Genomic DNA, 72,089 nt, shown 5'->3' on the forward strand with positions numbered 1-72,089 from the left:
TGCATGAACAGAGGAAACAGAAAATTAGCTTCCATTAACAAGGAGTTAAAATCATACGTGCTGACAACCACAAAGCTTGCTGATACTTGGGACCTGTACAGAGTCTGCTGGAGACATTGCAAATCTTAGTATTATTTTCAGCCCACCCTGATGATGCCTGTCTCTACTGGGATATTGAACAGTCTTCAGCGATTTGTCTTTAAGCAAGAAAACATTACCTGTAAAGAGAAAAATTCACCTGTAAGAAAATGAGATTCCCTGGGGTAAGGGAATCATCCACTCTGATAAATCAAATTGCACTCCTTAGCAGCTGAAAGTCAGCCTTGTAACTCATAAATCTATTGACGACATCCTGCAGGTGTTCCAAAGAAGCATCCCAACACCTGCCCAGGTCAAGAGGATTTTCCTGCTTAATTACAAAGCTATTTTGTTTTCCTCACTTTAATTCCGAAATGGTAAGTAATTGGGGAATCAGCTTACATAGATCACAAGGTCTTGCTCACTAGTAAGCAGCCCCTAGGTTAAACTCAGCCATGGAAGCCTTCCACTGGTGGCAAGAAATGTTTACTAGAAACTGCAACCCCTATGGTTCAAGCTTATGTCTCTTTCCCACTGTGCCTTTGAGTTTAGGTACATTTTCTGCATTTAAGAAGTTGTAAAAAAAAAATTTATAACTAAGATCTAAGGGAATTAAAGCAAAACTTTATAAAATATTTTGCTTCCAAATGAAAATGTGGAGGCACCTTCAGAAGCTTTGTTCTCTTTTCACTTACTTTTTTTTATTCTGCCTTCAGAAGAAAAAAATTACCAGGAGAGGTCTTCCTCCCTCAGAGTGCTTGGTGAACGGACCTTGTTTTCAAGACGGCCCCATGTAGTTCACTAGCAACAACTTCAATGCTCCTAAAATTTCAATGGCACTGCATGAGAGTCTGGAAACTCGGGGTAAAAAGAAAAAAAGCCTGTGAAATATGGTTTGGAGCACTGTCTTTTTTTCACTCTCAGGATATGGAAATAAGAGCTTATGTTTTGTATAAGATGTTCCTCTCTTGAATGAAATATGTTTTTTATAAACACTCTGGATAGGTTTCTAAAATGAATTAACAGTTCTGCCAAAATGGTTACTGGGGCAAGGCATGCTCGTGTTTCAGAGTATTTGGGAAGGCTATGTGTCACTTGCTATGAAGAATTCATGACAAGTTCTGAAGAACAGTCAGAACAGCACAGAAATTCACACTCTGGAGTACATCTTCACTGCAAGCAGAAAGCGACAGCATCTGCATAGAGATTTTCTTCCTCAAAAACAAGGGGTAAAGGAAGGAAAAACTTTCTCAATACACATAGTCGAACACTGAAAAATGGCCACAGTCTAGGCTGAGCTGATTCCTTCTGAAATCCATCTGCACCAGGGAACCAGAGCTGTGACAAGTACGTTATCTTTGGGTCAGCTGCGGATCAAGTTGAATTTGGAAGGAGAAACCTTAGCTCATGGATAGGTGATCTCAGGCAGCCAAACAGGCTCCTTTCCAGCCATCATTGCACTTAGAGAGTCTGGAGAAGATATATGACTGCTTCTCCCACAGACGGTAAAGATGGTAAGAAATTAACTATGAACAAGAAAAGGGCTTTTTCTTTTTAAAGAAGCATGACAGAGTAAGCATTAAATGAACTTAAAACTCCGCCACTCAGAGGAATTTGTAGCACATGGATTTCATGAAAACAGATGCTGTAATTCAGCCTGTCTCCAACAAGATGACAGTCGCTACAGTTGGCCTGCAACACGTTTCACTTCAGTAACCTGAATTTATATGAATTGTGAATTGTTAAAGGTAGTTGTCCAGGCTCTTTTTATTATTAACATCAAGATGGATAGACAACTCTAAAGTGTCGTTCATCCTATTTTACAAACCTTTGCTAGAGGAGCCCTCTGCCTCTCCCTTGACTACAGAGGAAGCTGAGGAAGCTGGGTTAGGTAAAATATCAAATTTTTACATGAATAAAGCAAGAGGAGAAGAATGTCATGCTTCAACAACATGTCATGTATGGCTCTATCTTGAGTCTACTGTATGTTCGTGTGTCTCAGTTCTACAAGGACAAACGGATACTTGTCACAGATCATAGAAAAGTCTATGTTGGAATGGTATTTCTTGCTTTAAAATGCCCTCTTAGTTTGCCCTCCTGAAAAATAACTTTTTACCTTGCACTGTCCGTATTCTGGAGTGTTCGTAAAGCTCTAAGCTCGAACGCCACTGCTTGTTGTCCCCATCGCCCCGCCCCCCCACCTTTGTCAAGCAATCCAGACTCACAGATCATTGAAGGGGTTTTCTCCACCTTGTAAGGTAGAGGCACCATTCAGAAACACCTGTTGGCAGAAAGAATAACGTACTTGTAACGAAGTAACTCAAAATCAAAGGAGACCTTCTTAATTGCTGAGACAAATGCTATTTGGTCTCTTTCTTAGGAAGTTTTCTCATCTAACCTCATTGTTAAAACTTGTTCTGTAAAGAACCCCATGGAGGAAACATCCTGGCTCCTTAGAAATCCATGTCAAAACTCCCACGCATGAGAACAGGAGTCCTCCATATAACTACAGCATTAAAAGTCCCTTTTCAAACTATTTTCATTTACAGGATCAAAAGACTCAGGACTGGATTCCTCTGTATTCAAATTCCTCAAATTAGGGATAGATTTTCAAAGGAGTTTACTTCAAATTTTGGCATATAAGTAAAATCTGGATTGCTTTAAGAGCTCAGCATCCCACAGAGAACACTGAGATTCTCTTAACGGGATATTTGCAACAATTCAGGACGTAAGGCATCCTCAATGCCCCAGGTTCTTGCAGAGGTATCTAAATAAGAACTGAGCTCTTTTGAAAACATAGCCTGTATTTCATAAAGCAAAGCCTTCACAGCACTGTAATATCAGAAATTTATTAAGACCTGTTACACCTTTATAAAATAGGGTCATATTTTCACTCTTCTAATTTTACGTATAGATAAAATGAGATACAGAGAGTTGAAGCTGATGTGCTCAGGATCATAAAAGAACTGTAAATTAATGCTGAGTTTGGATGGGAAAGGTCAGACATCACACCTCCCGCTCCCTTCTTTAAACACTGGACCCCTAAAGTCCTTAAAGAATCCTTCAAAGTGATTAGAAATCAGATTTTATTCAATTTCCCCTCTGTGATTCATCTCACAGGCTGTGTGACCCAAGAGCTTCATTCAGATTTTGTAAGAGACAGAATGAAACATTTATTAATAAATAAAAAGAGTTTGGAATATTTAGCAGGACCAAAGTTTAAAGATTCTAAAGATCTGAGGCTCTTTAATAAATATTAAATATACATTTTTCACCTCATTTTTGGCCAGACATGAAGTGCAGTGTAGAATTGCAGGGACAACGAATTCTGAAGCCAAGAGACCTTTATCTTTGTTATGGGCTCTTTCTAATAAGAAATACTTCTATTCCCTATTTGTTCATGCAAATGTGTAGTTACTCTGATTAGCGTGAAGAGCACCAAATGGCAATGGAAATCAAGGAACCTAATTATTTCCAGCAGTCACTTCAAAGATGCTCCACTGAAATGAAAGACATGTCTCTCACCTCTTGGGCCCTATTATGTTCTAAACTTTGCCTAGCCCTGCTGACACGCCACCTCTGCTTCAGATGGATTTGATGAATCATGAAAACAGCATCATTTACAGTTCAAGGTACCAAAGCAATTTTCCATTGGCACCTTTATGCCCTTGCTGCTGCAAAAGAGAAGTTTATGAAAAAAAACTCCGGTGACTTTTTAGCAGTTAAGTGATTTCTGCAGGGGAAAAAAATAACAACGCACAAACCAAACAAAACCCAAAAAAAACCCAGCATAGCAAATATTCTCTGAGAGCAGGTACATACACACAGACAATGGTATGCATCTGGGTGCCCGGGGGTGCCAGTGCAGGCTTCAGTGCTCGCTGTCTGTGGCACAGCAGGTTTTTCTGTAACAGGAACTCACAGGACAGCAGGAAAATACGGAGGAGGGTAGCATGTCCGCAGGGTTTGGTGGCAGAGGCTGTAAGGTATCTCAGCATTTAGAGGGGCGAGTTCAAGCCTTGCTTTATAGTTATGCTGAAGGTTGTCCTCCAACAACTCACTGATAACTGGGTAGCAGCTTGGTTGGATTGGTGAGCTAAGAGCTGCATCCCCCCCCAGGCACTACTGGCTGTGGAAACCCGCCTGCCTTGACCATGCTGGCTCAACGGCAAACCTTTACTCATGCCTTTATAACTAGTGCGCCCCAAACCCTGATCCCATCCTGTGTAAGTGTGGCAGTTATGTGCAGCCCACGACGCCAGCTGAGGGATCGCTGGCAGGTTAGAGCAATCCTTCCGTGTCTGTTCATTGTTCCTGCAGTCACGAAAGGTGTGAAGGTCCCCAGGAACCATACAGGAGGTTTCTATGGCCTCCTCTGTTCCCCCTTTTTTACCTGTCTCCAGAATCGAGTAGCAGGGATGGCCTATTAAAATCACACCGACCCTCATTGTTATTTCAGTCTTTCTGTAGCAGACAGTTGTTCTCATTACTTAATCTAAGGAGGCCACCATTTTATGTAGAATTAATTTCCTTTCTGGAACTGTGTGAGCAGTGTTGAATATATATTTTTCCCAAAATGTCATGAAGGGTTTTTTTTTTCCTTAATTATACCCCAGGACATTTCGTGATTGCTTGAGAAATACTGCAAAAGCTTTATTGAATTTTTTTTTCTTTCTCTGGTAAAATCTTCACAAGATGGTGGTTTCGTATTGACAGGTGTGAAATTAAGGGAGTTTCACAGTTTTGTATGAGAAGTGATCTCCGTCAATGCAAATGCTAAATCTCAGAATTTTTTTAACTACCATTTTAACAAGGGCTGATATTTTCCAGTAAAATACACAGAATTGCAGCAGTTTAATGTAGTTTGCCTTTAACGTGATTTCTGTGAAATACCTCCCGGCCTAACACCCTTGCTTTGGCCGTTGAATATCAGCTTCATCAGCTAGCCCCTGAATTCAAAGCTGGAACGAGTCCTTTAACAAAATGAAAACAGGCAGACAGAAACCAGTGTAAGCTCAGAGCTCGCTTCCCTCTGCCTCCAAGTGCCTACCGCTCTTGGAAGGTACTCCTGGCTGAGGTGAGGTGAAATTTTCCTAATTTTAAAGAGTGTGCGAAGTTTTTCATCAAAAATCCAATTTTCAACAAAAGACCTGGATTCTGTTCCTGATCCTGTCACAGACTGTGCTGTAACTTCAAATGAAACCATTAATCTCCCTGTGTTTCTGTTCCCCCAATGAAATGACATAGTCGAGCTTCCTTTCTCCTCTTTCTTTGTCTTTATGATTTATTTGTTTTACTTCTCTGTCATGTTTTCACGGCGTATTTGAGCTGGAGGCTGTAAATACTTTTCATAACAACAATATGTTCAGCCTCAGATTTGAAGAGCGTATTAACAGATCCTGAACAAGCTCAGTGACAATTCCGGTTAGAGCTGATTGACTTAGATCACCTGAAATCAGGTAACTCATTTTCTCATTTAAGTCATTTGCTTCCATTATATTAATAAAGTGGCTTTAAAATGCATCTAAAGGGAAATACATGCAGGAGCTAGATTCAAATCCCAGGATCACTTTGAAACTTTGTACGACATTTTTGTACAGCACCTGGCCCAAAAGGTTTGATTTCTTGATTAGAGCTGCCTGAAGTCTTTCTATTACTTTTGAATTTTAATCCTCATCTCTCCAGACTGCTGATTTCTCTCCTATTCACTGCCCTTAAATCCAATCTAATTCCAGAATACATCAAACCCTGGGGTACGTTTTTCTGAAACTCGGCTGAATACATTTTCTTGTGTTGTAATTTTTTCCCTTTTTTTCCATTCTTATTTGCTTAAAAATAAATAGTATCTTTTCTGTAATTCCAGGCAGAACACAGAGCGCTTGCCCTATTACACTGCAGCTGAATTCTAAGTATACAATTATACAGGAAGGATCTTTAGATAAACCAGCTTGAGGACTTTTGAACATTAAACTCAAATCAGATAACGGCTTTCATCCTGTGCACTGCATTACACAGCGTGCTGCAACTAAGTGGAAGGCTCAAGGAAAAAAAATATACTTTCCATGGGTATAAAGATGTCAAGGTAATAAAAAAAGCAGATGCAAAATCCTCCAAATACAAGAGGAATGGAAAAGATGAAACAGATAGACTACGCTGCTTGTTACCAACAGCTTGTTGGAATCTCAGAGAGGGCCTGGCAGAGTCTACACCTGCCTTTTCATGTGCCGCTGAGGGCAAAGAAAAAAAAGAAAAGACCAAATATTCTGAGTGAACGTTGAGTCCCAGATCAAACTACTAATAGAGTATTCTGTGTAAAACAAGCGAGGCAATTATTCCACTCAGCTGTGCTCTGGTAGGGCCTTAATTGGAAGAGTGTGTTCAGTTTGAGCTCAGTGCTTTATTATACACGTATAAATTAAAAAAAAAAAAAAAAGAGATGAAAACAGGGTGGGGGAACAGAGAAGCAGCTCATCGGAACTCATATGTAAAAAAGTTTAGGAGACTAAGGCTGATGAGGAGAGCTTAAGGACACCGGACACGTGAAGTAAAACCCTGAGTAGAAGTAATTATTATACATGCATTCGGCTATGAAATGCAGAGGTGAGGCAGAGCATTTGTTCTCATGGGGATGACATTTAGCCCAGGGAACAGCACGCAGCATACGTCTTGTGCATCAGATAAAGACCTCTTAAGTCTTATTCTGACAATGTAAGACATATATAGCCTTTTTGCCGGCCATTTTTTATTGGCAGTGCAGAGAAAACCCCATCAGTTCATGTCAAGATGGGACGTTTTTACACAGGTTTGCTATAGTTGCTTTTAGACTTAAGGGCTTTCTCTGAGACCCGTCGAGCGTGTGCTAACACCTGTGCTAGGCAAAAGTCAGTAACAGTCTCTTCAAAACTGCCTCAAAATGCATTCTTCAGGGCTGTCTGCTCCTCTTCCCCAAGAGGACCATGTAGGGTGTGAACTTTCAGCTGGTTCTCTCGAGATAGCATAAATCCATTGCAGTCAAAGAAATCCTGACGTCCTCTAAGTCAGTTCAGAAAAGGTTTATGGCAATAATTTCATAAGGGTCTGAATAAACCAAAGCTGTCTGTTGCCTTGGATTGCACAATTCCAGGTGAGATATATCCCCCTCTGTCCTAACAAACACAAGAAACATTTCAATTTCACAACATCCTCTGGATGGCAGTTTTTCCTGAAGGCAGATAAGGTGCTGAGTGTTTCAGCAGCACAGGGGAAGGCAGTTCAAAGTAATCTTAATGACTTGCCCAAAACTATTCCCAAAGCTAACTCTTTTTTCTTAAGTTCCCATTAGTCTCAACTTTTGCCTCTATCTCTGCAATTCCTAACAATATCTTATTCATCAGTGGCACTGATGTCTCAAGCTACCTTACAAAGATGCATTCTTGTGGGGTTTTAACCCCCACTGAGAACTGGAAAAATCCTGAAAAAGCTCACAAGTAACTATTTTTCCTGAGAACAAACCCATATGCTTCTGTAAAAATTTGTTTTAAACACCTAAGTTTATGAGCTACAGACATCGCCAGAGTGAGTGTCTTCTGCCCATGGTAAACATTCACAGTGCAGATCCTTCCACCTCAGCCAGACCCCAATTTCTGCCTGTCAGTGAGAGCAGCACGTGCGAGGGTGGCTGCAAGTCATCTCCTCACGAGATTGTCTCATCACATCTCTAGACGGTCGGATGAAGTGTGCTTGTGAAGGGCTATTCCTCCCCGCTGCTACCAAAGGGAGTCAGGACAGGCAGCTTAGATGCAGATGTCCACACTGAGAGTTAGGAGTAAAGCCAGGGGAGGTGAAGCCCTGGTTCCTACATGGGCTTGCTGTTTCACTTGACACAAGTTACTTCCCCTCTCTTCTCCCCTCCCCGCTCTCTTTTGCCTTTTGCTGTACACAGTTTCTATAAAGATGACCTGGGCCTTCTGGATGCCCATTGCAATCAATAATCCCTGCAATCTGGGAGCTGCAAACACCAGTCCAGTCACTCTTATTGCTCCATCACTGGTATTTCAGGGTTAAAAACCTAAGAAGCAGAATATACCGGGGTCTGCCTTCACATTGTGAGTGGGAATTAACAGCAACACAGCTTGTTTATTGTAACAATAATAACATTTCATGTAAGGTCTTCCATTTCACACTATCTTTTCAAGATAAGATGATCTCTCCAAGGAAGATTAAAATAAATAAAATTACATCAGCGAAAACCCCCAAAACTCAGAGGAGGTGCAAAACTGTTTTTCCACAAGGTGTGTGGAAAATCTTCGGGAACACAATACCTGTTCCTTAGAGTAGTAATGGTGGACTGGGGGACAGACAGATTATTTGATTTGTTTTGTTTTCAGTTCATTTTGTTGCATTTTCACCCTGTAAGACGGCCATGTAGATTTAAAATGTTGTAACATAAACATATATGCACTGGAAAACGTTATTTCATAGCTGTTAATAATACCACCTGCAACCAGGCAAGCAGATTTATGGCCTAAACATAATCAAACCTTATGCTTCATCTTATATGTTGATTGCTTCTGGTGGTCAGGAAGGAGGGCATTACTTCTATCCCTCAGTGCATAACTGGTTGTGTAGATCATGTGCAGTAAGACATTTACTTTACTATACAGCATCAGCTAAGAACTGTTCTTGTTAGGATACTGGGCTGCATAGCCCAACGGTACAAGAGTTTCCTTCAAACATAAAGAGAAAACCAGCTAGGGATGTCTCACAGTTATTTTACATGTGAGGACTTGGTCTACTGGATGAAAATCCTTTCCCTCCAGTCAGTGTCCATCAGGGATATCTGCCTGATAAAGCACTAGAAGCAAAGGAGACAGACAAGACCCCTGTACCTACTTCTCCACATCACCACACAAAGATTCAGAACCAGCATTCCTAAAATCCATCAGTTCCAGCCTTTGCACTGGGGCAGGCTGCAGGACTGCAACCGCTCATCCGACCAACAGCCTGGACGAGGAGCTGGAGAGGATTAATAGGTGATTGCACTGCAGTCTTGGTACTGCACTGGAGTACAGAACAAGGGGAGTTGAATTTTCCCCCCTCTGTGTTGTCACTGGCCTTTTAGATATTGTGAGGCAAAAAGTCTCTTTCCCGTGTGTAAGTCTCTCATTTGCCACTTCAGGAATCAAGAATAAATAAAAATCTCTATTGCCTTTCTGTTGAGGAAAAACAGAGGCGTAGGAAAAGGAGATGATTCCCCTAAAGAATGGCAAAACTGAAACGAAAATCCAGTTTTTCTCTGTCCCAGTTCAGACACTGCTTTCCATCACACTTCTAAATGGTTAATTCAGTTTCTGTAGTCTCCTCAAAGTCAAGCTTTCCCACTGTTCTTTGTGGATGGCCCTCCCAATCAATTATGTCAGAACAATCACCAGTATGGTATAATAATGCATAATTTTTCATCTAAATTAAAATGTACTTAGGAGACCTTCATTTCCCTCACATTTCATTGCATTCATCAGAAATACAGCAGGAAAAAAATACCTCTGAGCAAACACTGTGAGTTGTTTACAAATGCTTCAAGTGCGGTAAGACACAGATTGTTGTTCTGCAAGGCCCTCCTCTTCCCATCCCACAGGAGATTTTCTAGGCAAACTCCAGAGAAAGAGATAGTGGGGTAAAAGGGCCAACTCTGATCTTTAAGGAAAACAATTTGTGCAAAGAGATGGCGTTCCTTTTAAAAATCGTGTGCTGTGCTGTAAACCAGTAATTGCTATCTATCTAGAGACGTTCTCATTTCACGTCTCTCTTAGTGAATGAAACTGCAAATTAATTACTATCATCTTGTGTATGCATCAAAGACCAATGCTGTGCACAGAAAACATCCAGGGTGAAAATCAGGCCATATTTTTTTTCAGTCAAGCTGTTTAAATATAGGTGAAAATCGTAATAGTTTCACAGGTAGTTTAGACACAGCAGAACAATTCCACAGCATCACCAATAAATCTTCAACCGACTCAGATATTTTCTTATCAAACTCATTACAAGGCTGTTCATATAAAGATCTAGGTAGAGGTGTGTGTATATCAAGAGGATAGAAGTTGGTTTCTGAGTTAATGAATAACACAACATTTCTATAGTCAGAAGTATAAGCAAAGACCTTTTCCAGAGTAGCTCATTGCTTTTAAATATATTCTCACAACATAACTGTAGGTTAGCTATTAATCCAACCACCCAACCAAAAATGTGTTATTTTGCTGCATTCGGTGTTATGCTTGAGTGCACATAGCGCAAACGTGCACCAGCCCCAGAGCTCCTTCACTTTGCTGGCTTCCTGAACCCTGACATCCCGTAGTTTGCTCCTTCTTTCCAAAAAGCTCCCCTGCTTTTGCCCGTCTCTGCCTCTTTCTCTGATTCTGCATATCTTATGCAAAAACGTGGGTTACCTGGGATGTGGGTTGTCAGAAAACCTGTTTTCAAGCACGGTATTTTTAGAGAGACACAAGTTCTCTCAAGTGCAAATGGTAGTACTAAAAATACTGTGCTGTAACCCTACAAAGTGGGCTGCCATATATCATGGTTTTCTCAGAGATGACACCTTTCCTCTTCTAAAAAATTTTGTCCAGGTGATTTTTGAGGACTTCATGTATTTTTCCAAACACTGATGAGCCTAAGAGACCAGATACCTGCAATCAGACTTTTGCTTACCCAGGAACCCCACACATAACCAGCATGATGTTATTGCTGTCATTTTTCCAACCAACTCCTCACTATAAATGACTTAACAGTATCAGTGTGGGCTTACAGCAAAACAATATCCCTGTAAATGCTTTGTCCAAAAGATACAGGGGGAGAAATTGCATTACAGTTAGAAGAATCAATTAGGTTGTGAATGGGCGTGTGGAAATTTCAATTCTCTCTCACACAACTACATAATCGAGGGAATGCTTTGATTCTAAAACCAGTGAAGTGGCTGCATATTTCAATCCTCAATTGTGTAGGAAAACACAAAATAAGATATTAACATTTTTTCACCCATACAGAAAAAGGCTTTTTCTTTCCCCTCCGAAAATGAGTAAGGAAAATGGAAGTAAATTTGAGAATCTCCAACTCCCCCTGCTGAGTTAGTCCGACTAATTGTACACTGACGCTACTCAGCAGTGTAAGCAGGCAATTGGCCATATGGGGCCTAAAAACTTTAATTTCTATTACAATAACTTCCAGTATCCTCACTGGACACAGATTCCTTTTCATCCAAAATGGATGGTGCTTTTCAAAGAAAAAAAAAAAAAGAAGAAAGAAAAAAATCCAGAAAAAAAGAAGCAATAGGAGGGAAGAAAGAAAGAGCCAGAGAGCAAATGCAACTTGCTTAAGGTCACATTGTAAGGGCAGAAGTAGAAACCATTTCTTCTGAATCACGCTCTCATCACGGGGCAATGCTGCCATGCAGCAAAATCTGGCTAGGGCAGAAGGGCTGGAAAAAATCAGAAGAATTGTTTTGCTCATCTCACTTTTTTCCAGGGCTTTATTAGGATTATACTAATGTATTTAAAAGAAAAAAATAATGGAAAAGCACACAGTGTATTTGAAAGGAGACATGAACCGTTATGTCTTTGTCTGTTTCACCTGAAATATTTATTTGTACATATTGACAATGAGCGTTTACAGCTGTCTGCTGAGGAATTATTACCCTGAGCTGCTTAAACCACTGTGCTGATCGGCAGTGAGGTAGATTGGCAGAGATTTCCCCTGGAAGCCCCTTGGAAGCCTTCACCAGCAGTGCCTGTAAATCTCTCTTCCCTAGAAAATACAAATATCCTTTTCACCCCCTGCTCCAGCAGAAAGGAATAGAGACCTTTTGGAGAGTAAAAAGAGACCATTTGTGGGTTAAGGACTATCATTTTGCCCATCCATTCCCAAGTCGTATGCAGTCATGGGTGACAAAGGAAACTCAGTTCCTTGGGGGTAGGTAAACTTTTCCTGCTAGTTACATTTGCATGGAGGGAGCTGTTCAGAGCAAAGGGATGATGGGGATTTTCTGTGCAGGGATCCTTTCTGTCTGCTGATGACTCTTCTCGGGCTAAAGCCTTCTTCCACTAAAACTTTCTTAGATGACAACACAAAACTGGCTGTATATCACAGGTCCACCAGCTCTACCCCTCTACCCCTTGAGGAACATCACTCTCTAAAGACACAGGTATGGACCACAGATATCCTCCTTTTTGAGGACATCACCCTGTTTTCCACCCCAGCTCCACTGCACTATGCAAGCATGGTCTTCAGGCCACAAAGGGAAGCAGCCTCCAGAGGAATCCATCAGTTTTATTTCCACCTTTGAATAATAGCTGTGCCTATGAGTCCTTTCAGTCCCACCTCGTAACAGCTCAGAGCGGTGTTAACAGCTCTGGGTGCACAGGTCAACATTTCTGAGTGGAGGGAGAACGAAGGCAAATCCCTTCTCCCGGTTTCGGCTGGGATAGAGTTAATTTTCTTCCTAGCAGCTGGTACAGTGCTGTGTTTTGGATTTAGTGTGAGAATAGCATTGATAACACACTGATGTTTTAATCGTTGCTAAGTAGCGCTTATCCTAAGTTAAGGACTTTTCAGTTTCCCATGCTCCTCCAGTAAGCAGGTGCACAAGAAGCTGGGAGGGAGCATGGCCAGGACTGCTGACCCGGACCCGCCAAAGGGCTATTCCACACCATAGGACATTATGCTCAGTATATAAACTGGGGAGAGTTTGCCCGGAGGTGCGGATCGCTGCTTGGGCATCAGTCAGCTGGGGGTGAGCAATTGCATTGTGCATCACTTGTCTGTTCTTGGCTTTTATATCTCTCTCTTTTTGATGTATTCCTTTACATCATCATCATCACCATTATTATTATTATTGCTGTTATTATTTTTTGTTGTTTAGTTTAGTTATTAAACTGTTCTGATCTCAACCCACAAGTTTTACTTTTATTCTCCTCCCCGTCCCACTGCAAGTGGGGAGAAGTGAGTGAGTGGCTGTGTGGCACTTAGCTGCTGGCTGGAGTTAAACCACAACATCCCTTTATACTGTCAGCACAGACCAGGCAATGGCTTTTGCTTATGCAGATCCTAATAATAATCATTATCTTTTATGGTGAAGTACTTCAGTATTATGGGGCACAGGTACTTTTTTGAAGTGGTTACTAATACATTAAATAAGGAATTTAGAGCCAGGAAACGTTTGATAAATGGCTGGTTGGGGGAGCACTTAAACCATAAAGTCTGCTTGTGATCACAACATGGCTTCAAGTCTGAGAAGACAGAATCACCCTTGACTTTGAAGCAGTACTGAGGATGATTGGAGAGACAAAGCTATCATCCTTTCAATGTTTCTCCAACCAGCGTCCTTCTAAGGAAATATCCTTTTGGACCATGATCCAACATAACACTTCTGCATGTGGGTAGCTTTAAGACATGCATTGACTTCAAGCCAATGTCCTGTTAAAGACAAAACAAACATGTCCAGAGCAGGGAGCTAGGATGAGGTCTAAACATGTCCTTGTGAAGGTGTAAGTGGGAGTGAGCAGGTCTGTAATCAGCACGTTTACCTCCAGCATTCCATGTTTTTCTCCTCCTCTCTCCATCCCCATGGTGGGACAAGGCTCTGAAACTCTGAGCACACACCATTAGAGGCGGGATCCACCATGCTGAGCTGAGGGGAGGAATGCGTCCTGATACATCAGGTGCCCGTATAGGCGACATGTCCCTTTCATTGCTAGGAAGTGATCACGTCTCCTCAGATAGAAGGGCTGATGAAATCAGAGCAGCTTCTGTTGTTTCTGGCTCCAAGGTTAATTTTATCAGAAGCAAAGCTCCTTTGACTGCTATCAGCAGAAAGGAGAGTAAAGCTCTTTTTATTACAGGGATATCAATAGAAGCATTTGTCTGACCTCCCTGTCACCTCTGCCCTCCCCAGCCCCACTGACTCCAAATTAGGGATAGGAGAATAGAGCTGATAAAACAGGGCTAAGATAAAAATCTTAATATTGCAGAACCCATAACATAGAAAGTAGGAAGAATGACAAAAATCCCAATTCTGACCTTCAAAGACGGCTCAGAATCAAAACCATAGGACTGTACCTGTTTTACCTATCCCAACCTCTGGAGCAGGTCAAATGAAGCAAACTCATGTCCTAAACAACCAGGAGTGATAGTACTTTGAAGGACAATCCAGCTCTACAGCAGCATACCTTTCCTAGCAATAGGGTACTGGAGACAATACAAATAGTGCTTCCTGATGGATTTTAGAAGCTCCATCTCAGAGTCTGGAAAACAATTAGGACCTGAGTTGGGCAAACTAGAAAATTGCGAGGTTAGAAGTCAACATGCTGATCTCTACCGCTGCCTCAGAGCTTTTTCTTTCATTTCCCCATTCTTTTGCCATCATGGTCTAGAGGTATAGGCAAAGGCAAAAGAAGACAATGAAAAGGTGACTGATTTTCCTGGTTCCTTGTGGATTCACAGAAAAGATAATCTTTAAAGCAGGTTTAATAACCCCAAAAGGAACGACAGCATTATGTGTAGCTATGTATACAAGACTACTGCCCAGAAAAGGTTGAAAGGATGTCAAGTAGCTAAAGCACTGAAGTGGCACTAAGAAAATGTGGGTTCAATGGCATCGATTTCCTTTGCGATCTTAGAGAAATCCTATTGGGTCTGATATTCACTAACACTGAAGCATTTTAACATCATGGGAGAAATGAAAAGTGAGTGTAAATGTAATATATACCCACTTCATGGCCCGTTTATGCTGCCAGAGTAGTGGAAAGCAAATTTAGTGCAAATGAGAATCACACATTTTATCTTTCTGTGCCTCAGTTCTGCATCTGTAATACAGAAGTTAATAAAACTGTCTGACTCCCTCTTGCTCTCACTTTTTTTTTCACTACTTGTCAGCCCTGTTTATCTGGCCTATAAGCTCTTCAGTGCAAGAACTGTCTCTCACAATATCTTTGTATAGCCAATTGCACAAGGCCAGCTTGATCAGAGCTGGTACCGCTGGAGGCAGTTGCCATGAACCTGCTAGTAACAAAGTCCCCTCAACCAGCACCAGGATTTCTTTCAAAGCTGGGAGGGCACCTACATGAGAGAAATTTAGTCAGGAGTCTTCATTCATTCCTTCTTTTTTCCCTTTTCCAGGGTGTTTTTGACTGTTCTAGGATCTAAGAGTGACATCTGAAGCTGAAGAAATGAAGCAACTTGCTCGCAGGTTGACACCCTGCCAGCAATCATAACAAACCCTGAAATTGGTATTTTCACCCTCATTTGGATGATCAGGTGTAAATATAAATTTTAATTATTTACATAATTAAGTCAGTAATTTGCTGCCCATCAGAAATGTTTGTCGATATTTTGGTGCCATCTGTTTCCTAATTGAACTTAATCTCTAAAAGATGTTACAAAAATATCCACAAAATAATAATGATAAACACAAAACAATTCCCCCTCTTCCCCCATAATTACTGCTGGTTTCAGTCATTTCCTAGGGAAAAAAAGGCTAGGGTTCAGATGTGCCAAGGTCTCATCGACAGATGAGCAATGAAACAACAAAAAAAATAAGTGCTTAGAAGGAGTGTGGAAGCTAGCAAGGTGCACAGGAAAGACCTGACTGCAGGGGTATAGGTGGAAATAATTAAAAAATCAAACCCGAACATGTCACGAGGCCTCCGTAAGTGATGCCTAGAGCTTGTTATGGTCCTCTGCCTTTCAAACACTTCAAAGATGTCATAAGGCTGCGAACTTACATGTGTAAGAAGAGCAGAGGTGCGAGAACGCACTGAGCAGCACAGGCCTGAAAAGACAATATGAAATAAAAAGAAAATGTTTCGACATAAGAGCTACATCTGTATGCAGACTTTTCTTCTGGGCAGCAAAACAAGTAACTTTCCAAAGGCATATCACATTTTTAGAGGGTTAGGTCACCATCCAGCAGCACTGGGGCTTTCAGATACTTCAGGCAGAAATGATACAATTGTTTTGGTCCATGAAAAGAAGATGGAAGATTCAAGTCGCAAACAGTACAAGGAAACATGCCCCCACCTCTCCTTTGAGTGACGAATTGTGCAGACCAGCTCTCATTCCCTTTTGGTAAGTTGGTTTCTCGGTCTGTCTGAATGCAGACTTCCCAGGATCCCTTTCTGGTTTTGACCACATCGACAATTCCTGTAACTGAGCACTGTGTTGCAAAACAATCAGAATATGTTCCTTTGTCAAAATTAATTGGTTTATCAGGCTTCAGAAATGATGCTCAGGTCTGCTGCAAGTCTGGCTTAAAGATTCGGGTTAGTAGTTTATCGCTTGCCTTGTCGGAACATAACATTCTTGCTGATTGAGTTGTCAAAATCAAGGATCATCTGATGGCTCCCAACAGACCTATATAAAATTGGTGTACTCAAATCAATTGGCTTTGCTGGAATTGAAAGGACTAGCTGTCAACCACATATGGTGCCCATTTGTTCATGTGGACGGACTCCAGACATTGCACCAGGGCTGTTAAAGCCAGAGCTCCTTCTCATAGGTTGCACAAGCTTTCCATTGGAAAGATTTCCTGCCTTTTCTTTGACCACTTTTATGATAGGCAGATGGGGAAGATGAGAGATGCAGCTTATTGATGAAATTTGAAGGAAAGTATAAAAATCGTGCGTGTGTGTGTGTGCAGGTAAGGACAGTTATGTGGAACTTCTGTTGGTATATTCCAAATGGGCTTTAATTACGATGGAACATAGAAAAGATCAATATTTTTCCCTCATGTCACAAAAAAATCAACATGCTCAAAGAATCACTAAAATTGAGTAGCTAATGAGTTTGATAGGAAAGGCATGCCACTGCCTCTGTAGTCACATTAACTTTCCAATTTCTTTTCTTTTAATCTCTCCTTTCAATTGTGCATGAAGAAATCTGTTCAATTTAGTCTCAGCCTAAAGGGCTTTTGTTTTTTTGTTTCTTATTTAATTTTCAGGAATGCCAGATCTCTCTTTGAATTATTTGAGTTTGGAAACAAATGTACTTTCCTCATATATTCTGATCAGACATTTCACACTTCAATTTCTCAAAAGTAGATCAGGATGGACTTGCCGAACTGTCTTATTTTGTAGAGGTAGTTGTGACATGAAAATCAAGTCAAGCTTGAAGAAAATTGGATGAGTGGTTGCAAAATTAATAACACCTAAACCAGGAAACAGTGAGTTTACAAATTATGGCATTTTCTGCCAGTTTGAATATTTTAATATATGCTCATAAGCAATTCCCTTATTGTAGTCTGCCAAAATAATTATTTAAGTTTATAATTTTAAAATTATTAAAACACTATTTCACCAAATATATTCAATTCCCGATAAAATCTATCAAGCAAGCCAAGTTTGATTTTTTCTAACCTTGAATCCTTCCAAACTGTAGATTCTGCCAAAATACTGTAAGTTTTTTTAATACAATTTAAGAGGCTTAAGATACTGTAAGCCCTTAGAGCAGTTTAAGAGGCTTACTGTAAACTCCCTAAAACTGCAGAGCAATTTAAGCAGTTAGAGCACCCCTAAGGTCCACACCCTCGCCTGGAGTAAAGTGGCACAAGCCCCCTGGTTTCAAAAGAGCTTCAGCACTATTCCTCTGCCAGGAATCTGTCCCTAAATCTTTAGAAGACTTAAGCCTCTTTGGGCCTCGTGTGCACAAGGCAAACAGGCACTCCAGCAAGCCCTTGTCAAAACAGTTTGAGCTGCCATGCTAGAACAACGTCTTGAGTCCAAGCCCAACAGATGTTGCAGAAGTTTTACAGGTGTTTAAACTAGATCGGTTGCTTAACGTCCAAAGTATTGAAACCAGCACAATCCATAGGGTTGCTCCTCTAGAAGAAAGAGGCACTAAAGGTTGCAGAGTGCTTGAGGGTGGGGCAGGGTCTCAAACATGAGACTTGCTATGGTTACATGCAACAAACCATATTTTAGAAGATATAAATTATTACCTGCAGCTGACTTTTACATTAAAGGCACAATATAATAGAAAATCAGCTCAGCTTGGAAGCAGTTCCTCAGAGAAATTCTGGCATCCTTCTTTCCCTCAATGCCACTCTTCACCACATTGGCATGTAGACACATCACACTGTGGGTTCTCAAGTCTCAGTGCTCTGCTTGGGCACCAAGTTACTCCTGGACTTGCAGGCCCAGGGGGGTTTTGCTCAGCTCACTGTGACCATTCACGGATCCTAGCATTCAGCTCCCAAAAAGGATACTCAGCTCATCCTGCATGTAGGTAATGGTGTTCATAAATGTCTGTAAAACAATAATGGCATTTAGGGCGCCCATTACACAGGCATCCTCCTTGACTTTTGATCTGACAGCTATACCTCCATGTAGGCCAAACTATAATGTTCTACTCAGTCCTGTTGATAGTTCAGACTGAGACTTAGTTATTGATTTAGACTTTGTCACTGAGATTCATCTCAGTTCCAAAATGGGAATTTGGACCCTAGAAAGCACCAATTCAGCTATCCAAGTCATACCTGGATGTGAAATGCATTAATGAAGAGAGCTAAGACCTAGTACCTAAAATGACCTCAATCCATGCAGAGCTCCCAGGCTTCCAGTCCTTGATTCAAACTGCCTTTAATCAAGGAAGAGGATTGTGACGGGACAATTAGCTGGGGAGTAATCATTCCCTGTATGTTCGGGGCTGAGTATAGAAAACCTTTCCTGTTCTAGAGAAAACCATGATGGGAGCCAGCAAACAGCTTCGCACTGCGCATGCCCAGAGGCTGGATGCCAATTCAATTTCAGCCAAGACCTACAGCCATTGGAATGACAAATCTTTCCTTAACACTCTTATTAAATCCTAATCTCAATCTTATTCATCATTATTAAGCCTTGAAATTGGGCTGAATATTTAAATGAGGTGAAATGAAAAGACGGAGAGGTGTTGAGAGTATGTGAAGTGGGGGGAAGAGAAAGATTTGAAGAGACAACTTGAATTCCCTTCACGAGTTGAAGAGTAATCTATCCAGATTCAGCAACTGATAGAGGTAAAAGATTTTCAGACGTAGCTAGAAAGGAAAAAAAAAGAGAGAGAAAGAGGGGAAAAAAAAAGAAAAATAAATTACCTGTTAGAATCCTGACTTGTAATATTAGTCTTTCAAAGACTTCCTAGTAAAGTAGCAGGGACTTGGGGAGGAGCGTTTGCGGAACAGACACTAAGGACATATGAAGAAAAGATGAATTGAGGGATTAAATGCACCAAGGTGGTTTAAGGGATATTGAAATATGACTTCACTGAGGTGTCTGTTTGGCCCAGGCTAAATATGATGATAAGGAATGGTCTGTATCAGGTGGGTCTTTGGCAGCAAACTCCACAGGGCTGCCTCACACCACAGGGAGTATGAAATGTTTTTAAAAGTCACACCAATGACATTATTCCTGATTTACATGTACTTTTTACAGGAGACTCAGCACCAACGCTGAGTACCTTCACAAGTAGGATTTTTTATAACAGAAACATTCTGGTTTTGGAAACACTGGAATGAGACAGGAGTTTAGTTTTAGCTGCTTAACCATGGAACTAGACCTTGAGACTGACTTTCTCCACAGGGGGCCAGGTGATGGTCTCAGCTTCTCCAGCCCTCTGTGACTCTCAGTATCAATCCAGTGTCAATCTCATCTTCAGACAGTTTTGCTGATGTAAGGGAGAACACAATCTGCCTCACGAGGAATGGATATTTTTTGAGTTTAAAAATAACTATTCAGATTTGTAGCATTTCATGAAGCAGGGTGACCCACACCATCTGCTCCTTCTGACAGTACTTGGGAAGCCTGCAGGTCTGCTTTTCAAATCACATTACGTATATATAATACTTTTTTCTCGTTGTTCCTTTTTTTTTGTTTTTCAGATGGGACCAAGTCAGAGGAATAATTCCTGCTCCCTTCTCACAGTTCCTGCCTACCCAAAATAATTCATCCAGCTCACTGAAGATTTGTGCATACCCACAATCTGTATCCCAAAATGCTAAAACAATCTATTTAACCTTTACGCCAGCTAATGCATACATTAGAACAAGGACCTATATATGAACATAAAAATGTGAGAAATTGAAACTCACTGACATAAAATCAAAGAGCTTGGCCATAAAAGGTGTCACTTTTATGTGATTATCTTGCCAATATCTCCATGTTGCTGAACTAAATCAAACTGCAATTTTTCCCACATGTATTGCATTTAATGGAGTCCATTAATGGCAGCGATTCCTTATAGATCTCTCTGTAATGGAAGAATGGTTCCTTGTGCCATAACACTGTGGAAGCTGAACCCCACACAGACACACTGCCATATATCTTATGAGCTTGACCTTATATGACTCTCTGTGTCAGGCAACACTGAGCACTGCTTCTGCTAAGACAATCCTTCAGGAAGATGGAAAGGTGCTTCAAGGAACTTGCTCCTGCCAGAAACTGGAACAAACCACGGCCAAAGACTGCATTCCCCTCAGCTTCCTCCTCTTGCTGAGCCAGAAACTATGTGCTACTGAGCTCAGGAGTTGCATTTGTGCAGCCTCTCAGTTACTGCAGTTAGGTTCCCAAATTTCTGCAACAGGGTCTCTAGCAGAGACAATGTTCTCTCTTTTGTCCAGCAGAACGGCTTCACTTCTCTGTAGAACTGAAGATTATTCTGTTGATCCAAAAAACCCACAACAAGCTCCTTTAATCCGTAGATGTCAAAAAGTGGAGGCAAGTGTCTACTTCCGAGTTTTATAGCTGCGGAAGTTGAGTGAAGTGATTTCCTCATGTTTATACAACAAACCAACGGCAGAGTCAAGGGGCAGAATCCAAGCAGCCTATATCCTTGCACGGTGCTCTTGCTCATAGGCAAGGCTGTCTCCATGGACCTTCAGCTCCTCTTTTCTGCTGTCCTATTCTCACGCTCGGAGAAAGCAGAAAACACAAAGTGGAGTATGTACAGATCACTCTGCACAGTCCATGATCTGGGAAACCCATGACCAGAGCAGCTAGAGCTGCTCCAGGGTCTCATCAACGGCCTGTGCCCCGGGGAGTCCCTTACACCCACAGAAATAAAGTCGCGGCAGTGCTCACTCAACTGCATGACTGCATACCGTGCCTTGAACATGGACAGTGGGAGCAGAGCTTATAGGGGAACACTATTTTCGTCCTGTACCAAAACGAACACAAATTTTTGAGGGTCACTTTCTACTGGCATTGGTCCTTACTTCTCCCTGAAGAACATTCTCCCTCCTGAAGCCTGTTGAAATCGATGCACTGGCAGCCCAGATTAATTTGGCATCCACACGCTATTTTTTAAAATTATGTTATTAGGAAGATTTTACTCACTGTTGTTTTAAAACCCCTAGAAACATGAAAATTCCATTTTCCCTGCATCTATTCATCTTCATTAACCACGTGCTGATTTTTTTATTCTTTTCTGCTCTTGGTAGAAAATCCAAGCCAATGCAACTCCCTTTTACTACACTTTGCTATCAGCCAGAATTAGAGATTTCTATGTTCTGTATGTGCCAATGTCAAGCTCTATGTATCAGTCAAGAGTGGGATCATTGCTATTACTTTAGCCGCATTCCTGGTCAAATAGAGTTGTTTGTTTTCTATGTTTTAAAGCATTGGGGTTTTATTTCTTTTTTAGTTGAAACAAGTAACATCTGCTGTCCAGAATAATACTGCTCAAAAACATTTGTATCGGGGGACTATGTGGGAAGGGGATAAGAAACAAAGAAATCAAACTCATGTATTTTTTAATCATTTTCAGAAGCAAGACAAGTTTTTTGGGGGAAAAAATGAAGACAGGAAGTGTGTTAGTAGCAGTTTTAAACTTGGGAATTCCTAAACAACTATTTCATGGCAAATTCAAAAGTTTGTTCATTCCATCACAAATCATAATCAGTTTTTTAGCTTGCAATCAGAAAATCTTGAAAAGTCCCCATAAACAGAAATTATTCTCCCAGAGGTTGACAGAAATTCATTCATCTCCCAAAAGTCAATGTTCAAGTAATTATTTTCGTTTAAAATACTTTCAACAACAACCAAAAGAACCAACGGGTTTCAGCCTGGATTTCTCACCACATTGTAACATATTACATCGTATGACCCAGAGACACTGACTCAGCAGGATTGCACAGCAGTAGATGCCTTCTACCTGTACAGCTTAGCTGAGCAGCAAAAATAGACGGGTTGGGTCTCTGAAAACTTCAATGCATTTCCAGGTTAATTTTCAATCATTAATGAACTGATTAGTCATTTTTAATATAAATGCCACTTTCTAGGTGATCTATCTCTACCTCCTACTGCTAGGAAAAAAAATGTCAATGAGTTATTCCTATAGGCTTCCAGAGTTTGGTATGTGGGAAAGAGCCACTTGCCTAGGAGCCGCATTTTATGTTTGTCTAGCAATGTGATACTCTGCTACAACTTTGTCATCCTCCAGGGACCTTCCATCCCACTCCAGCCCTACAGTCCTCCCTGTGGTCACTGGTACTTGGGGGAGCAGAAAATCTCACCATTTTTGTAATGTTAGTACGAGTTTGATACTAATTTCCTGCAGTATCCTTTCAGATCATCTAATCACCTCATGGGAAAACCACGTGCAAAAAACTTCATCTGTCCTAGTTTTCCAGAATGAGCCTGTCTCCATCCTCCCACTGCACCCCACATATCCCTGCAGAACAGAGAAGCAGCAGCTATAGCCCAAAGGTGCAACAAAGGAAATGCAAATTTTTTCCACTTTTAGACTATTAAAACTGACAAGAATATATGATTTTTCCACATCCCTTGAGGCCTTTTTGGTGGAAGCGTGGAGAGGAGATTCAAGGATATGGGGTGACAGGACTCCTCCCACAGAAGATTTAATCAATGGATGAGGTCTCAGGGCAGTGAGGACAAAAGGCAGGGGCTTACGGACAGAAGCAATCCTATGTGTTTTGTGAGAGAGGTGGCCCTTCAGCACAGGGAATATGGTTTATCTACATCCTGAAAGGCACCATGTAATTTTATGGTGTCATAAAAAGGATTATTATACTAATAGGAGTTAATAATTCTAAAAGCTTCGTGACCTCTTTGGTCATCTTGGCTCAGCTTCAGCCTGGGTGATTTTTTTTTTAATTCTTTTTTGTGAGTTGAGTTGGCAACGACCGTTAAACCTAAGAGGCCAAATCCTCAGCTGGTGTAACTCAGCCTGACTCCATTCAAGCCAGCTGAGCTCTGCCCATGCATACCAAGAGGTGAATCTAGCCAATGGACTTCTGTGATATTTTGCAGACTTGAAGAGAGGAAATGTAAAACTCTGACATGATTTACTCTACCCTGGGATCTCAGACTGCATTGTCCTACTTTTCTGTCCTCTGCAGTGTCTTTTGAGCCACCCTTGGGTGTAAATGGGCTTCTGAACAGAGCTGAGCTATCTAGCATAATCATCTTAAGGAAACAAATAGCTACATACACTGGCTGGATTGTTGGCACCGAAAACCAGCTGCAGTTTAGCTAATGTTAACTGCCAGAGTCCTCATGTGCTCTCCTGTGAGCAAATCCGAGGACATACGTAGCAACAGGAATGTAAAGACCACCTGTGCTCCACAATACGGTGAGTTTAACAGCCACATATTGCTTGGTGATCAGGCACGTCCCTAATGAGAGGTTACTCTCAGTTTCTGTGTACAGCCAGAGCAACAACTGGCTTAAACCTCTTCCTACCACCCACTGCGCTCACTCTACTGCAGCTCTCCTGGATAGTATGGCCTTGGCAGAAGGACTGCAGCAGAACCAAAAAAGTGCCTCCATTCCTGATTCCAGCAGCTGACCTCATCTCTCTTGCTCTTGACTTCTGGGCTGAAAACAGCATATTGAGCTGTTCGAAAAAGGAGGTGTGCACTGAAGTGTTCAGAGGTGGCTCTCAAACAGGGAGAGGTGTGGCCTTATAAGAAGAACCGTGCTTGGCACACCATTGCTCTCACTCTCACTGCAGGAGATCTTAGGTTCTCTGTTTCACCATCTTCTCTATGCACATGCTGATGTTTACATAGCTATATTCAAATACACACATACACACACAGACGTACACTAACTTATATATATGTATATGCACATGCATAAAAGCAACACTGAAGAACTGTTTGTTCAAAGCACAGACGCGAGAAGATGAAATCTGTTCCAATGCCCAGGCAGCAGCTTGACGCCCGTGATGTCACTCCCCAAGTATGCTAATATAAGATCAGAAACAGGCCCCATGCTTCTCTGAGAAAACCCTCAGAAAGAATATTGATGTCAGTGCCTTGTGCTTGGCACAACCTAATCAGCGTTACCTCTTAGCGTGAGGAATCAGGGCTCAAAATAGTCCACTCCAGTGTCTTATGATTGCAAAGTGTTTCAAGAGAGTGGAACTGTGTGCAAAAGCCTAATAGAACCAAGATCCAGCCGCATTTGCATTTTCCACAGAGTTTGCCTGCATTTTGCATCTGCTAAGTACCGTTGCAGCGATTTCCAAAGCGGGTGCTCCTCACCGCCGCTGTGACTGCCGGGTCCTGAGCGCTGCATCTCGCCGGCAGCCCTGCCTCCTCCCCAGGGACAGAGGCTGCTGGAGCTGGGGAGTGGGTGCTGTGCTGGAGGGAGGCGGAGGTGCAGTAAACAAGGGCACAGCTCGAGGTTCCCTGGATTGAGGCTAAAGAAGAGCACAAAGTAAATATGAGCCCAGATTTCAGCAGCTACAAGTTAAACTGGAAAACGAAAGAGGAAAAATGAGATGGGGCGGGTGTTGCTGCTCCTGAATTGAGCCGCGCTGAAGCTGCATTTCTTTCTCTCTCTCCCTGCTTTCTCTCACTCCCTCTATCTGTGGTCTTTACAAATTCAGTGTATATGTCTTTTTGGCACAAATCACAGTGTCCTGTGATTCTTGATTATAATTATAATAATGGGTTTCAGAAAGCCTGCAAGTGGTTCTGGGAATTATAATAAGGGTTTAGGACAGACGTGTTGTTTATATGGTTAGTGTTTGTTGCATATTAAACCAAGTTTAGCAGAATAGCTGGTGTTGTAAGAAATTGCAAAATACACAATTAAATGCAAACTAGCAGAAAAACACCTCTCTCCTTCTTGAGAGACAGACATGCTCATATTGTCATCTCCACCCTACAAGCAGGGATTAAAGCAGATGCAGATGGCTAGTTCTGTTGTGATGGTATTCCATTGCATTTGCCTTGTCTGAATTTCCACTCCTACAATCTTCTCTTAATTTACCATGAGAAAAATATGTATTCGATCCTTTTTTCTTCATGTTCTACTCATCTCTTTTTATGATTATCCGTGCTTAAAGCATCCAGCCATGCAAAAGCTCCACTGAGTCATGCAGTTCCCATTACAACCAAGGTAGAATTATTCCCAATGACAGCATATTTTTCCTGTGATTTTTTTTTTCCAGGAGTCTTAATTTCTATCCAGTCACATGACCAGATCTCCACTTTCTCCCTTGTGAAATTATTTTACAGTTTAATACTTGTCTGTAAATTGTGGCCAAAAGCCCCCAAGGTCCACCTTGTCTCAGAGCTGGCTCCTAGTAACTGCTGATGTACATGACCTTGGAAAAGCCCTCTGACTGACAGCATGGAGTCCATAGACGGTGGATGGAAATAGAGGCCCTCAGAGATGATGCAAAGAAATAAGTGATTTTGCAAAAACCTGTATGAATTTTCTTTTCTTTGTTCACGGTTATGACAGATAGACTCAAGCCCACAGAAGGGACTGCTGGAGGCTGCAGGATTTTGCGCCTGACTGAGCAGGAGGAATGGAGATTGCGCTCAGGCCCAAAGTGAAGTTTCTGCAGCCGAACCTGCCGGGCTGCGATAGGATGAAGGATGGAACCGAGCACCAGCGCTGGGGCTCAATGGGGCCCATGCAATCAGTGGGCTTACCCTGGGCTGACTCACCTCCGGTCCCCTCTAAGATGGTTTCTGCATGCCCCCAGAGCTGCAGCTTTTCTCTGTTTTGAAGGGGGAGAGAGGAAAAAAATAAAGATAATCATAAATAAAACACATGCATCTTCCTCCTGGCTGTGTTTTCCAAGGCTGCATCTCAATGCCTCCCCATCCTACAGCCAGCTGCTGTCAGATCCCTCTCAGAGAGAGCCAGCCACAGACACCACTGCCTTCCCAGCCGCTGCAGACTGCATGTTGATCGTGTTCCTCTCCTTTGTTAACACAATTGCCTTCACCTTTACATAAATCAGATTTAGAGAACACATTGCGTCTCAGAAGCCTTGGGACACCTCGAGGCCTCTCAGTTCAATGGAGCTCATTATGGAAATCAGCTAAATGCTGAGCAGAGAGATAAGTGCTAACTGTTTACCAAACCCCTCCACCAGAGATATACAGCAAAAGCTAATGGGAGTTCATTTGCAGCCTTACTCAGTCATTCAACCCTCTTTATCTGCTCCTTCAACTAATCTACAGGGAGAGATGCACAAGTTTGCACGAAAGATCTTTCTGTGTAGCTCCTGGGACAGGCAGGGTGGGGAGAAGGGACAAGGAAGGGCTGAGGTTATGCCATGAGGAACCAAAGCAAGCCAAAATCCAAATGCTCAGCTCCAAGCATTCTTGAAGGCTGCTGATATTCTCAGATTTGTGGTCAAAGCCCAGCTTAACTAGAGATCAGTGCACCAAAAAGGAGGAAACCCTCCAATCTCCAGTGCTTGCAGAGAGTGTGCATCTCTCCTGAGGATTACCAGCACAGCAGGGTCTGATAGAGGTTGAAAAGAAGGGATTTTGGAAGGATTGTGGGGAGGAACAAGGTAGCTCTGAGCTGTGAGGGACACAGGAAGCTGTTACCCAAGGTGATGCAGCATCAAGCCTAATATGAGAAGTGGATGTAAAATGCTCCCAGCTGTGAGAGGGGAAATTCTGTTCTGGAAGCATTTTTCAGTCTGGTCTGTTCAGACCCAAGTACAGGCAATCAAAATGAAGATGTGGATGAAGATACTCCTGCAGATACCTCCTATGAGTGGAAGTAGGTCCTCAGATCAGCAGCTACACTAGAAAGCCTGGGTGTACCTATACAGCACACATAAATCACAGCCAGCTCTAGAACAGGCGCGCTTTTTTTGCCAAAACATTTTTACTTAGGATAGTGAAACTTTACAAGCTGGGGAATGGTTTTTGACTTGTTCCTCAACTCCTTATTTTTTAAGTTTTAGAGTTGTCAAAACATTTTGTTCTGACATTTTCTCTGAAAAATGCCAATTTTCCAGTTCAAGATGACTTTCCTTTTTTAAATTAGTGCAGAATTATTAATGTCACGATTTTAAAATAAACAAAGACTTATGCTACCTTTTAACTATTTAATTATGGAGGGGAGGGAGCTGTTCAAATACCAGACGAAAACACTTTCAATTTTTCAAAGTGAAATATTTCTTCAGATTATAGGTTTGCAAAGGTTTCAAAGATGCCAGCCTGTCTTAATTCAAGAGAGGAAAACATTTCAAGCCCTCCACAATATTTTTGAAAGAGGAAAGCCACTTTCAGCTCTAATAGACTCCTTTCATGGAACCAGCTCTGTTCGGAGGTTCTCATCAACTACTGGCAACGGGCATAATTTTCTTCATATAATGAAGAAGTCAGAGGACATACGATATCTGTCCTTGACATACCACCTTCTACTGAAGGAGTGTAGTAAAGGTGCCTGTTCTCCAAGAATAACCTCTCTCATTAGAATGCAAGCAGACTTTCCAAACCAAGATCATTTTTCTTCCTGTTGTCCCAAATTCCAATACTTTGCCCTTTTCAAATGAATTTCAAGAGAATAGTTCAGTACTAGGTTTGTTTAAATTTTTTTTTAATATTTTTTTTACATCTTGTAAGTTGAACTGCATTTCTCCCTCAGCTCAGAAAACCAAACCAGAGCTTTTAGCTGCCACTGCTAACCCCAGTATTTTGAAATGGTATATTATTTAAAATTCAGGACAAATTCTCTCTTCTCTGCCTTAGTAATTTCATGCAAGTAGAGAGGGACAGAGAGTGGAAAGCAAGATGTAGTTTTGCAGTATTGTATATATTCTCCAGGTGGGTGGGTGGGATGGATAGCCTTGTGCTTTAAAGATAATTTTGTCTTTACATTCAGAAATAATTTTCTGTTCTAAGAGCTGCAAGAGTGATTTATAGACAACACACATAAGGACAGACACCATAACACCAAAATGCCACTACCTCTGAGGTGGAACATGGCAGTTATTGACCAAAATACAGCAATGCTTTGCAAGGGTGAGCATGGGAATTGCTGAGGAGTCCTGAGTTTAATTTGAAATTGAAAGAGGATTTAAACAGGCAAAACCAGAGTTGCCTGCATCAAAACTTTACCAAGAGGCTGAACTACTACTGCTAGTCCCTGGAAACCTTTGTAGGGATTCTTGGTGCTCAGCCCATGCTTAGCTGGTCCTGGCAGCAGGGACAGGAACTGATCTGGCTGAAAATTAATCCATCATGAAACTCCACCATTCACCAACTGTTCCTTCTGAATGGTTCATACCCCTAACGACTTCTCTATCCTTTTTTAAGAATTAGAGCCCTTACATATTGTTTAAGACATAACATGATTAACAGCCCCAGCAGCTGAGCATTCCTGCATTATGTTACAGGAACAACTTGATTCGTTTTTACTAGAAGTTCATTTGTATTATAAATGTCTTTTATTACTTTTAATGTATCTTAAGTCAGTAGAACTTCTGCTACTTGTCATTACTTACAACTGTTTTTCAGCACAAAGTATATTAGGAGAAAAACTACTCACTTAATGGACCTTAAGGTAACTCCCCTCAGCTAAGCTGTTGGGTATTTTACATCCAAGGGAATTTAGTCGCTCAGATTTAGCATGAACTTTGGGATCAAGAAGGAGGCAGAATAAACACATACAACTGGATATTTTGACTTCTCCATTTCTACTGACCTGCTGAGCTCTGCAAAGCTTCCCTAGCAAAACATGCAACTAAATAAACTTCACCTAAATAAGAAAGCACTGTTGCCAGATGCCTTCAGGCCTCCTCTCCCCTACCACCTCAGGACTTGGACCCAAGGCTCATCAAAGCTGCTCCTCCCAGCCTGGGAGTTTGCATCAACATTAGCCATACTATTAGCTAAAATCTCCAGCATAAATAAGGCTGGGTCTAAACTTGCAGTCAGTTGTATTAAAAATAAGGACAATTCTAGAGGATTCAACCAGTCAGAATTGTTTTGCACTGGACAGAAGGGTCGATAGGACCAACCATATATTTCTTCCAAGATGGATGTTCTAATTTCTGCAGGGTTTCATGGTGACCTTTGGTGCATTTCATGATCTGGTCCTTTAGAAAGCACTATATTACATCTCAGTCATTGTACAAATAATATCTTGGGATTATAGCCTGCTGTTAATAAATGTGGTTAATCATCAATAAGAGAGTTTCAGCTACTATACACTGACGATGTAATTTTATACCTCACCAATCCAGAGAAATCAGTTCCATTCCGTTTAGATTTGCTGGATAGACTTGGGGCCTTTCAAGGTTAATGTCACTAAATCATCTGCTAATTCTAAAGAATCATTTGAGTACCTGGAGAGAGCATTCCATTTTCATATTTCTAGGTTAGGTTTTAAATACTTACTTGGCTTTATGTGATCTGCTGGGTTTAGAAGGAAGATTGATACTGTTGTTGCTGCACCAAAGCAAATACACAATGACCTTGATAAGTAGTCTATGCATAAGTTGCATAGGATGCATTAACACCACTAAAGTCATCAGTCTCAGACAGTTAGATCTTCCATCATTAAACTCCATTTCACTACCAAGTCAGCTGAAAAAAAAAAAAAAAAAGAAAATTAGAAGTCAATGAATGGTCTTGTTTGTGGGGAGAAGGAATGTCTGTGTAGAAGCTCAGCTACAGTAATTTTGTCCGTGCTAGCTGTCTACAAGCAGCAGGCTGGCCATGCAGCCTGCAGCTCAGAGCAGCTTAACTTGCTTTCCTCTTAACTTACACTGTGACTGAGTGTAGAGTGTAGAGGTACTAAATGTCAGTGAGGGAGCAAGAGCTTGCTGAAGACACATGAGAGTCTGGGTTTGTAGGCTCTCATCATATGGAAATCATGCCAAAGCAGCGTTCTTCTCCACCTCAATCCATTTCTGGTGCATTCTCTAATCAGATCTAGGGTGGGAAAGCTCGCAGGAGGATGGGTGAGGCTGTTTTGTTTACTCTGCATGTCCCTTTTTGACCAGCACCTGCTGCAGCAGGACTAAAAAGTTAATTTTGCCTTGCCCTAGATATGTCCATTAATTGTCTATCAGTGTCAGATAGCTATAAATATAAGGCATAATATATATAATAAGACATAATATATAACAAGACAATCCTCCCTAAATTTTTTGTGGAGGGGACATGTTTATTCATGCACCTGTGGTGACAATGGATTAAAAACTTTGTAATTAAAAAAAAAGCAAAACCAAAAACCCAACAACAACAAAAATTTTAAATGCATAAAGTACGTAACTTACTATCAACTTTCTAGAAAGTTTCCCAATTAATGGTCCATAATGGCTTTTGTGAGTTTTAATCTGCACATTAGAATTATCAGTCTTCCAGGAAACCTGCTCATACCTTCCACCAGGCATTGCAATGAGTAATGGGAATGAGAAAGGTCTTGTTTTCTCATTCTTGCTGACTTCGTGGCTTACAAGTGTGAGGATTACTCCTATGATCTTTTATTTGCAAAGTATTGTGAATCTGATCTATTAAACTTATTTGCAAATTGTTTCACCAGTTCTATAAACAGGTTATATAATGGAGGAATAGGGAGGAGAAAATTGGCAAATAATGCTGTCAAAATACAAAACATCAACTCAATAAATCACCTGGCAAATGCCGATTCCAATCCAATGTGATTGTCGCAGGCAGAGCCTGAAATCTCATCCAGGCAGGAGGAGCATATGGAGTGTGATTGCTGACTATAGGGTTCCAGGTAGCTGCAGGATGTGGATCAGCCTGCAGAGGTAAAATCCAACTCTGGGGATCTTTGCTGAAGGAAATTCAGGCTCCTTTTTAGGGTATTGTGGGAATAAAATACCTGCTTGCGGGGCTGCTGTTATTAGTCACTGGTATTGCTTGTAATGTGCTAGGTGTGGTGCCGACGGAAAAAACAGTTGCTAGCGTTTCCCTTGCTCTTCTCGTTGAAGGATAGCAAGGAGTGTAATTTGACGGCTAAATGCAGTTCGTTTATCTCCTGCCTTTAGCCAACAAATTTATCACACACATTAATATCGAAAGAGGTTAGAGTTCAGTGAATGAAACATTTGTTTTCTTGTGCTGTCTATAAATAAACTCTCCCACTTTCATAGCAGTATTTTTACAAAGCCAGTGAGGGAAACAGACACATTAAGGAGATAGTTATGTGTGTGTGGTGGGGGAGGCTGTGTGCCTGTTAAAATGCCCCCACAGCAGACCTCTGTGACTCTGACTGCATTACATCTTCTCTCTTTTTTCCCCTCTCTCTTTTTTTGTTGTCTCATAGTTATTAGTCAGCCAGACATTTTTTATCTCTTGGAAAGATACTTTAGCTCATATCCAGTGTAATCATCTCAGGGGCTTCTACTTTAGTCCCCACAGGCCTGGAGAAATGACATCTCTTTTACTGATTAACAAAACAATAAAAAATACTTAGAAAAAATGGCTTTATTCTCAACCTTTCATTAACTCCTACTGTTCCTGTTTGATTTGGAAGAGTTTGTTTCCTAGTTTCAAGCCAAGCTACAACTTCTTTCTGTTCTTTGGCCCACATAATGCAGTTGTTTGAGTGAATCAATATTTTATTTGCAACACTAACAGATAATAGTACAGCAGACTCTGCAAGATAAAATAGTGCCAATGTCGCTATGCCCAGCCCTGCTGTCTGCTGTTTCAGTGTGAGTCCCATCACACCACTGCAGCACTATGGGGACAAGTTAGACCTGAGTCTGAGCCAAAAATGAACACAACCACGTTGGTAGTTGAAGAGCGAGTGCAAATCCTCAAAAGGGATCTGAGATATTTGAGATCTGTATGAACTCCACCCTGCCTGTGCTAGTAGACCAAAAGAAAGTCATGCTCAGAGCAATATGAACACAGAGGTGCAAACATTCTGCTCCATGATTCCATGGACTGAAGGTAAGGTGGTGACATTGCACTTAAGCATAAGGAGATGGAACAGGTAAATTTAAAAAAAAAATAAATATATAAAATATATTAAAAAATATATAAATGATATATATACAAATTTTATATATATATATAATTTATATATATCTATAAAGCACCCCCTGAAAGCTATTTAGGCTTCCCATCCCCACTGCTAGTCAGCTCCTCCAGCAGAAGAAGGAAGGATCTTAAGAAAGGGAAATGATACTTTATAGGGGAGAAAGTGGAGAAAGCAGGTATCTATGTGACAGCACACAGAAAGGCAGCCTGTCTCATAGCTACTAGGATTTATTCTTTTGTCTTGAACCTGTCCAATGGTACCTGTACCAAGACCTCACAGCCACCAGCAAGGGTGAAGAGGATTTCGAGAACACCAAACACAGAGCAGTTGGGCCATCTTGCTTGTTTTCTCTCCTTTTGTGCTTTCAACACAAGACAAATGATGCCTCAAACATGCTGGAATTATCTTCTCCCTCCCTCAAGAGGGTTCTTTATTTTGTTAAGGGTTTGATTGCTCAATAAATTTAGCTGTGATCAGAGGCAGAGTGCTGATGGCCCCAGTCAGTGGAGTTCTGTGGTTCCTCACAAAAGCCAGTCAAAGGTTTGCAAGGTCTGCCTCCCTCATTGCCACCCTCCAACAGTATTCAGCCTTGATCAGAGCTGTCGCTTAGGGATCTCCTGCAATAAACCGCCTTTTTGCTTCTCACCTTTACAGAGGCACGTGGGAATGGGATGGCTCAGCTCAACTTCCCAGACAGCACTTCACCTTGGAGAGCTGCTGTGTGGAGGCAAAGTTAAGCACACAATGATATTTGTCAGTCACAATGTCCAGGAACTTTTCATTCTATAAAAAGATATTATTTTTAATTATTATTTTAGTTTTTGAGAAGAACAGATATCAAAATATCCAACTTTCTTATAGGAAATCTATTTTCTCCTCACAGTACTCTGGACTTCTGAGTATCCATCAGATGTCAGAGTGTTTCACTCATCACTAAAGATGACAAATATACCAAAAGAGATTCCGTAAAATGCAGGTAAATGGAAATCATGTATTTCTTTAAAAGAAAAAATCATGAAAAATTCTCAGGGTAGTCAAGTAGGTTGTTTTTTGAACAGTCTGTGCCTTTAGCAAGCCTTATAATTAAACTATCTTCAACATCAACTCAGTTTCCTCTGATGCCATCACCTCTTGCCAGCAGCGGCATTGCATGTATCTGTAAACCCATGTCCCATCCTGCCCCATGGCAACAGGCACAACACTTCTTCACCAGCCCAGGGGTACTATATTCTGCAATACCTGAATCTCTTTTGATGCCTTACTTAGCCAAGTACATGGAAGGACTGATCACATCCTGCTCAGGAAGGGCAGGATTTTCACTCATGTAGTCTTTCAAAAACCCTCACCCAAACTTTCAGGATTTTCCAGCAATTTCACACCAAGACTGATTTTCCCAAAAGGCTGAACCACACAACTTAACGAAGGGAGTTTGTGATGACTGTTCACAGAATAATTTGTCAATTATTTTTTACAGCATATGACAGGGCTGGTCCCCTGAGAATCCACTCTAGCCTTTACCCTAGAGGTCAAAACCTTAACAGGCTCAAAATACAGCTTATTTTCGTGTGGTGGTAACGCTCTGGAGTCCCAGTAATGGACAAAGACCTTATTGCACTAAGAAAAAAAAACGCAGAGGTGTGCTGTAAAGAAAGTGCAGTCTGAAAGACACTACCTCTGCTCTCCTGACCACCTTAGATGCTATCCTGGTTTCCCGAGGAGCAGGGCCAGCGGTTTCACAATTACTGAGTAGCTGGGCAGCGCGGCGCTGTCTCATCCACAGCAGGGAGCAAGCTATAAATAATCTCTCTAATTCTCAATCTCTCCTCCCCTTAGGGGATCTCCTTTCTCTAAATACTCTCTCGTTTTGGAACTTCTGCTGAAAACTCTGTCAGCAGGGGTCAAGGCTTAAAATGTTATTACTAGATTTGGATGAAGAAAAGGTAAATATTTATTTCTAGCTTTTTAACAGTGATAGGAAAGTAATGAGAGTGACAGTAGACTCCATCAGGTACCTTTATTATCAACATATGGCTTTAAAAGATGAAAATTGGCTCAGGAAAGCAGTGCAGCAGGCCACCACTCAGACTTCCTATTGGGCTGGAAGACAAAATTTTTTAAACTGTCTGCACAAGAAAACTTCCAGAGTTTCATATGGAAAAGATTAAAACATTAAGCAAGATTAAAATGTCTTGCATGTCTCCTCAGAACTTTATCAGCTCACCAGTGTATGTTACACTATAATGAAAAAATACTATGTGAAAATGGAAAGTTCAGCGCTATTGAAATATATCCTAAAATAGAAGAAAATATTCCCTCAGACCTTTTCAGAAGGACTTCTTCTGACATGTTGTTGTCAAAATCATGGATCAAACTGATACATAGGAATGTTTTCGAAAGGAAACTCAGTGCCAAAATTACAATTCTGTAATTTAAAGTACAGAAATTGGGTTCCAGTCCCCACCCAGTGGGTCTATGAAGATCTTCCTTTCTATCTTTTACACTCTCTCAAAAGTTAAGGCTGGAGCAAATACTCTCTTTTTCATGCATCTAATCAAAGCCTACCTACCGCAGTGTCAACTCAGTCTTAATGGGAACAATAAAATCATATAATAAACTACAATATTATACAGGTAATCACATACAGTCCCTCAAGACATATTCAAATCTGTAGTGGTCAAGAAGAAATATTTTCTGTGGTTCATTTTTTATATCACCATCTTATTTCTGACAAATTGTGCCTCTGCAAAGACCTTCTGCTCAATAAATAGTCCTTTTTCTCCATGGAATTCAATTATTATCTTTTCATATCATGCCATTATCCAAGACGCCAGTTTAAGCCAATTAATGTGATGTATCTGCCTACTGGTACCTGGACTGTAATCGTTAGTCAACTGAACAGGCCACTAAAAAAACCCATCGGGTTGAAGAGGACCAGCCTGTTGCCACCACCCTCACTGTCCACATCCCGGACATGGCTGCCATCACACCTTGGTCTCTTGCAGACAAATATTCTGCTCCACAACTCCTAATGCAGGAGTTTGATTTTAAGTAGTCTTAACTTTAGCTTAACTCCTGAACCATTCATCAGCTCAAAGTCTGATCTAGCTTCTGTTAGCAGCTAGGATTGCCCATGACAGAGGCTCTGTAAAAGCTGCAGAAAGCTGCTGTGTCCTTTAATAGCGGATTTCTCTTTGGATGATCAGTATGGACAGGCCCATACAAACAATGAATCACCAATTAAATGGGTCACTAAATAAAAAATGGACTTATCAAGGACACAACAACCACTGTTGTAAGCCAGACCCTCTAGTGCAAGGAAAAGATTGGCACTAATGTGCCACATGCTTCATTTGTTTCTTCATTTACAGAGGGAGCCATAAGCTTTAAGAAGGAATGACATTTATATTAAGGGAAAGAAAAAGCAAAACAGAAGTAAAGACTCCTAAGGAACACAGCAAATAATATTGCCAACCTTGAGCAGTCAGAAATAGAGAGTCCATCATCTAAGAATCTCGGGGTAAAAAATCATGGGAATGGTTTTTGTGCTCACTTGGCGAAGCTTTTAGTTTTAAATAACAAGACTTATTTTTTGACTGGATTTTGAGACTACACAGGGTACTCATTTTGTATAATCAGGCTGTCCTTCACAGCTAAAAGGCTAAATAAGTTACTTTTTCCTTTTTCCCTCTTTCCTCTTTCCTTTTTCCTGAAGCTGAAGTTCTAAGGAAAATCCCAAAAGCTGCAGAACTCATTGTAAAATTGCAAAAACACATGTCCTGGCACATGTCACATTAGTTCTCTCGCACAAGACAGTAGCTGTCTCTGCGGACATCAGACTTGAGAAATGCAAAGGCAATGTCGAAAAACAGCACGGTCCTGCTGTCACTCCAGGCCCTGCAGTTGTCCTGTAGAGACATGGACAGCAGCTCTCTCTGCATGGGTCTCCTCTCTATTCCTGTCAATTTGTATCAACCACGGTCCAGGATGGACCGTGTTGTGGCAAGGAGGGAGGGAGCCATCCCGAAATAAGAAGCACTGCTTGCAAAACAGCAGTGTTTTGTGCCACCAGGTAGAACAAAGAGACAAGCACTAATCCTGCATCTTTCCAGCTCTGGAGCACTGTGCAGGCTGCAGAGGCTGTTTGGAACATGGCTTTTGCCATCCACAGCCAGACCCAGAGTGGGAGGGAGGGCTGCACCACCCGTGGGTGTCTCAGGGCTGGATGTCTGCGGCGCCGGGTGATGGGCCTGTAGCTGCCTCCTCTGAACTGCATGTCCTCACAGTCTCATTTCCGAAGGGTGTTATTTCACTGCTGCCTCCCAGATAATGTAACTGAATCATTCAATTGAGCATAAAATAGAAATTTGGCTTCTTATCTGCTGGGAAACCAGCTTTACTATTTTCTTTCTGCAAAATACATTTTTCACTATCTTATCTTCTAATAAACAATCCCAGCTCTGCAGGCTGCAGAAATGTTCTGAACACATTTAAGAGACATTCCCCCCCCCCTCACTCCCCCTCTCTCCCTCCCTGCTCTTCCCCCCTTCCCACCCTTTAAAACATCTGTTTTAAAGGCATATTTTTAAAAGGGATCCAATTTGTATTCCATCTTCCTTTGGTGAAGGTATATATTTTTCATAAGCCTGTACTTTTGAGGCTTCTCTCCCTCCGTTTAATTTTCATTCCTGTCTCCCTTTCTTCCCCTGTACAGAACTGAAACACCAACTCCCCCCGCACCCCTAATGCTTTCTCTTGTTTTAAGAAAAAGGCAATTCAGACTTAAAAACTGCCCTCCCCTCCCCTGGACCTGCCACACAGCGCTTGCCTAACTGAAACTAAACGTGTCAGTGAAAGGTCAGCTATGAATTTTTAAAGCTTTCTATCTCACTCAGACTGACATCAAAAGCATTAGATGTAGCACTAAATCAGGGAGTGAGGGGGAATTGGAATATGCAACAAGTCCTCCTGTAAAATGCAACACAGCAGAGGATATTCAGAGGCCCCTCTCAGGATGGGAGAAGAAGCTGCACCAAAATTCAGTGTCAAGGCACTGATTTCTTGCTCGTCTGCCCTCCTTGTTGGGCGATCGCATCAGCTATCTGCCTCTTGCAGGGGATCAGTGAAAAACAGGACATGGAATGAAAATTTAAAAGATGCATCACGCATTGGTGTCACTGCTGCAAATCAAAAGCTGATCTGGGAGGTGATTTCATGTTTCCCTCTTATATATGACTCTACGGTCTTCTCCCCAGAACCCCCAGCTATCTTCTAAGATGCCTTAGAGGGAGTTTTAACCTCTGGGTTAAAGCTTTTCTGGCTCAAAAAACAGACAGAGTTTTTCTTTCTACACCAAATTAAGAAGGGCAGTGGAAGAAAAGATCAGTGTATTTCCTGCAAATGATAGGAAAGCTAAAGCTTCCATGTCCCAGCAGCTCTATCTCACAGTGCATCTGGTTTGTTGGAGGCACATGGAGTCACACTCGCTCTCTGGACCTTCACCAGCAGTCACCTCTGGGGCTCAACTTCTTTTGCATTGTCTTTGCATTTTCTCATGCCAGGCAGATAGCCGTGTCTCTAGGCAGATTTGTTTTGAAGAGCAGATACTTAGATTTGCTGTAGAAGGGATCCAAAGTAATAGCTACGTAGAAGTAATGCGTCATTTTTCTGCTTCTTCACAGGCTGGAGTCGAGTCCTCACAGTTTGTGTCTCTTTTTCTGTAAATGATGAGCTGCACCCCAAGGTTAGAGTGCACAGTATCAACCTGCAACAACAGAACATCGGCATAGTTCAAGAGGTAATTTATTATTCATTGACCATTTAACAATTTGGCAGCTGAAAGCAGAACTTATCCCATCAGGACTCCCATGTGCAAAGCAGCCATTCATATGGCACGGACATGTTTTAGTGGGAAAAAAGGATGCTCCCACTGAAGGAAAAGTCAGGTTAAAAAAACTCTGGCACATGAAGCCTGCCTTGGCCTCTCTGCAAATCGTTAAATTGGAGTGCAGAGATGTTCAGGAACATCATCTGGAAAGCCTGGCACTAAAACGCATGTGATAGCTGGTCTGAAAGCCTTCCTTCCCCGTGCCGGGGCTGGCTGATGTGGCTTATGGTTTTCCATTAGACACTGCCAGCTTGGGGTGAACTCCCAGCTGGTCCTACTGAGCCTAATAAGAACTTTCACCAACTGCAGCTGGACACATTCAGAAGCTTCAGCAATGCATCACTGACACCTTTTCACCATTTCATCCCCTGTCCCTTTTCATAGTTGACTGGCTCTTTCCAGACTGTTTCTCAATTCCTTTAGAAGAGGATGCAATGATTAGGAATGGAAGACTTCTGTTTTTAAAACAACATAAATTCATAAAAATTTAAAATGTTTTGTGGAAATGTGTTTATTTTTAATAGAATACATGTTTCTCATTGTTCTCCAATGTGTGACCGCATTTAGTTTCAGCTTTTTATTTCATGTCAGCCTTTATATCGCAGAGAATATTAATTATGGCTTGCTTATATCTAGCATTTCTAAAATTGCAAATATATTTCATGTTGCATTACAAAGTTTTAAAATTATTGAATTATGTCTTTGTTTCTGAAACAACAGGGGGGGATGTGTAACGTTTCCATTTTCTTAAAAAATGCCAACATGTTGACTTTTTTCCCATTCTGGATGGAAGTAAATTCCAACGTGTCACAGTTGAACAGAAATTCTGTTTTCCAAACAGCTTCAGTTTCCATCTGTCCATAGTGAATCACTGTCCATCCATCCACACAATCTTTCAGCCTTATTCTTCATCCAGCTTTTTCTCTGTGTTTACATCTCTCCATCTGGCTACCCGTATGCTCATTGATATCTCCATTTACCCTTTCATGGAGCTAATTCTCTACCAGCAGAACATCCACCAAAGACTTGGAGACCAATCATGTCATTTTCTGAGCTCAGAAATGAAGTGGCAGAGATAAACACTTGATGAAAAGGTTTGCATCTTTGACTGAAGAATAGCAGAACTGATGAAGAAAAAAGCAGATCCTGAACTTCAGCGATGCCTGATACTTGTTTAACACGTTTAAGGAGTGGGACAAGGCATTTAAACAGGAAGAACTATGTAAGCATCTATCCATTCCCACTAGAAGTACCACAGTCTTTCTTGATACTGGGAGATCATATCTGTTCATCCCTTGTTTCTTCTGCTTTCACAGTACTTTGGCAGGGGGCCTAGCTTTTCCTAGCTGAAGATGGCCATAAAGCCATTAGAGTATCCCATGTTGTTCCATATTTAAAATCCACATCAGATCATTGTAATGGTCCATAAAGCCTCCATAAACCTGTAATGAACTGTAGCAAGAGACCCGGTATATTGCTCCTGGATGGCATAAGGCCAGCCCCTGAAAAGACTGGCACTATGGTGTATGTGTCCTGTGCACCTTCACGAGAGTGCCCCCGTGCACCCACCCAGGTGACAGGCCCAGCTGCTGAGATGCTCTGTTTTGTATATCTTTTCCTGCTGGAAATGTAACCCAAATCTTTTGCTCGTACACCTGGCTGCAAAGGAGTAACTTGACTTGAAGACAGTGGTGGACTACAACGTCCAGTGAGTCTTCTCTGAGTCATCTCAAAAAAAGTCTAACTCCAGTCCAGAGATATACACAAATCCTTGATACATGGCTCAGACCTTTTGCTGAACTTTCAGATCATCCCCTATCCCCATCCATTATTACAGCCACTGTGCAGCACTTCCATTTTTCTTTTGACTGGATGAAATCTTACAATTCATTGCATTGAAATGTACTTCATCGCACAATGCTCTATTGCCCTGTTCTCATTTAAAGACAAGTTCGCTAACGTGAATAAAAAGGGCCATGATAATCGAAGATCCTAGTGGATTTAGGAACTTGAATCTCGGTGAGATAATATCTAACTGAATTAAACTTCTGTCAATAATCCAATCAAGAAGAATAACACCCAATTAAACCTTCACAGAGAAGAACATTCTTATAGGAAATAAAATTGTAGACTTTTTTTTTCAAATTCCACTTATTTTTGCCTCCTTTTCTTTGCATTTTCATGTTCTAGAGGCTGAAATATTGGGGGTCATTCTAGCTCTTGTTCACTTGCTAAAGATCTCTTTGTTGAAACAGCAACACTCCTTGTTTACTTAATAGTGAAAAAGTCATGTCTGTGTTTGTCAGCTAACCAAATTATGTTCAGGCAAAATATGATTTTAAATCTCAAAACAGGGAAAATTAGGGGAAAAATGTCAAGTGCTTAGGAAGCAAAAAGTATCTGTAACATATGTTAATGTACAATCTTACACAAAAGGGCAAATAATATACTGGAATACATAAATCAGAGAACAACCTGAGTGACAAATGAGTTGTTCTTTTCACTAGATTGAGTATCAGTGAGATCTGAGTTGGAGCACTATGTTCAGGTTTGGCACAGCATTTAGGGGAAAGGTAGACAGTGGAGAGAATCCAGAGCAATGAGAATGATCAAAAATCAGAGGCCAAAGACAGAAGCACTTGGGGTTGCTTAGCAGAAAAGATGAAGGAAGAATCAGGAGGTAATCTCCTTCCCTAGAATAAAAGGTTCGAAAAGAAAGATACAGGGCAAGAAATACTGGACTTAAATTGCAGCAGAGATATTTATGCTAGGAAAACATTTTTCTCATTCTGGGAAATGAAACAGTCGAAGAGGTTGCTTGAGGACGGTATTGATCCCCACCACAGGAAGTCTTTGAGAACAAGGTTAAACCAAAGTCTGGAATGGGAACAGTCTAGCTGATCCTGCACTAGGCTGGGGAGCTGAACAGGTAAACTCTTAAGATCTCTTCTGCCTGGGCATTCTAGAGGTCTGTGACCTATAGATACTTTAACACGGCCCCTGAGTGGCTTGTCGGGGGGTACCTGAGTTGCCAATTGCTTCATGTTCACATCCCCAGCTCTGCCCAAGCTTCCTTTCAGTTGTGACTGAAGCAGGATTTCTGGATGCCCTCCTGAAAGGCTTGTAAAGCTCTAGTAAACACAGGGCATGTTGGGTATCCTATCTGGCTCTGACACTTTTTAAAAATCTAGTTATTATTGAAAGTTACTGTACCAGCAGTTGTATTATTAATACTATTATTTATTATTTATGAAGTGCTGAGTGTGTGCTAGATGCTTATATGATTATACACTGAGTTACGCTGGAGTTGCACAGTCTACTGAATTACGATGTAATGTTATTACCTGCAGCCTTTGTATGAGAATGATATTTTTCATTTACTGTAGTTGGCTCCTTCATCATGTGATGGCCTGAATGAGGTCTGTGAATTTTAAGTCATTTATGTATTAGACCTGACACCAAAAGGAGGCACTGAGGGAAATGGTACCCCCATTTTGCAGATGGAAGCTGATGTTTGGGCTCGAAGGAAACTAAACATCCTGGTGTCACACAACAAAGCACAAAAGTTCTCAACTCATTGTAAGCTGCTGGTTATTTTTACTGACTTGAATGAGGTTGTTATTGTGCTTGGAAACAGAAAGTCTTCATTCCTTTATGGGTTCAGATGACTTGGCTTAGCTGAGATCCTGTAGCAATGACTTCCATACATGTGTTCCATCTTACATCCAAATGTATTCCCTTTCACATCAACACTCTTTCTACCACCATTCAAGGCAAAGACAGACTGTTCTGCTATAAGACAGAAGAATATGTGCTCTTAGATTTTCTGTATTCTGTTCAATACTTGCCACTGTATTGCTATGCACTCACTCACACACTTGTTCTAATGGGACTAAGTTTCCAAATCTTTTGATCTCTCTTTACACAATATTTGTTCATGCTTTACACAATGTTAATTCACAGTAAAATTCCTGTAACTTTGGAGGTACATCATTGACCTCCCTGTAAAGAGAGCCAGGTGGAATAAACAAGATTTTAAATCTATCAGCAGTCAGAGAGAGGCATCTTCTTCCATTTAAAATTCTTAATCATATTTTTTTTAATCATCATCTGATCAGTTCTCATATCTACACTATAGGAGTAGGACATTACTACGTCCATACCTCCAACGGCAGTTTTTAATAAGAAGAGAGACTGCTCTCTGGTTTAATGAAGTAAATGAGACCTCCGGTAATATTGTCTGTGTAATTGACATAGTTCTCTGGGAAACATTACACTTTATAATGAAAATACTGTATATAATTAGGATCTAATAGGAAGAAAATAGTAATTAGGCAGAATTAACTGAACAGAAGCAATCAAGCAAATAAAGGTTATTCTCTGGAGAGGACCCTTCGGGGTTCAAATGTGTACATCCTATGATTGTAAAGGAGTCACAGTAATTAACAAGAGTCTTTTCATTGCATAAGAATAGCCTAACATTGGCTACTGGAATGACCCCTGCAAATCAGAATGTGTTATTTCAGTCCCGTGCTTTCATAGGCATTGTGGGAAGGAGGTTGTATCCAACATTGTATGTGCTGGCACAGTGACCTTAGCAGAGGTTATGAAGGCATCAAGACCTTTAATTCTGTTCTTGTCCCAGCCTTTGTGGGCCCTTGTTGCTTTTCACTTTCTGCTCTTGCTCATCAAAGCTTGCTGTACATGAATTTCACAGTAACACTAATCCACATAAAATTTCACAGTAATAAGCAGATTACACAATGGTCCAGGGGTGATCCTTTCCCTGGAATTACCAGATTAAGTCTAGCCAGTTGGTTAAGTGTAGGTCTCAGCCCATTCTCACCCACATAGGAAACCTCTAAGCCTGTCCTGTGAAACACTTTAGCCACAGTTCTGGAGCATGGTTTTGGGGAGAGCATGAGTGTTCCTGCAGGCTTAGGTGCACCTCAGCTTCTCATCCATGTGAGCTGGGCAAGAAAGACAGCACAGGACCATGCCTATTCCAGCTCAACCCATGCAAAGTTATCCTGAGAGCAGCCCTTGCTAAGCACAGACTGGACACTTCATTCCCACACCAAAACTGACAAGGTAGGCAGAAAGCACACAGGTCATGGTCCTGAGCCCATTTATCTTCTAGCCGTGTAGACAAACAGTAAAGAGGATTCAGTTTTGCCCAACAGTAAGGAATTCAGTAGTGTAAAGCTTCTTGAGCTTTGAGATATTTCCATCAAAGAAAACAGAAACCACTAGACCAGCAGAGCAGAACCAGATACCAGTACAACGCGGAAACAGTTGGACTCAATGATCTCAGAGGTCTATCCCAATCTAATGATTCCATGATAGTGGAGTTCTTAGTGCAATGGTTATGTGACCATTATGGATATTGACTGTCACCTTGCAAAGCACCTCTTTAAAAGCCACCCACCTGCTCTGGGACCAGGAAGCTTGCTCAGACATTGCCATCTGAGTACCTTTCACTTCCTCTGTGAGTGCAGAGTGGGTCTCGTTACAGGTGACAGCTTCTCAATGATTCTTTGTGAGTTATCTTCAGAGGTTGATAGTGATAGACAGACAAAGGAAAACAGTGGAAACCACCCACAGACCAAGGGGGAGACGTTTTTCTTTCTTTCTCCCACCCGCTTCTCTCTACTGGGGTCAATCAGGGACTAAGGAGAAACACCTGCTTTTTTGGTGAGCACAAGAGGCTGAAGGCAAAACCACTGATGATCAGAGATCTGTCAGGAGAGAGCTCAGAGAAGTGCATAACATGGAAGAGAATGAACCCAATACTTCTCTTAAGCAGAAATCATAACTAGACAAAATAGATGAGCCCAGGACTTGCTTTAAAGCAGTTCCTATTGCTTACCGATACTCCTTCCATTCCTATCTATTTTTCTACTTTATTTATCTATGCATTGATCTTTCAAGTAAAGATTTACTACAACTATCAACATAACACTTAGCATAAATTAACAAGAATGGCTTCATGGATTTTTCGTTTTTATTCACATAGATCAAAAGTTAAGTTCTCACGCAGCTCCCAGTTTGGATGACATTTTCTTAAATTACACAAACTTTTTCCAGTGAATTTGCTCCTTCAACCACTAACACATGTGGCACCAACCACAAAATTTGCTTGTCTCAAGAATTCTTATTAGATTGGGAGGATTTTTCACCCTTAACCCTTCACAAAACATCAGGTGTTGTCCCTTAAGAGGGTAAGTAAAGCATGCTTCTTTAATGTGATGCCCAGTGTACCATTTCACCTCTAATTTTTCAATTTCTTTCCTAGGAACTTAATTCCCCATTTATGCAGATGTAGATGCACTGATTTCAGTGGAAAAAGCACTGCTCTGAGTCAGAGGATTACAGGCCATTAGCCTAGTCTTTAGGTCCATCAATTGTACCCGGCTAAAGCAGACCTTCTGGAAAGGAATCTAGGACTGACCTGAAGACTTTGGGATGGAGAATCCAGCATGTCTGTAAGCACTTTGTTCCAATGGTTAATTGTCCTTAGTGTTACAAAATCTATGCCTGCCTTCTAATTTGAGTTGGTCTGGCTTTAGCTTCCAGCCATTGGTTTTTATTACACCTTTCTCTGCCAGATTAGAGTCTTCTAGACCCAATGTTTTCTCACAGTGAAGATACATATGCCCTTTAATCAAGCTATTTTTCAGGCTTCTTTTGATAAGCACTTGGGTGAGTTGAGGTTAAAAAAAGCTAACAGCAAAGGACACAAGAAGAACTTGTGGAAATTTTTTTAAAAAAAATCCAAAATCTCAGTGCAGAAAGAAAAGAAAGGAAGAATTTTAATTAAAATTTTCACATTTTTTTCTTTTAAAGAAAAAAATTCAAGCTTTGTTTTTTCAAATAAAACAATATTTCTGATTACATGATTTCTTTTTTCAAGTGGAAGATGACTGAAATGGAACTATTTTTCCCTTTGCCTGCACTTTTTTATCTAGCCACTTACATCTCTCTCTATAGGCCACAAAGTAAAGCAGACAAAACTCAATCACAACTTGTCTGAAGGGAGTGCTCACAGGCTGGAAGAGCTCTGGAGAGTGGGGAGGTGAAGTGGATGAGCTCCAGGGAATGGGGTGTCTCTTAGAGGCAACATGTTACTCCCACCCAGAGGGACAGGCTGTATTTCAGGGTCTCTTGAGTTTTATGTCTTATGGGGGTGGGAATCTCTCTCACATAACTTTGGATGCCTTTCAACTGTGTTAGGAAGGCCAAATGCCTTGCAAAAAGGGGTGTTTCAGCTACACTCATGGTGTTCCTTGATCTGGCACTTCCAGATTTCACTCTACCCAGTTGCCTAATTGGAGGACATTTATAAGAACCTAATGTCTTTACAATTGCAGCAACTCTCTTGGATTAGGTGGGAGTGGAGAATGGACTCACAATTTATTCTAAGGAGGACAAACACATGGACAAGAATGATTGCCCAGAAAATCTTTGTCAAACCAAACAAGTTTTATGGTTTTTTCTTCTTTTAAAGGTATTTGATGAAAGGAAAAAAACAATGGGAGGTGTGTGAGGGGGGAACCTATGGAGTGAGAAATATTTTTATGAAATCATTTCATTTAAACTCAGATTAAATTTTGCATTCTATTTGTAGGACACTTAATTCTTGAAAGAAACATTTTTCTTGTCTTTTGTTCAGCATGTTGGTAATCCTGTAGAAGAAAAAGTCCTTTTACATCATTGAGGTCTTACGTTTTGAGTGTGTCTCAAAGAACGCTTTCTCTTTGCTTCAGAACATTTCTGTACGCTTCTTTTCCTTTTTTTTTTTAACAGGACTATTCATTCAATTCAGTGCAACTTTGCTGCTGCTTTTAGCCCAAACGTGACAGCTCGTTTTCCCAACAAAACTACCACTTCTTTAAAACTTTAGATCAAAACCTAAAAAATAATACTACCCCCCAACCCTTTGTGACATCTTTGAGACCAATATGTAAAAAATGTCCTATGGCAGCTAAGAATTAATGTTATTATTGTTCTCTATTATCATGGGAAAAGTATGATCCAGACAAGTATCTGATAGCCACTTGTGCACACCAAAAGTAAGATGAAAAATTGTAGCAAGTTCAAAGTTTGTAGTCCAATTATGTTCTGTCTTGCAGGTGCTCTATAGGGGGTGAAAGTAATGTCCCTCAAACCACTCCATACCACTGCAATATCTAACAAATCCTTTGGCACTCCAGCAAGGAGTTCAAAGAAAAAGCATCATCAGCTCGAATAATTACTGCCCATATTAAGTGTTTTAATATTGCAGATGGATGTAAAAAGGCAAAGGACAATGGCTCAAACACAAAGAGCCTAGCAAAGTACAACCTGGGGAAGGCCACAGATATCCAACACATTGTCATTTTCCCTGTTCTGTTCTCTGCAATATTAAACCACTTAATCTGTAATTGCCCAAGCTTACGATGCCTTTGCTTTGAACTCTCTGTAGAGTGCCATAGGATTTGTCAGATGTTTCTAAAACAAAGTCTACCAGGAGGCTGAAAGGTCTCTTAGTAGCTATGACAATGGTTTAATAGAATATAATTTCCAGTAAAGGGAACTAATTTAATATTTTCACATATCATGTAAGCAAGGCATCAACTGAGAGAAAGGAATGAAAATTATAGCAAGAGGCAATCAAGATGAATGGTGCTGTAAAAATCATACCTCACTGATATGCACTAAACTTACTGCAGGAGTTCGGCTTAGATATGAATTGTCTTTTCCTCTCAGTGAGGACAGCTCAGCTCGATGAAAAGGCACACCGCTCCCAGAGCCTGGCACAGGTGGGTTTGGAACTGGCCATGCCAGTGATCTCCCAGATGACACTCAGAAAATCACTTCTTCCCCTCCATTCTCCCTTTGTATTGTTTGTCATGTCTTGTCTTTCAAGGCTGAAAACTTTTCTACCATGGACAGTCTCTCCCATTGTGGAGTGGCTGTGATAAAGACATCCTTGAGCTGGTGCTTGAATACACAGAATGAACATGCAGGGAAGGGAACTATGGGCTGTCTGAGGTTCCCTAGGTATGACCAAGCCTCGTGATTCTTCCTTAACACACAGTGAGCAGAATCCCGAAGTATGGTCCTCTTGTGTATGTTCCACATTTTCCTTTTATTCCTGCCCAGTACTCGTCCAGTACTCTTCAACCATGGTGTGCTTCAGCCAGGCAGCTCTGAGCCTCCTCCCCAGCAGCAAACGCACCGCAGACAGGGCGGTGAAGGCCCCTCCATGTGCACAGCAGTAGTTTCTGGGTAGTCTGAAACAAAGTCCACCAAGAAGATTCAGCATTTGTCCAGCAAAAGAGGATGGATGACGGAGGTACTTATTATCATTTATTCCTATGCTCTTACGAGCACATGCTTGTAGGGTCCTCATGTAAACTTATGCAGGAGGCAGATATGATGAAAGTGGTTTTTCCAGTCGGAAAATCTGTCACAAGCAGAGGTTTATCGGTGATGTGTCTTGTGGCTTGTGTTTCCTGTGTTCAGGCAATAACAGTCTTGCCACTAAAAGAAAAACTTGTTATTCCCCTGTTATTTTTCCCTATTTATTCCTTGGTTGTGGTGGCATATGTTGCTTCCTCTTGTGTGAAATGCTTTCTACTCTCAGATCGTTTCTCTGAAAAGGAAATCTTCCCTGTGGCATCTCTCAGGAGCATTTGCAAAAGTTCACATGGTTTCAGAAGTCTGGAGTGCAGAAGTGTTTAGCATGATTCGGCTGCCCAACTAAATAATTGCTTTTCAGCATTCTACAGATGTCCCACTCCTGTTCTTTGAAGGAAATATGCTGAATTACTGAAATAAAATAGAGTCAGGATTATGAAAGGAAGTACCATCTTATGATTAAAGCATTAGCCTTGAATTCGGGAGACATACATTCCATTTCTGACTCTGCCACAGATTTTCTGAGAAGCCTTAGGCTTATCACAAAAGCTGAGATCCATTCTTGTCTAACATAAGCTACGCAAAATTTTTAGAATAAGGAAGTTGCCTAGGCTCCTGCTACAGTCAGTGGAGCGCGAGAGAGATCTCCAAAGAGAACTTCACCCCACCCTATGATACATGACTAAGATACATGAAATGATTCACACTGTGGAGGTGTTTCTCTGCTTAATGCTAACAGGAATCTAAATTACAAAGTTGGCCTAGGTACTTTTCGTATGGCTAAAATTAGGTAAGATTACTTCCACCCTTTGTCTCACTCAGTGCCTCAGTTTCCCACACGTATAGAGCTGACGGCAATGTGTCCTTCCTCTGGCCTTTTGAATTTACTGATTCTAAACATTTCCCTTAAAGAAATAGCAAAATATGTCCTGACTTCAGCTGAGTCTTAGCAATACAGTTCTATAAATAACACAAATACTTGTTCACGATTCCATTAACTACAGATCTGAACTCCACGAGCACAGCATAAAATCAAGGAGTGGCTAGAGAAGCTGGGTTTACTTGATTAAAAATGTTAAGAGAAATGGGTGGGAAATAATCTGGCTACCTTCATTAAACATCTGAAGTATCTCAGGAAAGTTAGATGAAATTAGAAGAAATTATTAAAATGTAACCACAGATATAACTTTTATGACAGTGAATATATGTGCAATAACTCATAACTAGAGCAGGTTGAAAAATGTTCTGCTGGAATTTTTTTTCTGACAAAAAATGGCTTTTCATTGAAATCAACCTATCCTGAGGAACATGTCAATTTAAGTGATTTTTTTTTTTCCCTAAGAAATAGAACTGAAATGAAATGTTCCCAGTAAGGTTCAACTTTACCAGAACAGAATGTTTCAAATTTTTTTGAGGTTGAAACGACTCCATTAAAAATATTTTATGCAGATCCGTAATGCTTAAAATATCAAAACTGGAAGAAAGTACTTGGCATTATTCAAAAATAGTGCGCTGAATAACCACAAATTACGTCTTTTAGAAGACTTCTTTTGGAAGAATTTCCTTTCCACCTCTTAAAAAAAAAAAAAAGAACCCAAAATCTGAAACAGAAGAACTCGGATCGTATTCAATATTGCTTCTGCTCCACTGCATGAAGCATTTAACTCAAAGCAGATACATCTTCATTTTTATATGTCATCCACTGTTTTAATATATGGGTAAGAGAAACAAAACCAAACCTTATATCCTAAGCATTTCTGCTGATACATTATTAACAAAACAGCTACTGGAGATCACAACTGCCATTGCTATGTCAGGCTATAGGAGCCACCTTCAAAGGCAGAATGATGATTCTTGTAATTCTTCGTGGAAGAGTCTCTCAGCTTTCTTCTCAGAAGCAAATAAATCTGTTCAGTCTTCTCCTTCGTGGTGTCCTATTTAACGTTCCAGATTTCTGCAGAGTCCTTTTTTTTAACATATATGTGGCACATCAGACTCCCAGTGTCCCCTGCCTTTCCCTACTTGGCAATTTCCTAAGGATCAGTCTGGTCTTCCTCTGTAAGTACAGTGTTCCCCGAGGTTTCTAATTCAGATTCTCCTTGGTGAAAGCCCTGTGGCACTCGAGCAAGAGAGAGCTCACACGGCTCCTGAACTCCGTGTTTGACAGACTCTGAAGACTCATTTCATCAGCCGTTAATCTCCCACAATCCTCTAAGCTTTATCTGTTAAGACTGAAGCAAGCAGTGCAGCTTTGCCATACTTTAGACTTGTTATTAGTTTTCATAATTTTCCTCAAAAGAACATAACACTAAATCAATCTCCCATCCCTAATATGTTGATAATCGTTTTGAAATATTTAAAGCTTCTCTTCTGAAAGCTTCACTGAAATAACCATCCCATCTCTCCCCTGGTGCTTTCTTGGCTCTTATTTCGTTCCCCTATCAGACTTTCCCAGGTTGTTCAATTGCCTTGTGGCCAAAGACTCTCCTTTCTACTCCTGCTTTCCATCCTGGGATTTGCTTTAAAATTTCCTTTTTATCATTACATTTCTCCATCTGTATTCTCATATGTCACTTACCTTCTGAGGCTCAGTGTTGTGTGGGTACCTACCGACTACAGTAAGTGCCTACTACTATATTGACTACATGGCAAATCTCTTCTCACTTGGATGTTCCTGTATCAAATCCTGTGAAATTAGAAATGTCTCTCCATACTGCAGAGATCCCAAGTCATTCCAAGGACCAGATTTGCAGCAGGTCCAGACCCATAAAAGATATAACATTAAAACAGCAGTGGAACCCACTGCTCTGACCTGCAAAATGAAAAGAGCCTTCTTTGTTCCCAGAGTCTGCTGAACGACCCTGCTATTACCTACAGCTAACCTATGCTCAACACTTGCTTGCTGCTATATCTACATCCATCCAAGTGTTAAGCCACAACTACTTTGGTGTTAAAAGAAGCTATCTCAGAATTAAGCTGGTTTGACTGACCTGCAGGATTGAAAACAGCCTCTAGACAAGCTCTAATGTCACTGCAGCAAATATTCAGTGCTACTGGATGAGAGTGTTTACCTCTGATATTTATTGTTCCCTGATGTTAATAATTGTGCAAGATAGGGAGCTAAGTCCCATGGCACTGTATCCCTGATACAATGACATATTGAACTCTCACGTGAAGTAGTAAGAACTGAAATTGTTCAGCACCTGAGATATGCAGGCCCCAGATCTCCGTGTAGCATCCGCTTGCTTATAGAGATCAAGGCAAGCAGAAAGCAACAAGATATTTAACAGAGGAATCTCTGCATCCCATTGCATACTAATTAGACACTAGACACAGATACATCAGGGGAAGCAGAGGGAGGAAGGAGGGGAAAAAAATCTCTTGGCAAGACAATGTTGCATTTCAATCTTTCACCTTCACTGGGTAATGGGATGTGATGGAACATTAAAACAAACAAACAGCTTTTGGTGTTTACAAGAAATGTTTAAATGGGAGATCACGAGCCAGAGGTGCTCCACAGAACATCTGGAGTACTGGAAAACAATGCGATTACACAGATGAGTCACATTCATTAGGCTATAAAATCTCCAGTAATGAATGTACGAAAGGGACTTTCATGTAGATTGTCATCTATAGCCAAAAAAAAAACCCCAAACCCCTAGATAATAAACTTGGCAGTTCCTTCCCTGCCCACCCCCTTTTCCTCCTCCCCTTTGGAATGAGATTCCCAGTGTAATTACAAAGCTTCACGCTTTTCATACAGATCTATGTATGGGCACTAGCTGGGATGAAAGGGAAGCGAGGATATGCATGTGGGTGTAGCACTGCTCAACAGTCACTGGAATGAGACGTTCAGCATCTTCGTCTTCCCCATATACCTGGCACCAGCAGTGGTATGGGATACTTCTTGTCCATATGATCCCACTGACACTGTATACATCTCTTAGGCAGAAAGACACAACTTAAGGGGCATCTGGGGATGTCTACTGAGTGGCAAGGTGAGACTGGATGAGAATCAGTTGTTCATTGTTTCCTTGGAGCTAACAGAAGATGGAAACAAACTAAAAGGACATTTTCTTCACACGGTGTGTGGTTCAGCTGTGGAACTCTTTGCCACAGAACACTGTGGGAGCTGCAAGTTTGTATGGGCTCAAGGGATGCTGGGTGGAAAACTAATCTATTGCCAGCTATTGAGTACAAAGAACCTGCATCTAGCCGAGCTGCAAATCGCCAGCGACAGGAAGGGTGCAGGCAGAGGCAGCTCTATGAGATTGCTCTGTTCTGATAATCCCCCTGTGAGACTACACGAGAGACAGCACTGGGCTGCATAGGTGTTTGGTCCAACCTAGCCTGGCATTTTAGTATTCCTATATTTCATCTTTAGTGACCTGTAAGACCTGAATATGCATCAAGAGTGAAAACTGGACTCTGTCACTAACTCATTCCACACACATCACTGGTCAACAAAGAGTCAGACCTTTCAGTCATGGCCACAGGACTATTATCGTAGCAGCTAGAGAAGAAAAGATTCCCTTATCCTATTCTAGCAATCTTAGTGAGATTTCTTTGAAGAAGTCCCCTAAATGTCTGGGCTGCCTTCCTCAAAGCTTGGCCCCAGACACGTCTCTAACCAGCAAGTCAGTAATGGCAGAATTTTCCCCAAAGCAAGGTTAGCAATAGCTTTGACAGATGTTTCAGGATCTTTTATCACATTAGAATTATTGGATGTTGTCAGCTAAACCGAACAGCATCACAGCCCCCCTTTTTAGCTCATTCTTGAACACAGATGTTTTAAAATAACCCTCTTGTGGGTTTTATCCATTGCTGCTGCCTGTGTAACATATCATCACTTCCTGAAAGTCCTCATCACTCTGAGGATTTTTTTTTCTAAAGGCCCATTAGTAGAGTTGGCACCTTTTTGTCATTTCCAGTAGATCTATTTCCCTCTGGACCATGTCTGTCTGGGGAGATCTCATTCAAGGACAATTGGGCTTCAAACTGGGAAATCAGACTGCTAAATCCCTTAGTTATCTTTGAAAATCCCATCCTTGAAGCTTAAGTCAGATGAGAACTTCATCTGCTTTCTGTAATTTGCTGGTTTTCAACTCCATTTCTGAAAGGATTTTTTTTTCTCATGGGCAGAGAACTGTGACCATCATATAGAAATGAAATCAGTTCAACAGAATAAATAATAATTACATTTCCGTAGGAAAATATATTTTCTATTTTCTGTTTCTGACTGAGAGTTAAATAACTAAATCATTGCAATGTCTTTCTTTGCTTTGCCTTTTGAGGGAAAACATAGTTACCTGAGCTGTTCATTTCACTCATATCACATATTTGCTTGTAATTCAGGGAATTACGAAGTCGGGGATCTTTCCCCAGCTTTGTCCCTCACTGGCCACATCTCACATCACCACTTTGCTTCTCACCAGTTCAGCTTCCTTATCTGTAAAACGCCAAGATGCCATTGACATGCATTAATTAATATTTATAAAGTGCTTTGACATCTTCACATAAGTACAAAGCCTTCTAATAAGAGAGAGAATGCAAATGTCACATATGTTACTTGTACATAAAGGCTCAAGAGATCTGTCCGTGCTGGGTCTGCAATTCCTGGCAGCACCGCATGATGTGTTAGGGCTCGGAGCAGAGGCACCAAGGCAGAGATCTCTAGCCAAGCTCCTCAGACTGGATGTAGGTGGCTGCAGAACTCCTATCCTGCATCAGCACAGGAAGATTCTAGGAAATAAAGTAAAGCAGTCTCATTTTTAAACGAGGGTAAATCAAGGCACACGGCAATTTCAGGTTAGAGTTAGTTGGAAAGAGGCTGATCCTGTGCTATGAGTATTTCTGAGATTATAGGGATGAAGACTGGTGTCTTTCAGTGTGAATGAGGATGGAAATTTGAGCCTGGTTTTGAGCAGGGAAGGAGAATGGGTCATATTGTTTCAGAACTAGGTATTTGTTTTGCTCTTCCCATAGCTGCTCACTACAGCTTCAAACTGAAAAAAATGAGAATATGTTATTGTTCATGAAATACCTAACTGGGACTCTTTTGACAATTTCAAAGTGTTTGGGACAGTTATATTTTTAGTATCCATGAACTGAAAAAACTTGTCAAAATGGCTATCTGCCTGGTGAACAACAACACACAGTGTAAACAACTCTGAATTCTCTCAGATTAGCTGTTACCTGCACATATTCATACAGTTCTGATGCAGCGCTATGTTTCCCCAAACCCCTACCTGCCATTCTCTATGGAGTATTAACATATTCATCACAGAGTAGCACTTGGAGGGATTAAGTAGGTCCTTTCCCACACCATGTACACATCCAAAATTAATCAGGAGTGTCTCTTGGACAGCAGATCCCCGGATGTGTGTGTGCATCTCCTTCCTGCCTGGCAGCAAGCACAGCTCCCAAACCACCTGGTCTTTCAGCTACCACCGCGCAATGGCCCCAACAAAACACCCTACACCCTCTTCGCTGTAGAGCAAAGACCGCAAGGCCACCACAGACCATGGGGAGAGAACTTGGGTCTGCATTTCCAGACAGGTTTTTCCTAAATAAGAGTGTCAGAGGCTGCCGTTAGAAGCGGGTACTGAGGAGAGCGACTCTGGCCTCCACTGGGCAGGGGCTCACATTCACTCAGACACTGGCTCACCACCGCCTCAGCCTAACAATGTCACAGTGCTCCCCGGGATAACAGACTTGATGGATTTCACACTTTAAGGCTTTTGCTTTGAAAGAGCCCCAGCTTTTATCTTAGCAAAGTACAGCTTTGTAACCTAAAAATAGTCCGCCCAAGCTCCTTCCATCGGAACAGCAGAAGATGAGCTGGCGACTCTCAATTTTTGGTGCTTCTCTATCAGAAAGATGAAACATTTTCCCTGTAATCCTCCAAAATGGAATGTTTAGGGTTTCAGAGGTTACTGGAAATTTCCCTGGCAGCTGGTCAAATATGTGATCCCATTAGAGCTTCTTTGATGAGGAAGTGTAGCTTGACTCAGAGAGAAAATGAGGATAGGAGGGGAGAGCATGTCAAGGGAAAAAGAGAAGTAGAGAGAGAAAAGGAAGGGAAAAAACCTCCATGAACCAAGAAATTTAATCTACCAGAGTCTATCTCTTCCTTTCACAGAGGAAGAGAAGAAATTGCATTCAACAACTTACATAACTGCCCAAACTCTGATTATGAATGACCAAGAAACAGCTCTGCTTTCTCTGTGTAAGGGAATGAGATCTTGGGGATGCCTTTTTGGTCCTCTGAAAGGCCAGGGAAGGCCAAGCATTGCTTCTTCCCCACTGGCAGGGTTCGTGGCACCAAGCGTGAGAAAGCACCTGGCAACCTGGGATTAAAAAAAAAAAGCCTCCCGAATCCCAAGCTCTATACTAACTGCTTGTCAGCTCACTTAGCACCACACATGCTGCAAGGTGCAGCCGGAGTCAGAGCAGCTCTTTTTGTTAGCAAGAGAATAGGACAAGGAATCGTGTTTTACATGCTCCATTGTGGATCTGTGAATGGCTTTGCAGGACATAATGCACCGGGGTTGTTCAGGGCATCAAGAGTCTCCACATCCTGGTGGTACAACCACTCCAAAGAGTCGCATTAACCCTGGATGGAGAGGAGGGTGCAGGTCCTTTGTGGTGGGCGCTGCAGCAGCCACGTGCTGCCCAGCCCCGGGCTCTGCAGCAGGCACGGGCACTGTGTCTAAGCCCAAGCAATGGGCTGCACCAGCCCTGCGTGCAGGAGACCTGTCACAGGCATGCACGTGGCTGCTATCCATCAGGAGATGTTCATGTTCCCCACATGTCCAACATGCTGCAGTCACGGGAGGGCCGGATCCTTCCCTAGGAGGGGTGTTGAATTTCAGCAGCTGCCTTTTTTTATTTTTTGGCATCAGACTTACCCACAAGCAAGAAATGAAGTTCTCAGTATTTCTATTAGACTGACAAGACATCAAGACTCCTTCCAGCATCATTTTTTACCTAAATGGATACTCATTCTCTGCTCTCTGGTATTAATGAGGAATCATTTGTCCATAAAAGTAGGCAGCACAGGTTCAGATAAAATGAAAAACTATTTCCACCTCCTCTGACCTCCTGAAGGGTGATAGTCTGACCTGCTGTCCTGCACTGAGGTAACCCCCTAATAATCATATCCATCCCCACCACCCTCAGCAGAATATACCCCCTCCAAACCTGCCAGCATAAATGCACGTATAATTGTTTCCTAAACTGGTTTCTTCAGACTGAGGAAAGATGGAAAATTCTCCTACCAAAATTGGCTTAAGTGTTTGAGTTCTGGGAAGCAATGAAGGTTTTTTCCTGCACTGTGCATGATCATCATTCATAAAAACCCAGCAGAACAAAATCTGCCTCCCTGCTGCATCCTTCTAGCTCTACTGTCCTCAGGTATGCAACGCTAAGCCAGCTTTATCCCTCCAAACAGAATTTTGGGAAAACGGGGCAGATGGGATGCCAGCTCATGCTCCCATCACAATGGCAGCTCCACAGTGCTACGGGGAATCAAAAGCACTCTACACTTGTATCAATTAGCAGCAAAAACTGCTATGACTCTGAACACCCAGAAGGAGCGGATCTGATGAGCTAGAGCAGGCTGCTTCTCCATAATCTCTTTTTTAGATCAGAACCCCAATTTAACTCGGAGCCAACGGGGTACATCATAATAGCACCAGCCTGCACAGGTTTAACAATGCCAGCGACATGAGGAATGCATAAAATGCTGCAAATAAATCCCCAGCTTCAGGAACAGGGTGTCATTCCAAGTGGCAAGCCCTGTTCAGCATGGATTTACGACCCCCACAGAGGCATGCGCTGCCATCTGCTTTCTCCAAGCCCCGCCAAGCAGCCTGCACGAGATGTGCAGACTTGGTCCCTCCATTTGAGCCTCCCAGAGTGCTCAGAAGGCTTTGTACTGGGCAGGCTGCTCTGGTTGGTAAACTCAGCAGCTGCAGGTTAAAAAAGGATATTAAAGTGGGTTACCTCTTGTGTTAAAAGGGGACGGGCATTTCCTAGGAGGAAAAGGGCTGAACACAAGACTGAAAATGGTCATGTTTTCTCAAGTCTCTATGACAAAAGTCTATCTGCATGTGAGTTCATGCATACAGCTTATATATTCACATAAACCCTTATCTGTGGAAATAAGACTTTATCTATACGTGCATGCCTGCATTTCCTAAGGGACCAATTTTTAATGGTCAGATTTAAAATACACTAGCGAATTTCTCTGACTGTAGGCACCCAGTTTGGGGTGCCTCATTCACACCCTACCACACTTGCACCCTATCACACTCATTCACACCCTATCACGCTCAGTCCTACAAATAACAGCATCACTGTGGCAGGAAATATCTTTTAATTAGCACCCCAGACACAGCCTCCTGGCTTGCTTCCACTCCTTCCCATTGGCACAGAGCGGGTGTCTCTTTTATTTTTTCTTGCAACATTCCTTTAAAGGCCCATTGATGTCTTGTTGAGACCATTTGCAAGAAGAAGGCAAAAAAGAAAAGGCATCCAGTGGAAGCTGTCAGATGACAGTAGGAGATATATCATGTGCCTTCCTTCCCCTGACCCACTACTGAGCACTGCTGCAAAAACAGGCTCTCAAAAACATCAGGTTCATCTCTGTTTCAGCTAGAAATGACCTCTTAGATCATGCAGTCCAGCTCCCTGCCTCTCAGGATGACTCCCTGGTGTACACTTTATGCTGTTTTGTCCAGCCTAATTATCCATCCCTGCTGTTAATAGGATGAAGCACCAAACTCTTCTGACCACCACCATCTTTCAGGGATGTTTTATGGTTCTTCCCTTCCTGGTGGTTGAATTTTGAGACTACATTATTTTAGGCCCTGACACTTTAAGCCCTTAAAGACAAGAAGTGTCCTCATGGTCTCAGACTTCAGTGCAATATGCAAACTGTAGCTTGAACTTGGAGATCTTTGTACAGTGATAGAAAAAGGAGACTTTTTGGAAGAGATTAAATTAAGCGTTAAGGAAAAGATTTTGCAGTTCTGTGTTTGAATTTGGGATTGGAGGTTTCTCTGTCTCATGAACACACAGATCACACTCAAGTTCATATGTGTGTCTACAAATACAAACATAAGCCTACACATATATACCTGCGTTGCAGATGGACCTATTTATTCACACACACACACACACTACTGTCTGTACATATGTGAGCATGCACATAGGCATGAATACATTCAGTGGCACAAAGTCTTGCGTATCATCGTAACCAGCCTGGCAAGAAGCTTGTAACACCGTATCCCAGCCTGGCAAGAAACTTGGATTTTCTCCTCCCATTTCCTTTGTGCCCAGCAGCCCAAGGCCAGCTGAAAGTCTGTCATGTCACAGCAAAGCTCTCTTAACAACTCCAGTCTAGTCTAAACTCCGGTGCTGTCCTCCTTGTGCACTGAGTGCCTCCTGCCCAGGCTTTATTTTACTACATCTGGCATGTGCCTTTCATTTATAGACTGATTTCCAAATGAAAGGAGGCTTGTGGCTCCTGTCTCACACTGTCTTTTTGTAAGAGTAGTCAAGGATATGAGGTTTTGATATTTTTCATGAAAATAAGTTGTCAGGTAAGGGAGAGAGTGCTGTTACTGAACCTCAGCCCTTGATTAGCCAGCAGAGCATGCTCACAGATCAGGGATGCTGCAAATGCACCCATTTCAGGAAAAGATTCAGGAGTGAGTCCAAGAGACCAGCTCCCTTCAGCCCACTGCTCACAGAGTTATCTCCAACTTTCTCCCACCAGGCTGACAAGCTCAGCTCACCCTGTGCTGTCAGGGACCACCTCTCTCACTAGCAGTGAGGAAGGAAGATCCTCGTTCTCAGCTCAGGTTGCTCCCAGGTCTGAGAGAAGATCCTCTTCCCCTGCCACTCACTCTCAGTTCCCAGCACACACGTGTTTTTCCCTTGTGTCAGGAAGTTCCCCAGCATTCCTCTTTCACTCAGCCTCCTTTCTGGCCCACATGCATCTGCTTCAGCATCTGTGTCAGGGCTTTGCTATAATTATGGTCTCCCCTGCTCCCACCCCCACTGTCTTTCCAAAATTCCTCACTTCAGACATTCATGTAAATCTGTTTCGCAGTCACACGGTGCTTCAAATTAAACTTAGAAATGTTTCTTTTTAGCCTTTTAACTACCTCCTGCAAGAGTCACAATGTGGAGCAGGGGACTTCACTGCTGTTTCAGGGAGTGCCGTGGCACGAAAAGGCAGATGGCACTTTTCACGAGGGGAGGAGGACTCTGCTGTCCATGTTCAGGACTCCTTTCACCCAGGAATCTATCAGTTCTTGACTCAAGTCACGGGTAAACCACTGAGCTCGCCCCTTTGCAGCGGCTCTATCTCTGCAATAGCAAAGGATGCTAACAGCCTCACCTCTAAGTCCTTTCTACCCATAACAAAGGAAAACTTTGATTTTTTTGACTTAACTGTCTCCTTAAGACACAGGCAACTACTGAAAGTTAAAAACCTTCAGCACCTTGTGCTTTTCCTCAGGAAAGAAAACAAAGAAATGGTCTAAGTAACAGGCAAAGGAAGGGAAAGGCCACCACTTTATGTCCCAGTGCTCTGCTAACACCTCTGAGACCTCCACACCTAAAACTGCCCAGGGGCAGTTGGACCAGCCAGCGCCTTTTCCTCCGCCGTTGCCATCATGCTGGTGGCTTTCACCCATCGCTGCCAAGAGACACTACTTCCAAACTGAAACCACCAGCAAACCTCAAGCTGTTGACCACCTGCAGCAGACAAGATTGTGCTCACACAGCAGTGAAAAAGAGACACGCAGCACCTAGCAGAGACTCCCAGGTGGCAGGCAGGGCTTGTTGTGCCTGCAAGGCTGCCTATCCTGATTGCAGGCGCCAGCTCACCTAGCTGGTCCTCCTCCATCCCTGGCTGAGGCAGCAGGAACCATGTGCTGAGTCTGCTTCAGCTGGGAATTACACTTTGCATATCTTACATCTATCAGTGTAAAAATAGGATGTATGAATAAAGGGTGTTAAAATTGCCACCTCAGTCTGATTTCTCATGCTCTGTAATATAACATATGGCAGTGACTGAACTCCCAGGGAGAACTTGGGAAGCAAGCAGAGATAAATAAGTTGTTTAACCATTTCAGTGCCCTGGGCATGCCCTGCAGTTCTGTAGGAAATGTTGGTGTGGGCTAAGAGAGGAGTAAAGGCGGGCAGCATTGCCAATCTCATCTGCACATCAGGCACGAGACCGAGTGCAGTGCTCTGACCCCAGCAAGCTGGGTTATAAGTACCCGGCTAATTGCAAGAGCACCAGAATGCTGTGTCACCTAATTTATGTTCCTTCTCAGGGTGGCTGTTTTTTGCAATTGAGAGCTGCCCCCTCCAGAGTGCAGAGGGTCTTGGCAAGCACTGCACATTGCCTGTGGCACTGAGGGGGTTAAAAAGAACAGTTCGGCCACCAGCTTTGCAATAATGAACCTCATCAGAAAGGGGCTGGGACAAGGCAAATGCTGCTGCTATTTGACTTGCAGCTGCAAACTTGGGATGAACCTGCCATAACCCTTCCAGCACAGAGCAAACAATGACAAGAAGGTATCTCAGCATGTGGACAGAGCCTGTCAGCAGCAGTTCTGGGCCAGGAGAGCTCTGCTTTTCCAGCTGGACCAGTTGCAGTCACTGCGTTGTGGAGGAAGTGCTGAAACAATGACACATCACATCCCTCAACTCTGCTTAATGCAAAGGCATAAGAGAAGAGGAGAGGACATAGTTGCCCAGATTCAATCAAATCCCTAAGGTCAGGATCATATATCTTAAAGCAGTGTTTGATCAAAAAAGATAATGATGGGTCAACTTTCAATAGCACTATGCCCCCCAGCCATGAACCAGATCACCGCTTGGGTGCCTCAATGAAGGGAAAAGCACGGCTGATAAGATGCTCCACATAAAATGGATTTGGCTACAGTTTGTCGTCATCCAGCAATGGAAGTGAGTCGGAGGCATAACCCTGTGCTGAATACCACAGGAGTCTTCAACACATTCGGCATAGCTGGGTTCCTGCATGTGAGCAACGAGGGCTGTATAAAGGGTCTGATTTCTGTCCATGGTGGCTCTGTCAAACTAGAGGAAGAGTGAAGACCCATGAGCAGCCCACCCGAGTGCTTGGATCTCGCCTGTGTGAATGAAGTTGTTCCTATAACCAGGCTGGAAAAAAGAAGAGTGGACTGGGGACCTTGGCCCAGCGTCACGTTTCAGCACTCTGGCTTGTGGGCTTTTAATTTTTATTTTTTTTTTTTTCCCGTGTTTGAGTTTTGCCTTGTCAGGTTTAATCGGTAGTGTTTGTAATTCAGGTAGCAAATTGATTTTTGAAAGTACTCTGTCCCTATTCAGTCCACGTTACCGTGGATCCTTGCATTAATTATGCACAGATATTGATGTTTTTGTCAGACAAGGTCTAATGTCACTGTATTCAGAACTTGCTGCTTCCTTGTTAAAAAATGTTTCAGAATGTGGCCTTGGGAAAGATACTGTGTGTCACTCTCAGGATCAAAGATAACCTGGCAAGGAAATACTCTATTAGTACTGAAATTCATGTACCTTTTCTCCCTGCTCTGCCATCTTTCTTAGAAGGAGCATAGCAAAGGTTGGTGAGGAGAGAGAGGGACCAGAGGATCCTCCAAGGAGAATTGAGCTGTCAGCGCTGTTTAAGCTAATAGGAAGGGACAACAGTTTTAGGATGCACATTGTAAATGGAGACAAGCAAAAGCAGTAGTTCACACTTCACAGTCTGTGTAACTGCGTCCTGGCTGCAAAGCTACCTTTCGTTGAGTTGGGAGGAATTGGGGATTTCTGTCCAAGGGCTGCAGGTTGTCTCTCACATCATGGGGAAGAACAAGGTATGCAGAAGTGTTGTTGGAAGCCACCTGGGATTTTGTGTGCATCACAAACTCAGTGCAAGTCAACAATACAATGTCCTTGTGGGAGAAAAAAAAAAAAAAAAAAAAAAAGGAGCAAGATCTCATTTTGGAATAGCATTAACAAGAGTGTCATGTGAAAGGCACAGGAGGTAATTATTCCGCTCTATTTGCTGCTGGTCAGATCTCAGCTGGAATATTGTGCACACTTCTGGGCACCAACCCACAAGAAAGATGTAGACAAACTGGAATAAGTCCAGAAGAGAACAACAAGAATGATCAGATGTTTTGAAAATGTGATTTAAGAAAGACTGAAAGAATCATGTTTGTTCAGTCCAAGAATGGGAAGACTAAATTGGGAACATGGTAACAGTCTGTCAATATATAGGAGGTCATTAGAAAGAAGACGTTCTTCAATCTTACATACTGGGGAAGAACAATAACAAATCAAATTAATTTCAGATGTGGGGAAAATGTTACAATTTTGAAGACAGTGAAGTAGTTACAAGTACATAAGGAAGCCAAGAAGGTTTTTAAGCATCGGATAAAGAAACATCCACCATGCATGCCCATAGTACACTTGAAGCTGCCTCCATCAAATAGAAAAAAAAAAAAGATTAATTTCTCTAAGTTTTTCTCAGTCTCCATAATTCTTGGTCAGTTTGACACGTGCTGCTGAGATTCTCAAAATCACTTCAGGACAGCTGTGCTTATTGCTCTCAGATGTCATTTGCATACTGTGAGGATCACCTTGTATAACTCAATCTCAATAGTCACTGATCCCTTAGCTCTGGGTTGGGTTCAGAGAGTAGGTTCAGACATGAAGGGTAGTTCGTTTATTTAAACTGTGAATCAGTTTTTTGTCAACTGTTTAGTTTCCCGGGTCTTCAAAATTGTGATAAACCTGGTTCATAGGTGGCAGGGCGAAGCAGTGCCAAGAGACATGTTTATTACTTATTAGAGATGGAAGCTTGTTGCACTTTGTATCTGCTGAAGTAGCCATAAAATCCCAGTTTAATAACCATGTACCTGTATAATAAACACATCTGCAAAAGCCTCCTCTGGAAGCTGGCGACTTGTGGAATATTTTGAAACACTTTGTTAGACCTGCATTTCCCAAGGAGCTTAGGCACCTGCCTCAGCATCCACTATCAAAACCCACAGTCCTGTATGTCGGCCTTTCTGTCAATGAAATCTCATTAGCATCACTTTGCCAAATTAAATGGATTAAAATTGGGAAGCAGCTGGAGTGCAGAGCAGTCACATTGACTGTTGCCTTAGGTTAGATGGAAATTAGCTGGCTTCAGGCTCCTGGTTGCATTTGACATTGCCCACAGTAGCCAAGCAGTACAGTGGCTTTGCTACTGCTTCACAAAGTAAAAGCCTGTGTCTGTGCAGGTGGAGCTGTTTCGTGGTAAGGGAAGTCACCTGGGTGATGGTCATGCATGGCAAAGACAAAAAGAGTAGGTGCCTTTTTGTGGGGATCTTGAATGTGTTTTTCATGGCTAGGAAAAACCTTCCGGCAACTACTAGAGATTTTTTTTTTCCATCAGGACTGTTAAATGATTCACAGTTTCATGTACGCTCCTTTAAGCTGGGATTTTCATCCTGTGTATGGGAACATCACTGCTTTGCTTGGCTAGGAATTTGTACCAAGTATTCCCATCAAAGCTTCATCTCTCCTAGCTAGCTCAGCTGTTCCAGGTGAGAAGTGTTAAAACTTTAATGTTTGAAGGACTCCAGGGGCTGAATTACTCAGAATGAATAAACATTCTTTTTCATGAGACTATGGATTTGGGCTGATAAATAACAAACACTCTTTTCCATGTCTGCAGACAATTCCAGACTGTGATATAAAGCCAAGGACAGAGGAGTGAGAAGGGAGGGGGGAAAGGCAAGGGGAAATGGGGAATAACTCCATTAATCCATCTGAGTAAAGGACAGAGAAAGAAAACGGAGCCTCTAGAATTAGCACAAAGGCTCAAAGGGACGTGTTCAGATGGCCTAAATTCTACCTAAATCTCTAAGTCCCTAAGCCTAATGTTTCCCTATTGACTAGGGATATGTGAAGGCCTAGAACCAGCCAATAAGAAAGGCATAAAGCCTTAGGTGGAATTTAGGCCACCTAAATATATACAAAATCTTCATAAAGATGGCCTTGATCCTATATGGACACTCCCCTCACCTTTTCACTCTAGAAGGTAGTGAGCCCTTGCTGTTTCTTGGAAAAGAGTTTGCTGGGAACACTGTAAGAGGCAAATCATCAACACTCTGCCTCATGCAACATCTCTGGAACAGGGAAAGATGTTCGTCTTAGGCCTTTATGCCCATCGTTTCCTTAACAAGTTCTGAGTTCAGAGACCCAGTCAGGTTTCAATCTGGCTATCCTCAGTCTTCAGATACACGTCTTCTGCAATTGTGATTTGGTATTAAAAATGCCCAGTTAGGAAATTTGGATCTATTTGCAAACTTCTGCAAGTCACTCAGATCTGGAAGTCCTGGGTCGCTCGATCTCTATCCTTAACGTTCTTCTGGGGGGATTTTTTTGGCCTGTTTCATTCACACACATACTTCTACTATGCTGTTTGCACCTCTTGCAACCCCCAATTTTCCAGGTGTCCTCCAGCAAAAGCCCCTCCATATACTGACAATGGTCCATCACCTCCACAAAATAGTCAGCAGAAGCATGGGAGGCTGTAACTGAAGTGAAAGGACACACTTTCTGTATTGGAGGAAAAGGTAAAAAACTGGGGAAGTTCTTGCATACTAAGGTTTCAGAGTCTCTTCTGGGGCCTGCATCTTACCCAGTCCTTGCCTGAGCTCTGCAAAGAGGGCCCAGCCTGTAGTAAATAATTTCTCACTGCAAGCACAGTGATCACGGTCTGGCCCTCAGTAAGAAATCATCAGTAGGCCACTCTCCAGCTTACCTCTGTCGCATCAGGGAATAAGAATAGAGAAAATGCTCCTGAAATTAATACAAAGACACCCCTCTTCCCCTGGGGGCATCTTCATTGCTTCCTATTCACCAGACTTTGTGGACAAAGAGTGTGAAATTGAATTCAAGAGTCCACACTGCAAAACAAGGGCAGGGAAGCTATGTTGGGGGAGCATTAAGAGATAAATCTTTCTTCTTTTTTTTTTTTTTTTTGTAATGTGGAGTCTTTCCCTTCAAACCGTTCCTAATCCCTTGACTTTCTGTTCATGAATAGATTGAATTTTTCACTATGACATTGCCTAAAGACAATGAGCGATTTCACAACAAATGATTTATGTACTGGAATCTAGAGAGATTTTTGCTCATAAAAACACTCCAGCCATTTATCTTGATCTCCTGATATATCAGAGCCATGGCTGTATGTCTCTAAATTAACTGCAGATTAAACAATTCAAGCTGGTTGAAAAGTGTAAATGCAAGAGAAAAGCTCAAAGAAGAAGTTCAATCAATTTCCATGATTGGATTCTTATCAAGACAAAAATGTGAGCAGCTTCCATTGGCCATTTCAGGATAAACAAGCCAGGAGGTAAATAGACTCCAGGCATCTGTGAAGCTATATCATGTGTGCAAGGGAGTAGGTTTAAATAAAGCAAACAAGCTTGAGTTTCCGTCAGGGAAGGTGTCTGCATCTGTGATGCTGAGCAAAGTTAGTTTGTAGAATGTTTGGGGCTGTTGTTTTGTTTTGTTTTTTTTCTCTCCCTGACAATTGCTGCAAGATACAAAAAGGGAATGACTGTAGCAATTCAGAAGCATGAAACACGAAACAAGAAATCAGAAAAGAAACAAAAATGGGAGCACTGCACAAAAGAGGAAGCACTGTACAGTGTACTCCAACTCCCTGGGAAAAGAGAGGGGGGAAAAAGGCTTATTGCTGCAGATCTTCAAACAAGCTTTCTTGGCATCCAGGGGCAAAGCGAATATGCAGCTCAACTCAATTTGTCTTTTTAGCTCAACAATTTTGAGCCTTGTCTATTTACAACTCTTTTTCACCCATCTGCATTCAACATCCAGCAAATGCACACACGCTTGTGGGTCCAGTGTTTAATTCTGTTTACACCCATGTGGACCCACACTAACGCCATTAATTTGCTTTTCCTCTAGGAACAGAATATCAAGATGTGCCCCCCCTGGCCAGTCACTGCTGGTTTTATTAAGGTGTTGCCTAGACACAGGACAAGGTAGGGAAGGCTCGGCAGAAGTGCATCTGCCTCACAGCCTTTCAGCTTTGTGAACTTTTTTACTCTATTAAACTCTGATATAAGCATCAGGAGAGACAAGGCCTCTGCTCTTCAGATGCACAGTGTTTTGCAGAGGAGGGAGTGCAGCGACTAATTTTTCTTTGCTTTGGTGCATGAGGGCTGCAGTCTGATCTGGCTCAATCAAGTTCAGCTAATTTGGAAATGATGAGTAAGATGGAGCAAGCTGCAAGACAGTGTAAGCAGGTCCCAAAGTGGGAATTAAGGTACATAACTAATAGAGGCATGTAATCCATACCAATACGGTGTGAAGGTTGAAAGGGACTCTGACACCAAGTACAGGGGGAAACACAACTGGAAGAAGACTGTAAGGCAAAAAAGGCTGCCTTTTATGTCACATTTCTCACCTGCTTGCTGCCTTTAAAGTCACTGGGGTTTTGCACACAATTTCTATACCCCTCCAGGAGATGAGCAAGCACCAGAGAGCCAGAGTTTCTCTGCGTGCATGCAGGAATGAGCTGGTTAGTGGGAAAGTACACCAGTGCCCTCCGCAGGAAAGCTTTATGTGGTGTGGACCATGGGGTCATCGGGTCAAGCAGACGACACCACCATATCCAAATCTATCTTCATAGGGTTACATTCCTGGTGGCACCTGTGAAATTGGCATTTTTCTCACCAGTGCCAGGCAGGGAGCACACTCACCCCCACAGCTGGAGCCAGGTCTTTGGTTCTGAATTCCAGTCTGGTTGTGATGCACAGCAAAGGGACAACCATGACATATGTAAATGTTCAGAGCTTTCCTCACAGGCAAATATACATCCCAGCTTACGCACTGATCCCTCTACCTCCGCCAGGGAAATCTTCCACCCCTGCCAGCTCCCGAAGAAGTTTGGCAAGTAAAAGGTCATGAGACAATGGAGGCAGAAATGAGCACGGAGTTTAGCAAGCCACCAAAAGGTAGGTGATACCTAACTGGAAGATATTATCCCTTCCCTTCTCTAGTGCTATTCTCATTTATCAGCATGGAGAGGCCAGATGAATAGACACCTCTTTGTAATCAGCTCTGAAATCTTCAGGGCCATAAAGCCATACAAGATGGAGCTAAGGTGTGAACCAAGGTGTTTGGTTTGACAAAAGCAATGAGCCCGTCCAACTCTGGGGCAGGCAGGTAAGATACTGCACTAAGCACGAATATTTCTCGCTCCCGAGTGTATAGTTTGGCAACGCCTGTCAGTGCATACCCTGCCATGCCCTCTTGGCCTCCACAGGTTCCTCTAACCTACGGGCTGTGTTCCTGAGCTCAGGTTTGAGGCCACAGAGCCAAGCGGCTGAAACTAGTTGCAGCCACAGTGAGAAGGCAAAGCCCTTCTACGCCTGGTCTTGAAGAGCCAGCTGGGTTTCTCCATGAGCTAAGACAGCGCGGAAGACACCAAAAAAATTTAATACTTACGGTAGACATGGACTCTAGCAGCCTCCAGAAGGCATTGCCTGCAGCAGGCATGCAACCTGCAGCCACAGTTGTTTCTGCCCACTGGAGAAACACGTTGCCACGAGAACCTGTAGACGCCCCCTTGTGCTGGTTTGGTGTCCGGCGGGGTTTTGGTAGCGGGCAGGGGGCTACCGAGGTGGCTCCTGTGAGAGGCTTCGAGAAGCTTCCCCGGCTCCAATTTCGGACCCGCCTCTGGCCAAGGCCAGGCCAGTGGCGCCTCTGCGAATAACTCGGTTTAAAAGTGAAAGACGTGGTTGCCTGCTTTTGCTTGTCTGTCTGTGTTAGTGAGCGGAGGAGAGGAGGAGATGGGAGAGACCCAGCCCTGCGGACACCCGGGTCAGTGAGGGGGCAGAGGGCGGCTGTGCCGGAGCAAAGGCTCCCCTGCGGCCCGCGGTACGAGGGCGGCCGAGCCCCCGCAGCCCCTGGAGCCCAGCGGCGGCCCAGCCGTGGCCCTGCAGCCCGCGGAGGGCCCCGGGCCGGAGCAGGGGCCGGGCCCGGAGCAGGCCGTGGCTCCGAGGCAGCCCGCGCTGGAGCCGCCCGTCGGTGGGAGGGCGGCAGCCCCGGGAGGGCCCCGCGCTGGGGCGGCTCTGGGGAGCTGCGGCCCCGCGGGAAGGACTCGCGTTGGGGCGGTGGGCGGGGGAATGTCTGCCGGGAGAGGGACCCCGCGGTGGGGCAGGGGAGGGCTGCGAGGGGCCCTCTGCCTGCGGGGGAAGGAGCAGGGAGACCCCTTGTGCCGGCCGGGCTGGGACCCCCATTCCCTGCCCCTGCGCTGCTGGGGGGAAGAGGGAGCAGAGCTGAGCCCGGGAAGGCGGGAGGGGTGGGGGGAAGGTGGGTGGTTGTTCACAGCTGGTTGTATCTCTCGTTATCCTTGATGGTGGTGGTTGTCCATTAAATTGCTGCTGTTGTCCCCGGGTTGAGTCTGCCTGTTGCCCGTGCCCATCGCTGGTGAGTGAGCCCCCCCTGGGCTGGGTCTCGCCCCTCGGGCCTTTTGGTTGTGTTTTCTCCTCCCCATCCCTCAGGGGACGGGGCAGGGGTGAGCAGCGGCTGCGGGGGCTTTGCTGCCGGCCGGGTGTAAACCCCTCCCTGGCAGTGTTCAAGGCCAGGCTGGATGGAGCTTTGAGCAACCTGGTGTAGTGGGAGGTGTCCCTGCCCATAGTGGAGGTGTTGAACTAGATATTTAACATCCCTTCCAACCCAAACCGTTCTATGATTGCGTGCCTGAAGACTGGGAGTTAAACAGCTGGTCACAGCGGTGAAAGTGACTTACAGACCTGTATTTCTGCCATTGCTCTGCGTGCTGTCCCCCGTACCTTCTCTTCTGCATCACTGTCTATGGACTTACGGTGTCTATACAAATGATGTGATTCATGCTAGAATCCAGTTGGATACCTAATGAGTTTTTTTTTTAATTCATGGCTAAATTTAATATTTAAGCAGTCTTAAAAAAAGAAAGCTGTGGCTCAGGACTGGCAGAAGTGCGTCTAAGGCAGAAGAGCTGTAGACAGAAACTTGCTACTTAGGCTGAGCCCTCATACTTGACATTTCAGAGGGCAGTGCTGGAGAGTTTGAGTCTGTCTCAATCCCACTCCCTCTCCTTCCTGTAGGCGCTCACTGATCTTCCATGGGGAGTTTGCTGCTCGGCCATCATCGGGTGCACCCACATCAGCCAGACGGACGGGCTGTGCAGAAGTCGAGAGCTGTCCCATCACATCACCACGGGGCTCCAGTGCAGCGCACCTGGCTCTTCCCCCACGGTCAGCAGGGCCAGCAGCCCTGCGGTGTGCCTGCTTCAGCCTCGGTCTTGGTAGAGAACAGGAGCACCCTGACCTCGGTGCAGGAGGCTCTAGCTTCCATACGTTTTTACATTCTACTGAACAGCTTAATGATGCTTTTTGTGAGTCCAGACAGAAAGCAGAAATGGCTTTAAAGCACCAGAAATGACCCAGGGATTAAAGCAAAGGTGCTTTCTTCTTTCTTTTACACTACTTGGGGATGGGGAATGGACATTTCAAGGAAGGAGCTCAGAGAAAAATTGCTCACTGCACACAATTTAAAGCCAGAGTCAGTCTGGGAAAGCTGAGACTTAAGACTCCGGCAGGAGAGACCATACAGTTTCTAGATTGGTGACCATGAGTTCTTCTTGGCACTGGCAGAGAAAGGGTTAAACCCTCTCCACTGGCCAGGAAAAATTGCCCTCATTGCTAGTGGAGTTGCAGGAGAGTGAGAACAGCTGGAGGGGTGGGACACTATAAAAGGGATGTGCTTCAGGTGGCCAAGGTTTGCATTTAGCATTGCAAGAAGTGGGATGAGCTCCAGGGACTGACTGGGAGTGGGATTGCTTTCTCTGCAGAAAAGCTGGGTTTATGACGTCAGTCTAGTTGTCTTTCTGCTTTATGTATGGCTTTAAGGAGGTGAGATAGCCTTCATTTGATTTCACATTAAACCTTAGCTAAATGGTGGTTAGATGCCTCCCAGCTGGAGAACTTTTTTCTGCTCTTTCAATAGTGAGGAGAGCCAGGGGACTTGGGCTGATCAGGTTTTTTTATTCGTATGTCAGGACCGAACATGCTGTCCCCACAGTAGCTGAGTCAAACTGGGCTTTGCCTGGGTGATGGCAGCAGCATGGTATGGACCCAGGCATACGGTCTCAATTGTGCCACTGTTCATTTGAGTTGTTAATGTGAGTCCAGGGAGCTGCTGACTCATAGGCAAAAGCGAACAGAGGCAAAAGCTGGATCTCTGTGCCTGAGTGCAAAGATACTGAGGGAACCGAGAGGTTTCTGGGCAGACTAGAAGGTAGAAAGGAACATCCCTGTCTAGCAGAAGGATTTTCTAGGCATTTAAGGTTTTCAAGTATCATCAAATTAACAGCACCACAGAAAAAACAACACTAACAAAGAGTTTATTTAAGCATCAGCAAAATACACAGTGCTGAGGTTTTGGAAATGTTTCCCTTAAGTTCCTTCTCCTGTAATCTGCAAAACATTATTGCAATTGTCACATTTATTTAATAAAACACCAGGTTCTGTTTACACTTTAAAATATGCAGCCTTTTTTTTTTTAAAAAAAAAAAAAAAAAAAAGATTGTATGCCCCAGGAGTCTGACTAACACAAATGGAAATGGCACGAACCTTGCCCATTAGCAAGTGGCTTTACTGCAAACACAAGCAGCACATTACAGGAGCTTCAAGTAATTCTATGCTCAGGCTATGTTGAGGAGGAGGAAGACAGAGATTATTTGCAGGACTGGGGTTTACCTCAGAGAAGAGTGAACTCAGGTGAAACCGAGCCAGGCTGATGAATAAGACCTGATAGTAGCAGAACAACAAACTAAACTCAGAGGCTGTGCTATGCGTTGCCTTATAGTGACTTGATTTAATAGGACAGTTTAGGGTTTTTATGAGAAAAGCCCACAGCCTAGCCCAGAAGGAAACAATAAAATGAAACAAGGGAAAACCTAGTTTTATTTTTTTTTCCTTTGTGCCAGAAAATACAGTCCAAGCCAACACCATAGCAGGATCTGGCTGGAAACTGCCCAGCAGTCCTCCAAGGAGCATCCCACAGACTCTGCATGGTCTCCACTGCCACCCTGGCTGTGGGTTAGGATATAACCAGTGGGGCAGTTCTGGGTCTGTGCCAGGACCAGGCAGGATGACTGTGGTAGACCTTGGGGCTGAAATAAGGTCTCCTACATCCTATTCAGCCTTTCTTGTTCTCAGAGCTTATCTAAAACCATAAGCAGCTCGGGGGAAATCTTACCATTGAGTTCAACAGAAGTTTTTGGATTGCATCCTGCTCGAGCCCTGCCAGTGCATTTTGCTGCTAGAAGAGGGATCAGCACAGCAGCCCCCCAGGCAGTTCAGCCATTTTGAAAGATTCCAATCTGCAGGTTTCAGAGCCCTAAATCTACCCCTGCCCCCTGACCAGACCTGGATGCTTCCCCCGGCCCAGAGGGCCACAAAGGCAATGGTTCCTGGAAGTGCTCTGAGGAAGGGCTTCCCATCTGCTAGCCAGCTCACAGAAAGGCACCTTGGCAAGGAGGTCTCCTGTCTGGTATGAACCTCCTGCTGCAGCCCCCATGGATGACGTGGCTGTGCAGAGGTGAGGGCCTTGTCTCTCCTCACCTTTCCAGACCCTGTCGCAATGAATATGCATTTGGTTGATGGCGGGGGCTTCACTGAGCAGCCATGCCGGTGGGAGCAGGGATGGACTTCAAGGCACCTTCAGGCTGGATGCATCTCCTCTCCCCAGGAATTCATTTGTGGAATAAGCAGAGGCCTCTTTCGAGGCCTGTGTTCCACTAAGTGAATATATAATGATGCAGTCTATACATTTATACATCATCCCCTGCAAACAGGGGCCTATTTAGGACAAGATCAGACTATGCTTCTCCCGGCAGGGGTTGCATTAGCAATTCATTTCATAGCATAAAAAGAGTGTACAGAGACAATCATCCATAGCCTGAATAAAACACTGGAGGAGAAGCCAGGGACCAAGGGAGGAAAAGGATGATTCCTTTGAAATGAAAGTTAAAAAAAAAAAAAAAAAAAAAAAAAAAAAAAGAGAGAGAGAAAATACAGCTCCTCTAGAAGGCAAAATCTCCTGGAAAAGTAGTCAGAGATAGGACATCCAATCTGTTTATTATTCTGGGTTGATGGAAGGAGAGGAAAAAGGGGAATAAAGCATGTATTTCCTCTCAAGATTGATGGAAATAGGACTAGTGATCTCAAAGAATGTATGAAAAGAGTTTGGGAAGGAAAATGGAAGAAAATGTTATCAGACACATACAAATGCATATGTGCGTGTGTGTGTGTGTGCGCACAGCCTGTAGGTGATCAGAAAGAATCTGAAGTAAAATAAAAAGATTAGAAATCCAGGGATCCTGCCTG

Source organism: Leptosomus discolor, chromosome 19 (genome assembly GCF_034619465.1).
Source record: "Leptosomus discolor isolate bLepDis1 chromosome 19, bLepDis1.hap2, whole genome shotgun sequence".
NCBI classification, from domain to species: Eukaryota; Metazoa; Chordata; class Aves; order Leptosomiformes; family Leptosomidae; genus Leptosomus; species Leptosomus discolor.